General features: G+C 37.9%; 8 protein-coding genes across 11 annotated transcripts in view; 4 read left to right on the forward strand and 4 right to left on the reverse strand.

Annotated features, from left to right (window-relative positions):
• The window catches only part of LOC147855827 (serine/threonine protein phosphatase 2A 59 kDa regulatory subunit B' zeta isoform-like), a 4249-nt gene extending 3347 nt beyond the window's left edge, over positions 1-902 (forward strand). Inside the window, exon 3 of one of the 2 annotated variants that reach the window (XM_087330064.1) lies at positions 745-902. The gene's annotated coding sequence lies outside the window, so the exon portion shown is untranslated. Of the gene's footprint in view, positions 300-744 lie in introns of those variants that run through there. The other variant, XM_087330063.1, reaches the window with a different exon arrangement.
• Positions 903-5142: 4240 nt separating this feature from the next.
• On the forward strand, positions 5143-6308 carry LOC147855828 (ribulose bisphosphate carboxylase small subunit, chloroplastic 2-like). The gene is made up of 2 exons (XM_087330354.1): positions 5143-5410; positions 5661-6308. The coding sequence occupies exons 1-2, from the start codon at positions 5237-5239 to the stop codon at positions 6018-6020; spliced, it is 534 nt and encodes a 177-aa protein (XP_087186480.1). The 5' UTR covers positions 5143-5236; the 3' UTR covers positions 6021-6308.
• A 3718-nt stretch (positions 6309-10026) lies between these two features.
• LOC147855829 (ribulose bisphosphate carboxylase small subunit, chloroplastic 2-like) lies at positions 10027-10982 on the reverse strand. Its single transcript, XM_087329949.1, has 2 exons — positions 10737-10982; positions 10027-10593 (listed from the first exon to the last, which is right to left on the reverse strand). Exons 1-2 carry the CDS (start codon positions 10911-10913, stop codon positions 10234-10236), a joined length of 537 nt encoding a protein of 178 aa, XP_087186075.1. The 5' UTR covers positions 10914-10982; the 3' UTR covers positions 10027-10233.
• A 2764-nt stretch (positions 10983-13746) lies between these two features.
• On the reverse strand, positions 13747-14929 carry LOC147855830 (ribulose bisphosphate carboxylase small subunit, chloroplastic-like). Its single transcript, XM_087329950.1, has 2 exons — positions 14657-14929; positions 13747-14344 (listed from the first exon to the last, which is right to left on the reverse strand). Exons 1-2 carry the CDS (start codon positions 14825-14827, stop codon positions 13985-13987), a joined length of 531 nt encoding a protein of 176 aa, XP_087186076.1. The 5' UTR covers positions 14828-14929; the 3' UTR covers positions 13747-13984.
• A 3334-nt stretch (positions 14930-18263) lies between these two features.
• Positions 18264-20953, forward strand: LOC147855831 (uncharacterized). The gene is made up of 2 exons (XM_087330112.1): positions 18264-18835; positions 19731-20953. The coding sequence occupies exons 1-2, from the start codon at positions 18264-18266 to the stop codon at positions 20740-20742; spliced, it is 1584 nt and encodes a 527-aa protein (XP_087186238.1). The 3' UTR covers positions 20743-20953.
• A 4155-nt stretch (positions 20954-25108) lies between these two features.
• Positions 25109-45203, reverse strand: LOC147855832 (uncharacterized). 3 transcript variants are annotated; one of them, XM_087330653.1, is made up of 11 exons: positions 45077-45203; positions 44828-45003; positions 38960-39168; positions 30976-31164; positions 30514-30606; positions 30247-30429; positions 29795-30155; positions 27585-28858; positions 26271-27461; positions 25661-26196; positions 25109-25384 (listed from the first exon to the last, which is right to left on the reverse strand). In XM_087330653.1, exons 2-11 carry the CDS (start codon positions 44844-44846, stop codon positions 25291-25293), a joined length of 4149 nt encoding a protein of 1382 aa, XP_087186779.1. In that variant the 5' UTR covers positions 44847-45003; positions 45077-45203; the 3' UTR covers positions 25109-25290. The 3 variants fall into 3 exon arrangements, with proteins under 3 accessions (XP_087186779.1, XP_087186780.1, XP_087186781.1); XM_087330654.1 differs by having other exon boundaries at positions 29795-29971; positions 30053-30155; positions 44828-45203; XM_087330655.1 differs by having other exon boundaries at positions 25109-25419; positions 44828-45203.
• Positions 45204-48179: 2976 nt separating this feature from the next.
• Positions 48180-52238, forward strand: LOC147855833 (uncharacterized). Its single transcript, XM_087330792.1, has 7 exons — positions 48180-48302; positions 49357-49463; positions 50106-50188; positions 50268-50389; positions 51104-51274; positions 51369-51462; positions 51895-52238. Exons 1-7 carry the CDS (start codon positions 48287-48289, stop codon positions 52070-52072), a joined length of 771 nt encoding a protein of 256 aa, XP_087186918.1. The 5' UTR covers positions 48180-48286; the 3' UTR covers positions 52073-52238.
• A 1456-nt stretch (positions 52239-53694) lies between these two features.
• MOS7 (nuclear pore complex protein-like protein) lies at positions 53695-60305 on the reverse strand. Its single transcript, XM_087330268.1, has 12 exons — positions 59954-60305; positions 59486-59652; positions 58525-58647; positions 58298-58442; positions 58149-58210; positions 57840-58053; positions 56755-57597; positions 56562-56669; positions 54657-54906; positions 54306-54484; positions 53900-54037; positions 53695-53817 (listed from the first exon to the last, which is right to left on the reverse strand). The coding sequence occupies exons 1-12, from the start codon at positions 60266-60268 to the stop codon at positions 53725-53727; spliced, it is 2637 nt and encodes an 878-aa protein (XP_087186394.1). The 5' UTR covers positions 60269-60305; the 3' UTR covers positions 53695-53724.
• Between the last annotated feature and the right edge of the window lie 643 nt (positions 60306-60948).

Here is a 60948-nt window from a genome sequence, read left to right on the forward strand (position 1 = left end):
GAACGATGCCACTTTCTTTATTTCTTCTTTTTACTACATTACTTGCCTATATATAGCTCCAGATAATATTAAAGAGTTTTAAGGATCGGATTGGAGAAAGGCAAAGTAATAAGACTGTGACTCTGTAAAGGGATCTTATGGCTCCGATGTGTTCTTTGTTTACTTTTTTTCTGGGCCATTAGCAATCAAACCTATGGGGATGTTTGCTCTCTTGAGTCTTTGCTAATGGTCTAACATGTATAGTGATTGAATGTACTTCTCACAAATATGATCGATAAGAATGATCTACTAAACTAAAATTGCGGTCTTATCATCTTTGATTGATTGGAGGGGTGGTATTAAAATCAGTAAAATGTCATCGTCTCTTTCTGTGATCTGATTAATAAGAGGAATGGCTTGGTTGTATTAAAATCAGTAAAATGTCATCGTCTCTTTCCGTGATCTGATTAATAAGAGGAATGGCTTGGTTGTATTAAAATCAGTAAAATGTCATCGTCTCTTTCTGTGATCTGATTAATAAGAGGAATGGCTTGGTTGTGAAGAAAAATACAGTATGTGTATATGTATATATATTATAGGGTACATGTGTGATGCTTAAATATGTAAACATAAGTATTGCATGTCATAGATTCTCTAAAAAGAGTGACCTTGAAATTTGCTACCTAAAATTAATTTAGAAAAACGAGGAATTGTTTGGAGGATTATGGTTTTAAATTTCATGTTTACCTTTAAATGTTTGTATAGGTTTGATCGCGTTTTTTTCTGGGCTTACATGATCATTATTGCCACAGTTTAGGGCCTTTGTAAGTATTTCGAAAACAAATGGGATTTTTTTATTTAACATGTTATGAATGGGTTCCTTTTTACATTTATTGTAAATCCAATGTTAAGAGTGTTATGGATTTGTCTTCCTTAAACTTAAGGGATTCTATCCCTTTCTTCTATACATTAATCTGTTGTAAATTTGAGCATCATGGTGGATGTATATCAATACCACAAATTTAATCTAAACAATGCATTTTCTTTTTGTTGTTGTATGATAAATGCAAATACCTTATATTGGAAGAGAATGGGAAATATACAATAAGAGGAAAGCAAAAATATATTTGGCCATGTTTTTGTGGTTCTTGAGAATTGGCAATATATTTGTTAGTAGGAAAACAGCAAACTTGAAGTCAAAGACAAAGTTGTTGCATTTTTGTTTGAGATGGTTCTCAACAATCATGATTTAATTGAGAGCCTCAAAAACTTCATGGTCTTGATTATTCAGTCCCAGAAAGAGTTGTAGGTCATGATGTTTTGCAAAAAGGATGGAACAATATGCGATCACAAAACTTTCCACATGGAAAATTATTAGAGATCATTGTGAGAGATTTGACAAACTGCAAATGAGTATCTTCTTAAGGGCTTTTGTTGTATGTTGTGTCTTGCAAAAATGTAATTGAATAACTAGCCAGCTCTAAAGAAAGCTAATGATTACATGTAAGCTTGAAGGCATGTTTACCTTGCAAGTAAGCATGCATCCAAAATTGTCCTTTAGTTGGTTACTATGGCATATGCAGCTTTTTGTATGACTTGCTAGAGACATAGATGAGTAGGTAATTTACATGGGCAATCAAGAATAATTAGTAACAATTTCAAAGATCCAATCTCGAGAAAAGGCCATATAACACATTGTCAAGAACAAATAGCCAAAGAAAAAGAATGATTAGAATCTATGCATGACTTACATCCTTTACGTTGTTGTATGTACTAGAATCAATAATCCCAACCGAGTGCAAGTTGGCATTCATTGAGTTTTTTCAACTCAAAGAATGATAGGACAAGGCAAAGGGAAAAAAATAAAGCATTCTTATAGTATTGACACTATTCCCCCCTTGCACTAATGACATCATTATTCCTTTACAACATTAGTGGATATTAATAGAACAACTGCATAATTTTAAGAAGGGCTCAAACCATATCTATTGTGGTGCTATTGTTTCTAGGACATCCAATATGGACATGAATTTCCATGCAATGGATAATTGGTTAAGAATCAAATGTTAGAAAGTGATGGTGTGTGATCGATAAGATTGAATGTCTTATACAAAAAGAAACTAATGAATGCAATAGGATTTACCATTGGAAAAGGACAAGATACACTAGATGTGACTTGGGTCTAAACACTTTTTCAATGTGGGTCACAATAACTAAGTGTCTTATTATATGGTCACATAATTCACAATGTCTCACCATTCATTATTCACGAGAAGGAGTTTTTATTCAATGTTGTTAACCAAATGTTTTGTACATTCTAAGAACACTAGAAATAGAGCCTATATGCCAAAATATTTGGGCGGTAACAACTGTGTTTATACAATATGACTTTGTGATGTTGTCCTACACTCTAGGACGAATTCTTTTGTATGTGTGTATGTATGCATACATGTATGTACGCATGTATGCATTGTATGTAAGTATTTTATGTATGTAAGTCTCTATGGATGTTAATGTATTTTACATGTGCATACATGGATTTTGAGTGAAACTAAAACAAATGGAATGTTTGCAAATTGAGTAGAATACGTTATCAAGATGAAACAAGATCGCCCACCGCAAGTTAGACCATCTATGAGTGACAATCTATGAAAACTTCCATGGGTGTGTGACTATTATGAAAGTTGCTCTTGTTCAAGTGTCTTAACCTTGGTGCTAGTGGGGGAACTCATACTATAAGTGAAACGTCAATATAGTATAATCTCATACAATGAACTATTGAAATATCTTAGAACTAAAACCATTAAAATTGGCTTTAGAATTGTTTCTCGAGGTTATGCCTACATATAACACATCCCTTTATGCACATTGAAAAGTTTTGGTGTTAGATGTACGTGCATGTGCCTCATGAGCAAGCCTCACAACAAAGTAGGGTTATCAATGCGAAGTGACCAATGCCATGTAACTTTGTTCCATCCATCAAATGCAACAAAGTGTGTTTAGGAATAATATATTGTTGGATTTAAGGGATTCAAGAAAGACACGGTGCGATCACTTCATGAGTGGGAGATTTTGTGAATTGTTGGTGATATTCCTATATTACATAGTGATAACATGTGTGTTTGTGTGTGTGTGTGTGCGTGCTATAGAACTAGTACGCAATGTAGTCTTTCACGGAAACACCAATATGTACTTGACTACTTATATCATTTCATACAAAGTATGCTAGAGGAGAAGTTTACACAAATGATAACTTTGCTAGGTATATATCACAAATAACACAAAGATTGTGTGGCTCAAGAGGTGTTTCTTCATGCTAGATCTTTATTAGATCACATTGACTTATTCCATAGAGGTACTTAATTAGGCCCATTCCACTATCTTTCGTAGTGTAGGTGACAATCATCAACAGTTCAGTTCAATTCAATAGTGTCAAAATTGAATCGTTAATTTTTTTTGAAACTTGAACCAAATCAAACCACGAAACCATTTAAACCAAACTGTTAGAACAAATCCAAACCGTTAAACCATTAAAAATATGGTTTCGTGGTTCGGTTTCGGTTTTCAAGTTAGGTCAAAATTCAAATTTAAAAATTTAAAAATTTTCATTATTTCAAATATTCAAATTTCAAAAATTTAAAGACTTTTCCTAAAATGCAAGAATTAGGCTTAAAAATGAAAAGGTTGTTTAGGGTTAATAATCAACTGGCAACCCTAAAACATTAAACCGTTTAAATTGAACTGTCCTCCCCAAACCGAACCGAACCATTTAAACCGTTAATCCGCAGTTTCATGGTCTGGTTCAGTTCAAACCAAACCGTTGCCGATTGTTAAGTGTAGGCAAGATAGGCAAGGCCATCGATCTCCATGGAGCATCAATGACGTCATTAAAGTAACTCTCCCAACTTTCTCAAGATGATTAATAAACTAAATACTAACTTTCTCGTGACAAAACTAAAGAAATAGCCTTTAGTTAATTAAAGCGGACAAAATGTTAGGAAGTATATACGAGAAAGCTTTAAATTAGTTATATTAGAGATGACACAAAATTAAGCCTAAAAGAGGGCTCCAACTTAAAAGTGTAGAAAGTGAAGCAACATCGAAGAAAGTCACAAAAGTGACTCTTATAGTGTTTTATAAATGCCCCATGGCCTATTCACACTTGGTCGGCGCAAAAGTTCTCTTACTTTAAGTTAACTTTTATTGCCTACATTTTTACATAAATCTTTTTATCCTATGCGCCCATATGGGCCAATGGGGAGACATAAAATGTGTAGCATTGGGCTACTAATTACAACATATGAGCATTGGACAAAGAAATTCAAGTATTCGTTATGGCTTTTGTGCTACCACCATAGGTAGGTGGGTTTCTGAGAGACTCCCAACTCCTCATTATCATGGAGTTAATAATATTAACCAAGTCACTTCGTTAGGAATATGTTAAGCCTACTTTAAATTAAATGCTCAATTACGATCAAAGTTAAACTCATTAGATAATGATGTTATTGTACACCATGATTTTCTCTAGGAAAAGACATTGGAGCATTCATAACTAAGATACGAGTTTGGGCATAAGCTTGAAAAGAATGTTCAATATTACGAATTCTAGTTAAGGTAGAGTTCAACCATGTAAGAGGTTTGTATGGGGCTTGATTTAAATGGATTATACGGCCTAATTCTATTATAAGTGAATCTAGGACGGATCTCGTATGATTTAGTATTAAGATGCTCTAGTATGTGGGTCATAGTAGAGATGAAGACAAGGTCGGAAGATGGGCATATAATGTAATGTGCTAGGTTTGGTTGGTGTAGTAGGAATGTGAATGGGGTCCCCCCAAAAAAGCAAAGATAACCAATCATAAGGGCTAGTGCAGGCCCTCTAAGAAAGAGAGGATATGGAACAAGGAAGATTCAGGAAAGCTAAGAGATAAGCTATCAGAAGTAAGGGCTCTTGTGACCTCATAAAAAAAGAGCAAGCAAGAAAACAAACAAAAGAAAAGTTTGGAAAAAGAAAAAAGAAAAAAAGAGAGAGAGAGAGTAACCCAATGGAAAACAAAACCATTATTTGTGTGGATGCTAATGCTTGGAGAAGAGGAGAGAGAGAGGTGTGGAATCACTATATATACATATATAAGAAAGAGGGGGGAAGGAATAGGAGAGAGAGCAAGAAAGAAGGAGATCTATCAAGCTAAGCACTAGCACTAGCATTAGCAGTTGTTGTTGTTGTGTTACTACCAGTAGTAGCAAGACCTCTCAAATGGCATCCATGATCTCTGCTAACTCGCTGGCGCTTGCTTCGGCACCCGCTGTCTCCTCCGAGGTGAAGAGCTTCACCGGCTTGAAGGCCAACACCTCCGGGGTGCTCGGGGGCGCCAAGACCGCCCAACCACTCACCACTGTCTCCAATGGCAGCAGAGTGAGCTGCATGCTGGTAATGCCTAAATCCAACTCCATTTCCTTGTCTATTATGTATGTATGTCACATTAGTAGTAGTAGTATGCAAATATAAATGCTACATGTGTGTGGCCTCCCAAGTATGTGTGGTGTGGATACATACATGAATTGGGGTGAAAGAAATGGAATGGGTGACACAACAATGCTTGCTTGTATGTACATATTAGGGTGGTATGTATGTATAAGTATGCTTCACATGTGTGAATGTGTGTGTATTGTCCATCTAGGTGTGGCCCCCATACAACAACCCCAGGTTCGAGACCCTGTCCTACTTGCCATCCCTAACCAAGGAGCAAATCGCAAAGCAAGTGGACTACATCATCAACAAGGGGTGGATCCCTTGCCTCGAGTTCGACAAGATCGGGTCGGTGTACATTGAGAACTTCCACGGATCAGGCTACTACGATGGGCGCTACTGGACAATGTGGAAGCTCCCCATGTTCGGGTGCACCGACCCTGCAGCCGTCCTCCGTGAGGTTGAGGAATGCAAGAAGGCCTACCCTAACTGCTACATCCGCGTGCTCGGCTTCGACAGTGTCCGCCAAGTCCAAGTCACTGGATTCGTCGTCCAGAAGCCCACAGAGTAAATTCCCGGACCCACGGACACCATTCCCACCCAATCCATCAAGTCTTCGTCTTAATTCACCTTTCCCATGTTGAGCCAAAAAAGCAAGAACAACAATGGCATTGTAATTTCTTTTTGTTGGTATTTGTTGTTTCCTTTCTTCTTCCTTCTACATGATCACATTTGTGTGGTCTTGAAATAAGGTAGATGTTTGTTGTAATGCAAGCATCACCTACATTGAATCTTGTAATTTCCTAATTGCCACGTGCATTATTTGAGAACAATATTCAATGCGTTTCATGATCAAGAATAGTTATCTCGTGTATGGATGATGATGATGATGATGTGTAGTTGTAGTTCCATTGATGTCTGGACATAAGAGTCTGGACACCAACTAACTTTGAGGTGTTTAGTTCAAACACACATTCCTTTGGCCTTCTCTTGAACTTTCCTATGAAGCTCATGAGACACGTGCACTTATGTATGGCATCTGAATAATCCCAAATGTGGATAACAAGGCTTTTTACAATATAATATGTCTATGCAATGACAAAATGGATACCATCAAAAGCTAGCCCCAAAAAGTATCACTTGGTTCCACACGAGCCAACCTACACATGATCCTCTCTTCAATTGTGTGATCCATCCTCTTTGTTGATCCAATTCATGGGGTCATGATCCTCTCTTCAATTGTGTGATCCATCCTCTTTGTTAATCCAATTCATGGGGTGGGGCATAAGGATCCATGAGCTCTTGTTTGTTATAAAAATGAATTTCCCACTTTTAACCATCATCTAGGAGTTATACTACTTTGCATTCATCCTCAACCATGGTTGACCATTTCCAAAGGGTAGAATTGAATACATCATCCTTACACACTAACAATAATACCAACTACCAAGATCATGAATGAAGGTAAGTGTGACATGTGCCCAAAGATTGAACATGTCAAATGAGAGGATGCGTTGAAGATCAAACAAGAATATGTGTGGATGAGGGAATGGATGGAAGGTAATATAGGGGGATGGAGGGATGAGTTATGGATGGATCCAAACAAGCGAATTCAAATGTGGGGATACAAGGATTCGAATAAGAGGAACAAGAGGAGTAGGATTGTAGGAATCAAGTCAGTGGAATGAAAGGAGGTGAGGGACCTATGTTAGAGGGCCCAAGGAGAGAGAAGAGAACTGGGCAAAACAATGTAAGATTCGAAGACCAGGGTTAATCTACTTGAAATTGATGAGTACTCCCATTTCATATGATATAATTTGGATAACCTCTAGTTTAAATCCTTAGTCATCCCTTCTAATGCATTAGTTTATTAATGATGAGGACTTTCTAGTAAATTAAGGGCTAAAGTGTTGACCTTTTTGAAACAATAAAAAAGTTACAAGAAGTGTACGTATAGATTTTATGTTATTATTTTCATGGAAAGATAATGAAACCTATGAAGCGCACATCAAACAAGAAAGTGAGCTTCCAACATTCTCTACACTTTAAATTTGAGGTTCTAACTACAAAGTCATTGCAAATCTTTTAAATGACATGTCTGATTTGTGAACATTCCATGGTGCCTGACGGTTTGCTTTTCATAGGGAAACCATAAAGAATTAGGGTGTTATTACCAAGTAGGGAATAAATAAATAAAACAACCTTCATATGTGAGGAGTAACTCAAATGTACCCCTCATTGTTCTAGTAATACCAACATACATATATCCTTGGTCAAAGTTCCACTTCTACTGTTTACTTATTATGCAGGATAAATCTGTGGATCCCCTAGGTGTACACCCCTCCCTCTTTAATGTACCATGACCATCAAAAACAAATTTATTTTTCAATAGCTTCAAGAGATAACTTCACAACATTAACATTCTAAACTACGATTTCTGGAAATGGTTTGATTCCCATTTTATGTCATTAACTCAGAAAATTAGCCTATAATATTTGTTTTTCTAGGCCCAAGCTCAAATTGTTAACTTCTAAGGTTAGAATGTGGGTTTTAAGTTGTGTTTCTTGTAGACTTACGTTGGAATTCTAATCTTGAATGATTGAAATTAATACTCATGCTATGCATTACCTTCCACATTAGCTCAAAATTTAAAATAGAATGCAAGTTACAAAAAACTATTTAAGAGCAAAATAGAATGCACGAATTGGGTGGCTGATATTATGAAATGGTTTAAAAAATGAGAAGCGAAAACCTACTAGAGTTCTTAGGTGATGCTATAAAGTGTCTAATAATCGAGGATAGATTACTAAAGACACTAAGGATGACGTAGCAAGAAGCTAAAATGTCAAAGTCGAAATATTACATTGCAAATGTTAACCCTCAATGTTCACCTGAATACAAGGTAAGAGTGCTAGAACATATATAGCCACATCTTATTGTACCCATGAGACTTCTTCAAACTCATTCACACAAGATAGGTGTTGAGATAGTATCATGCCATCATCATTGGAATATGAAGTATGAAGATATACAATATTCGCATTGAAACCCTAGTGGAGGACGAATATCACTTACTTCTTGCATGCTCAACATATAATGTAATTTATGAGAAGTATGATGACTTGTTAGAAGAGCATGAATATTTTAAGTGTTATACTCAAATCCCCACCAAGAAGGCTGAACGCATATGTATGTACATTATTTTCACATTGAGATTGTGTGGTCACCTGCAACATAATATGTTTATTGAGTCCCATAGGTCGAATTAGCTTCCCTCGGAGACAACTATACACGAATAAAAGAGCAACATGTGCAACATGAGAGAAGAAAATTGCATGAAATATCTCTTCAAACATATATTTTAGAGTTCTCATTTGCATGTCTTGTTTTATTATTTTGCGTATTGTGGCTGAAGAATTTTAAAGAAAGGCAAAAGTGCGGGATCATTTTAGGTTAATTTGAAGAAATGATTGGTTTACATACACATAAGTAGTTGTATAGAATGTGTAATGTTAAGAAATGTGGACACATAAATAGGGTTTCTTGATATATTCAGAAAAAAGAAAGGAGCGGAGCGATTTTTGGTTCTCATTGAAGTATTTTTTGTGGGGGCAAAGGCCTATCGATTCGACATGGAATAAAGATTTAGTGATAGAGCGGCATAGAAAGACCAAGCTTAGGACTAAGGTTTAGTGATGCTTATTGTTACTTATTAGGCGAGGAGGTTTTTTTCAAGTTCCCATCTTCCATGGCATGCACCTCATGTTTTTTATTGGCCCCTGTCCCTTTTTTTAAGAAGAGGGGTTGTGTAAGAACCTAATGATAATATATCCCTAGAGCGTCCTTAAATCTATGGGATGTATAACATTATTGAATATAGTAACAAAAAATTATTGAAATGTCAAATAGCTCAGTGTATAATTATAAACTATGTCGCTATCATTTACAACATGAACAGAAAGAAGGCGACCAATGGATTCAATGGTATTGTGGATAATATAGATTAAAATCTAGTGCATGTCTAAGGAAAAGTTGTTTCGAAAATGGAACGTGTTAGATGCTTTGGATGTCTTTAATGTGTAACAATACCGTTTGAGTCAAATAATGACGCGCACGCGTGTGGATTTTTATTTACTGATGCTTGTTTCATTAGGCCAATGTTGACGTTTCATTTATAGCAAAAGCTCCTTGTCGATGCAGTTAATATCTCTAGGTCCGTGACCTATACATTCTATACTTACTATTTACATAGCTTCGTCTAGAATAAATATGTTAAACTCAAATGTATATGACTGATTTGAGACCTTATTAGATGATTGAAAGTGGAAACAAAATTGGGAATTGGTAAGTTCCCATTAAGTATTTGGGATAATGATTAATGATTACGATAATGTTTGGGAACTAGCTCACCGTCTTAAAAGGCTTCTCAAGTATTATAAAACCACGTTGACACTCAATTTTATCTCATAAAGGACCAATTAAGAATTAAGTAATGAAACATTTATCTATTTTGAGCAAGGCAAGTTAAGGCATGCTCATATATTTTATTTAAAGATATTTGGAGCTGCATTTTCCACGAAGGCATTAAAATTTCCATTAAATGTCAAAAGAAGAGATCAAGTACAACCTATGCCCATTGCCAACATGTATTGATGACAATTGAACTTTACTTATACCAAAGTTCATTCTTGCTATAGAAAGCAAAAGGACCATCGTTTTTTAAGAAGAATGAGGATGATGTTTGCATTGGTGATGGATAGGCTGGAATGTGTCCCCCTCGAAGTTTACTCTGTGGGCTTCTGGACGACGAATCCAGTGACTTGGACTTGGCGGACGCTGTCAAAGCCGAGCACACGGATGTAGCAATTAGGGTATGCCTTCTTGCATTCCTCGACCTCACGGAGGACGGCTGCGGGGTCGGTGCACCCAAACATGGGCAACTTCCACATTGTCCAGTAGCGGCCATCATAGTAGCCAGATCCATGGAAGTTGTCGATGTACACTGATCCAATCTTGTCAAACTCAAGGCAAGGGATCCAACCCTTATTGATGATGTAGTCCACTTGCTTCGCGATCTGCTCCTTGGTTAGTGGTGGCAAGTAGGACAATGTCTCGAAGCGGGGGTTGTTGTATGGGGGCCACACCTAGTAGTGTGAACACATACACACATATCACCCCCAATGTGAGCAATCATTCCATTTGTTCTAGTTTCACTCAAAATCCATTACACCTACATTTGCATTGCACAAATACATGCTAGTGACAATGAATTATTTTATTTGCTTACCAACATGCAACTCACTCTACTGCCATTAGAGACAGTGGTGAGTGCCTTATTGGATGATGCACCAAGCAAACCGATGTTGGCTTTCAATCCGGTGAAGCTTTTCAAGTCAGTGGTGGCTGGTGCAATGCTTGGTGCTGCAGCAACCACTAAGGAATTCGCGGAGATTGTGGACGCCATGTGTGCGCGAGGTTGCTAAAGTTGTATAGATGTAGATTGCTATCACCACTAGATTGCTTGATCTCTTTGCTTCAATTTGTTATTTATATACACATATAGGGATGACCCCCACCTTCCCCTTTTCCATGTAATGATAAGGCAAGAGTTATTAGCCTTAGCTATCCACACTATACATATCCCTTCCCCCACCACACAAATGTTTTCTTGATTGGCTGAACACCCCTCCCCCCCATTTTTTTTACTAGAGGAGAATTGGAAAAGAAAAAGGAAAAAGGAAAAACCAAAAAGTTAAGTGATAGTAATTTAGAATGAATAGGACGTATTCGACGACCATTCGCTTCTCAACGATTCCTAAACAAACTTTGTATGCTATGATGAACTTTGTGCATACCTCATATTTCATCTTACAAAAACTATCATTCATTCATATCAAGCATACAAGATGTTTCAAGTAATCCATCATCCATGCCAAACTCCCTCGTTTATTAGCAAAGTCACATTCATATTCACAACCTCTTATAAACATATATGTGTGTCAATTGTAGATGAGATCAACATAAAAACAATGATCAATTTAACAAGGACATAACAAACTTTATTAAAGCATTTACCAAATCTTAAAACTCATTTTCTTTTGCAACAAGAACATAATATACCGAAAACTAACACAAATGCGTCATTGAATAACATTAATTAAAGGTTATAGCATTGAAACACAATCCATATCAACTATTTCACAAACAAATGGGAAAGGTTGTAAAATAAACCATGAGATACCACATTGGTTGTGTGTGTGTGTTTGGGGGCATTGGAATCACAAGAGACAACCACAAGATATATCACAATGTGCAAATCATCATCGGTCCCATTCACTCATTCATTAATATGTACGATGATAATTTCTATTATTGTTTAATCAACTATGCAAAAATGTATTTCTTTGTGACTAATGCTCAAATGGGTAAGCAAATACCAAATATGTGTGGCGCATGCATAGTTAGTAATGTATGTAATACACATATGATGTTGACTGAGTATATCCAATGGTATGAATACTCACATTGAATAATGTGTATGTGTGGTATTCATACTACCATTACCAATGTATAGGTATCGCCACCATATAAAAATAACAGTTTTGAGACATTGTATGCCTCAAACTTGATCAAGGAGTAGATCATGATCTCATGACTTGAGTTCCACTGCAAGGGGACATGCTTGGTTTTGATAGAACCAAGTGTCTCCAAGTCCTTAGCTACAACAAAAGAAATCATGGAGAATTCAACAAAGTTCAAAATCATTGTTATTCTTGTTGTTGATTCCTCTTTCTAATTTGCATAACAACAACGAGAACGGTTATAGAATTAACATTTCTTCTATTAGCGAATCCTGTTTTCCGTTTGTTTCTACATTATCACACCTGTTTGTAGCATTGTTATTCTTGTTGTTGATTCCCATTTCTAATTTGCATAACAAAGACAACAATTGTAGTGTTTAACATTTCTTTTATTAGGGACTTTTGTTTTCCGTCATGTCTCTACATGATCATATTTGTCTGAGGCAAATAGTTGCAACTTGCTATAATGCAAGCCTCACATACATTGAATGTGTTTGTGTGTACTAATGCAAGAATTGTCCTCCACAAGGTGAAGGGCAAGAAGGTATGTTGCGATTTTTACATCCATGTGCTAATGGGCCATGTCCAAATTCTTGGCTTCAACATCGAAAAGCATGGAGAATCCAACTAACCTAACACATTCATTATTCTTGTTGAATAACTATAAAGACACCAATCACATTAACGTTTTTTTTGTTGGTATTTTTTGTTTTCCTTCTTCTTTCCATATGATCAATTATTTTTGGTTTGGTACAAGGAAAATTTTGGCTATAGTGCAAGCATCACCTAGGTTGAATATAGTAATTTCCTATTGTCATGTGTAATATTTGAGGACAATATTCAATGTGTGTCATCATCGAGAATGGATCTCATGTGTGAACGTATAGTTGTAGTGCGATCAAGATATTAATGTAGAGCATGGGTACCAACTTTTCAACGTTTAGTTCAAAATGCATTGTGCCATGGTTCAAAACCTATGTGGTGCACATTTGTCCAAGTTTTATCTCATGTACCTTCCAACCCTTGTGCACATTTTCAATTGCCAATTATATTGTGCCATGTAAACTACAAAGTATGATAGGACCACATAATCTAAAGTAGGCATAATCATATAACGTCTTCACTACACCCAAAAGATTTGAAGTGACATTACCATAGGGACAACTTTTATAATTTTCGTGGTGAATTATTTGTATTGTGTGTGTTTGTGTGTGTTTTCTCATAACAATCCTTTATTGTGAGGCTATTAGGTGTCTAGCTTATATCTCTTTATTGTGATGCTATTAGGGTTAATCTCTTAAGCAATTTTTCTTTGAAGGCTCTCCAAACTATTAAATGGCTAATGTAATAGCTGAACTGAAATCATGGTATCCTTTGCATATCATCTTCTTGTGATGCAATGAACAACAAGTTTAAATGTTTAGTGCCAAGTTCAATGAAATCTTCGTGTCAAGCATCGAATGACTAGACGAAATATGCAAGGATTGATTGCAAAAAGAGCATCATAGACATTTCAAATGTTGTAAGGTCCCCAATGAAGTTCAACACCACTCAACAAGAATTATGGGAGGGGTTATTGATATGAACCATGTTGCCAGTGATGGCCAAATGTGCCATAGACATTATACCCTACCTTATATAAAACATCATGGATAATTTGCAACGATTTGGGTAGAAAGCCACATTTGGTAGCGCAAGATGAGCAACACACACCCATTTAAGGCTTTAACAATCATTATTCATGAAGGCATTGAGTTTTACATTTGAAGAGAAGCCTAGATGCCAACATGTATATGGATGGCATTAGCAGTTTTACTCATACAAAAGCAACAATGTGGTCCTATTGCGGAAACAAAAAACCGAAAAAACAAACCAACAAAGAAATGAAAACCATTTGTTGTTTCAGGAGGAGGATGAGGATTGGGTGGGAATGGTGTCCGGGGAGTCCGGGAATTTACTCTGTGGGCTTCTGGACGACGAATCCAGTGACTTGGACTTGGCGGACACTGTCGAAGCCGAGCACGCGGATGTAGCAGTTAGGGTAGGCCTTCTTGCATTCATCAACCTCACGGAGGACGGCTGCGGGGTCAGTGCACCCGAACATGGGGAGCTTCCACATTGTCCAGTAGCGCCCATCGTAGTAGCCTGATCCGTGGAAGTTCTCAATGTACACCGACCCGATCTTGTCGAACTCGAGGCAAGGGATCCACCCCTTGTTGATGATGTAGTCCACTTGCTTTGCGATTTGCTCCTTGGTTAGGGGTGGCAAGTAGGACAGGGTCTCGAACCGGGGGTTGTTGTATGGGGGCCACACCTAGATGGACAATACACACACATTCACACATGTGAAACATACTTATACATACATACATACATACATACATACATACATACATACATACATACCACCCTAATATGTACATACAAGCAAGCATTGTTGTGTCACCCATTCCATTTCTTTCACCCCAATTCATGTATGTATCCACACCACACATACTTGGGAGGCCACACACATGTAGCATTTATATTTGCATACTACTACTACTACTACTACTACTACTACTACTACTACTACTAATGTGACATACATAATAGACAAGGAAATGGAGTTGGATTTAGGCCTTACCAGCATGCAGCTCACTCTGCTGCCATTGGAGACAGTGGTGAGTGGTTGGGCGGTCTTGACGCCCCCGAGCACTCCGGAGGTGTTGGCCTTCAAGCCGGTGAAGCTCTTCACCTCGGTGACTGCGGGTGCCGAAGCAAGCGCCAGCGAGTTAGCAGAGATCATGGATGCCATTTGTGAGGTCTTGCTACTACTACTAGTAACACAACAACAACAACTGCTAATGCTAGTGCTTAGCTTGATAGATCTCCTTCTTTCTTGCTCTCTCTCCTATTCCTTCCCCCCTCTTTCTTATATATGTATATATAGTGATTCAACACCTCTCTCTTTTCACCATATAAAAATGATAAGGCAAGAGTTATCAGCCTTACCCATATCCTGCTTCCAACACCACACAAAATGTTTTCTAATCCACAACCCCCAACAATGACACCTCCAACACACAAAAAAGAAAAAGGGAAAAGGAAAAAAAAAAAGAAAAAAATTAAAGGATAAAAAGGAAGGAAGCAAACAGATAGCAAACAACACCAACATTTCTTTGCCCTTTTCACACAACTTTTTATTTTTAAGCTGTATGTTCCTTGGATCGCTCGCCCGCTCCCTTGCTTGTTCCTCTAAGAACAAACTTTTCTTTATCTTTAACTAATTGAACTCGCTTCGAGTGTCCACCAACTGACTCCCCTAGCTCCCTTCCCCCCAAACAACCAACATGTTTTTCGACACTTTTCGAGGACACTTTTCCTTCATTAGCATGACCAAATTCGTCAAGCATTATTTGGTCGGGAGCCATTTTTAATTTAGAGCATCTACATATCAATTCTATTCACACCACCCCCCCGGACAATAAACCAAACATTCTAGTCATTACTTGATTACCATCAATCAGTAATTTGTCGATTGAAACAAATGATATTACCTTACTCGAGTGTGTGCCTTGTCCTTCGTTGATTGAAAACCTCCTACCTTTATTGAGAAAACGAGCTATTTAGGCTACCTATGTTATCTGGTTTCTCCCAAATTATACAACATTACCTCCATGGGTTGTAAACCGCTACATTCAAACACTTGGTTTGCCACAATGCTTCAAATAATGAAGAGTATCTTCAAAATGTCCATCTTCTATACAAGAAAAACATAAATTGGGAATTTGGGAATAACAAATGAGCGTGAAAGAATCATGTGTATGTTTGAAATGTTTCCCAAGTTCGATAAATAAACAACCACCATAAAATTGTTACTCTTGGAAATGAGTTGTATCGATACAAAATTCCATTAAAATAGAACTACACTCTCATGTTGCACGCAGATTCCTTTTTCTTCTTCTCGTTAGAGACTTGGAATATGCTTCTAGAGTCTATATTGAAGCATGCCTACATTAGCATCTAACATGTTATTCAATCCATTAGCCAGGACAACCATGTAATCATCACTCCACACAATCGAAACACATGCAAATGGACATAAACACCGACATGATTGTTTACCCATATACGGAAGGCTAGCCAATGATTTGGCACTCATTATCACTAAAAACCCCCATGAAAATCTATTTCCTTTGGGTTCATCTAACTTGACACTATTGTCGAGATGATTTTATTTTCGTGACCACTTTACACAAGGAACACTTAACAAAATGTATGTTGGCAATAAAATATGTCTTACATGATAAAGCGATTCATAATTTTGATTTGCTTTGGTCTTGTAAAAGAAATTGTTGTTCTAATAGATTGACAACGAAATTCTCAAGAGATAATTAAAAAATTAAGTATCTAAATTTATATCCACTTTTGACAAAATAGGTTAACACAATCATATATTAAATTTAGCTTCTAGCAGAACAATTTTATGTGCGAGCACTTCATTCAATTTCCCGTAAAACGTGTCATTACATACCCAAAGGTGATTTAGGTCTTTTTCACGACTTTTTCTATTCTGGATTCTCTTTTATGTACTTAAATGTCCATTAACAAAGAAGGATAGTATCCATTCATTCATTTCCCCAGGTGTGGGTTCCCATAAGTTTTTGCTCATGTTCAGATTCCCCACAATCAACGTAAGCCTTCTCATTGTTAGCGTATGATGATTCTTCTTAATGCAAGTAGTTCCTCATAGAAGTAGATGGATTCTTGTTGCAAAACACTTCAATTGAAATTCGATATATTTTTGCAAAATCCTAAGAGAAAGTGCCATCTTATTATTGGGATAACCCCTTTCAATAAGAATTATCGTATACACTTTTTCAGTGCACCATTTTCTTTGGTTCCAACATTCTTGTGGGCCTTCTCTAGAGCTCATTACGCGTTTTTCCGCATTCCACATAATACATTCTTTTGCAAGTATTTTCACATGGTCTAAGTTTTTCAATATTTTTGAGGTATGCAACCTCTTGTTTCTATGTTTCGGCATTCTTGAAATCGTGATGTCAAAACAAATTTGGTGTTCCCAAAGATCCAGATGTGCACATGTGCGAATCTTCATCCATATTTCTTGATATGCATGCACACAAAGACATGTGCACAACACCAATTATAGATAAGTGTATGACAAATGACTTGCGATAATATGAAGTGACGTAAACCCACTTTGATATGTCGAGTACACGTATCTATACAAAACAATACCAATTACATCCACCTATGCAATCCACGATGCTCTACCTATATGCATCAACTGCATCATATATGATAAGAAACATTAATACATGTTAGCGATTTACTATGGTGGATGTGTTTTACTAGACACGACTTTGCACTCGACTATGAAAAATGCCACTACACTGGCGGCAACATCTTGAAGCTTGCACTTGAAACCTACATCATTGAAGTGTCTTCTTTTTGTCAAAAGGCTGATTATGGGTAGGAAAGAGGTGTGAGGAGACGATTATTGGTCGGATTAGAGATTATTGGGTTGGATAAGGTCTTACATCAAAGAGATGAGAAAATAGCGAGGTCACATGTGGAGCTAGGAATCGGCAACGGCTCAGTTCAAGCCTCACCTGAATAGCTAAACTAAATTTAAACGGTTTGGCGGTTCGGTTGTGGTTCAGTTTAGGCTTGAGCTTCCTTAACCGGCATGGGACGGCTCAAGCTGAACCGAACTGATTTGGGCCAAACAGGCTTAATCGGCTTGGCTAGACCGGTTTAGGAAGCGGTTCGGTTCGGGTTTGGAAGCTTCCAAACCGGTTTAGGCTTAACTGGTTTGGTTTGGACAAGGGAAAACCGGTTAAGCCGAAACCGAACGGTTGCCGATTCCGATGTGGAGTTGCTAGCATCTGTGCAGGAAATAAGGAAAACTTCTCTCCTGATTTTTTGTTTTTGTTTTTTGCAGGTTTTATGTACATATTTTTGATCTGAAGCATCGCCATGGATTACACTCTAATAATCTACTCTACTACTCCCCCGAAAGGGTTTCTTTGTTTTTGTTTCTTCGAATCCGAACGAAGAGTCATGACCCAAATTCCTTTACTCTCTCCACATTCCTGCAAGCAGCTTTCTTCCTTGCAGAGATTCATTCATTCCCCTACAGACACAGACAGACAGACAGACAGACAGACAGAACGACATAGCTAGGCCTTCACATTCCAGGAATTCTTTTCCCCTCCTGAATTCCAATGGCCCCCAATCTCTTGTTAGGCTGTTTGAAGCCTCTCTGCTTGGGCGTCTCCTCTTCGGCCTCCTCGAAGCGCCAAACCCCCGATTCATCATCATCTGCTGTCCAGGGCTTGATCTTATCCAAGCGATCCGCCATAGCCGTCATCACTGGCCTCTACTCCCCGAATCCCCCGCAGGATGCCCCCCGACATGATAATGATCTCGCGCCCGAGGCGGATGATCCTTCCATTCAGTCCAATGCCTCATTCATCGATCCCAGCATTGCCCCCATCGTCTCGTCTCCGAGCTGTTACTACGAGGGTATCGGGGTGCTCATCTACCCCTCCCTTGTGCTTACCACTCACTCCACCATTCCATCTCCGGCCGCCGCCGAGAATGCAGACTTCACCCTACGGCCCCCGCAGCCTGATGATGATGATAACAACAACAACAACAACAACAACAACAGCTGCAATAATAAGAATAATAATGTCTGTGGCAGCGATGGAGATCAACAGACTGAGGCTGCTGCGCCTACAGCCACATCGGATCAAGACATCAAACTACTCCAAAGGAAGTTCCTCCCACATGTGTAAGTAGTTTCTCCCTCCTAATGTATGTCTTCTGTGTCTATGTAATGTATGGATGCATGCATGCATGTCTATGTGTATGTGTATGTGTATGTCTGTGTATGGATGTACCAGAATGCATGCATGTTCATGTGTATATGCCTGTGTATGGATGTACCAGAATGCATGCATGTCTATGTGTATGTGTTTATGTCTGTGTATGGATGTACCAGAATGTATGCATGTCTATGTGTATGTCTGTGTATGGATGTATCAGAATGCATGCATGTCTATGTGTATGTCTGTATGCATGCATGCATGCATTTATCTGTGTATGTATGTATGTATGTATGTATGTATGTATGTATGCATGCATGCATGCATGTCTATGTGTATGTCTGTATGTATGCATGCATGCATGTATCTGTGTATGTATGTATGTATGTATGTATGCATGCATGCATGCATGCATGTCTATGTGTGTGTGTATGTATATATGAATGTATGTATGTATGGTTGCACGCATGTCTATGTGTGTGTGTATGTATGTATGGTTGCATGCATGTCTATGTGTGTGTGTATGTATGTATGTATGGATGCATGCATGCATGTCTATGTGCGTCTATGTATGTATGCATGTATGTATGTGTGTAGTTTGACATCGAGGATTGTATCGAGTTCTTTCATATGTACATGTAGCGTTTGATTCGAAAGATTTAATTCATATGTGCATGTTTGTATAGTATTGCATTGATTCATTCATATGTATGCATATTGTTCTATATTGAGGATTGTCGTGATTTAAATGCCGACATCACACCGGGGAAAAGTGTTTTTGTTCGAGAGAAAGAGAGTAGGATAGTAGATTCTAATCCTTCTTTGGGTCTTCAGTCTTCTTCTCACTTCACATTCTTGTAGGTTCTTCGCGACGTGTTCGAAGCTCAACATAACAGTGATAGGTTGTGAGTATGTGAACCCAGACCTACACGCACTTGGTCTCAAACCTAAAGTTGGAGAAGGTCTAGTGGCAGGTAGTAAAGCATATATTCTCGGGCACGACAAAAATAGTGGTGGACCCACCAACAAACTCTCTATAGGCTCTGCTTCGGTCAGATCCACTTCAAACACATGTATTGATCTTATACCATTTCAAACCCATGAGTGTTGGCTCCCTGGCTCGGCTGGATTTGACGAAAATGGGAACTTCTCGTTTCTTGTCACCGAAACACGACTTAGTAGTAAGGACCTAAAAATAGGAGCTTTAGCTATACACGCTATCAAAGAGTGGCTCGAACCCCATTGGCACACCATGAAACCACAAGTTAACAACTCTACCTCCTCCACTAGAAGAGCCACCTATTCTGGGCCTCAATGTAGACCCATTGTTATTAGTGACATCATCGCCGATGTTGGGGGTACAAGGGGTAGTAGTAACGGGAAGAAAGATGGTCCTTTTCGTCACTCTTGTTCGGAGGTTACACGTCGTGATACTCATGATACTAAGCATTCCAATAGGACCCCTCCAAGCAAAAGCAATTTAAAATTAGACACTATCATTGATGAGGATAAGCATGTGTCGGCAAAGCAAGTTAATGACTCGAGTGTACCGAAGAAACAATACATGGATGTTGATCTAGTCAAGAGTGAGACTTTTACAAAAGTAAAGTCGATTAGGGATGAGATGCACACTAAGGAAATCAACGAGAAAATGAATATGTTAAATATTGGAGAGGATGGTCATAGACGTACCCCATTGGAGGGTTCTAGAGGTAGTGTGAAACTTAGAGAGCAAGACTCAAGGAGCAAGAAGAGGAAATCCACGGTTAATGAAAGAAATCCACCTAGCGTGGATGTAACCCGGAAACTAAGCCTACATGAAGCATTTAAAAATGAGAGGTGCTCGCTACAAATAAAGCCAAGTGATAAATAAGAGCTAAAACCGATTGATTTTTAGGATGGTTAATGAAATTTAAAACTTTTATAAACAAATACACACTCAAAAACATTTCGAAGGTAGATATTTGCACATTGTAAAATAAGATGACAATGTGTTCGCGTAGACACAAAGTGGCATCTTATTTTACCAATCCTTTGATCGTGTGTGGCAATTGCAATTACACTAATGCTCCCCGTGCCAAGGTTGTATGTATGTATTCAAACTCCCTTGTTATAGTAATCTTCTCTAATGACTTTAGCAATTCGTGGATGTGTGTAGTGGGTAATACTTATCCACGGAATGCTAGATTGTCACTAATGCTAATGATGTTTATACAACATCTTCATGGTTATAATCTTCTCTAATAACTAGTATGAATATATACCTCAAATTAAAATTAATGTATCTAGAAGTTAAATTGGCATAATGCTTGTAAAAAGTTACATTTGATTGAAAATCACATTATATTATAGTAATATCTCACATGTCACAACTCATATTTTCGATGCGCATGAGCTTATTTTTCATACACTATTATTGTATACACATCTTGAAGTTATCAACTTTATTTCAACCTACGATGTGAATGTAGCAACACACACTACTCATCTTACTCATGTTGCCATCATCTCAGCCACACAACTATACTTATGTCCACTACCTCTAGAAAAACATGACCATATTCCTATGAGCCAAGTCATATTTGGCAGTGTCGGTGTATTTCAATAATAAGTTCTTCGTCTACTAATACCACTGTTTTTCTTTCAATGTGTTCATATCCACATGCCATGCCACTCCAACAAAACCAACTAATTGTTTGATCACCCCTATACTCCATGTATAACATTTTTTCGTGATTTGTGGCTAAGTGAGGCAACATATAGTGGGCATGCCAAGCAAAGCTATTGCATTCCAATAGACATCCATGAAAATTTAGGACATGCATACTCCCAAAGTCTACTCATCTTTCAAATTTTCTAACAAGCAAGTTTCCACCTAAACACTCAGAATTTTAAATGTACAGAACCCTTTAGTCCTCCAGTGTATTGCTAGTAATTAATGTATAGTGTTAGAATAAATTGGAGGGGCAATAATGTAATATGCAAAAAACTTTCTATGATGTGACTTAAACAATGTTAGCCATATCTTCGAGCAAAATGAAGGGGTGGAAAACTTTCTATGATGCGGTAAAAACAATGTTGTTAGTGATGATTTTTCGCTCCCTCTTCTCTCTCAGAAGCAATACAATTACAAGGAGGTTGTGGTTGGCATTGTTGGGTCAAGCATGAAAGATTTGATGTTCCTAGAAAGTGACAATTTATTTATGGGGGTTCAGCAATGGAACCTTGTGATACCCATGGACTTGTGCACAATTAAACAAAACAAGCTAACATGGGATTCCTCTCATCATCTTTGTATGAAAAATCTCAGGAAGTTGAAATGATAGGAGTGTATAAACAAAATAAAGAAAGAATAGGCACAACTTGTGAGGAATGTGCTGAGTATGGAACAAAATAGTGATAAAAAAAATGATGGAATATGGGGTTAAATAGACAATGCAGCATACAGAAGTGAAGATGAAAGCAATCATAATGGTACACTGCATGAAGCATCAAATGGAGGAGAAAACATCATTGTAATTCCATTGAAGATCTATTTTGATGCTGGATGTACATGTGATCCACACTGTTAATTATCTCACCCCCAATCGCATTCTCAACTCCTATAATCTCATGCTCATATCCATGGATTGTTAGCCATAAATGTTCTAGTAAACAGGATGATTAGTTCCTTTCAAAATAAAGAAAAACAAATGGTGTTCCTAGCAAATCTTGAAAAAAGAAATACAATGAAATGGCTCTCGAAGCAACTGCTTTTCTCAAATACATAGAAGTAAGCTTTATCAAGCTCTCCTTTGTTAATGGGGAACTGGGCCTTCACTATGGAACATTGATCTCATTCATTTCAATCAGAAGAAAAAGTAGATTTTTTCCATGCATTAAGTACATCATCAACTTATTAATGTAACATTTATATCATGTCAGTTAAAAGATATAGACTTACGTAATATCAGGGCCAATTTGTTTGAAACTTTCCCATCTCAAAACAATAAAAAAATGCCAAAAAGAAATCTCACTTTGTTTTTTGCTATAATTCATTCCAATATCTCACAATGCCATAAGCCCGACTGACTTTGTTCATTTATTTTGAAAGTGCAAGACCCCCCAAAAAGAATGTCAATACAAGTCTCTTTAGGAAAACCAATTAACCAATGTCAAAATGAGCTGCACATTTGCTATATATCCAACTATGGCTTCCATTTCATGTAGTTTCGATAATGAACATGATAGGACTGCATGTTAACCTCCAACCTCTTTGTAAATTTCGGATGCACATGCACCTCTTAATTCTTGAATTTTGGCTAGGTAGAGGCTACAACCCTATAATATCCAACAAGAATGCCAAAGTCTAAAAAGACAGGGTATGGCCTATCCTGTGTTTGTCTTGTACATTTCTTATGATACGACGCTCTACAAAGTGGAAAGGACCATGTTGCCATTGTAAGATAGGACGTATTGATTGCGTCTTGTGTTGATCGATAGGTGGAGTTGCTCCTTTATGAGTAAGGACTAAAGAATCCTGTTACATGTAAGATTCTCAAGTCCGATATATTGTAATTTTTGTCTTCGAAAGATCTCTAGCATAGGTCGATCCAGAATGGGGAGATCTCCCAAGAGAGGGAACCACATGGGGCCTAGCAATGGCAAAACAACGGACTTCTCTAAATTTGGTACAGAGGTCTTCCAGCTCTTCCTCTTGTTGCTAGGCAGGTTTGGGTTGTTAAGAGTGGGATTTTCGTGTTGTTTTAGATGCTTGGGAGGGTTGACAAATGGCAATGGTGCTTCATTTGCCATGTCAATTCATGAGGCACAATCATGGGTGAAATTTTGCCATGTCAATTCATGAGGCAGAATTATGGGTGAAAAAGGCAGGATGCCTGAGCTTTCTGTCTTTGTGCCACTTGAAGTTCAAGGCGGATTACCACTAGAAGCTCATGAGGCAGAATCATGGATGAAGAAGGCAAGATGCCTGAGCTTTCTGTCTTTGTGCCACTTGAAGTTCATGAGGCAGAATCATGGGTGAAAAAGGCAGGATGCCTGAGCTTCCTGTCTTTGTGCCACTTGAATTTCAAGGCGGATTGCCACTTGAAGTTCATGAGGCAGATTCATGGGCGAAAACGTAGGATGCCTGTCTTTGTGCCACTTGAAGATCATGAGATAGAATAATGGGTGAAAAGGCAGGATGTCTGAGCTTTCTTTCTTTGTACCACTTGAAGTTTAAGGCGGATTGCCTCAGAAGAGAAATTACTCCATTGTCGTTGCCAACTACTCTCGCATATTCATTGCAACAAACATACCACCAAATCACTCATAAAAAACCTGTGCTAATAAGTTAGACATGTAGACAAACATGCATGGTAACTGTTAGATCTTCATACTGTTAAGACTACCATCTAAACAGAACATGCATGTAATTATAAGAATTAGCTGGTATATCAATGGGAGACAATATCTCTATAGCCATGACTATTTCTTGATATTTTTAGCTCAATCGTTCATCTTAACAGATTTATGTAATAATCCCCTTTCCAGATTGCTCAAAAATCCCAATATGGTAAAGAACACATTCTAAAAGACTATTACCTATAACTCAACATGTATACATATACTAAAGCCTTCATTCTCTTTAATTGGAACCTTGATCATCTTCAATCTTCAATTACTAGCCAAACACATAAAAAAATCCTTTCCATGGTTTCAATATACACAAGTTTTAATAACAATACATAAGACTCTGTCTTTCAACGCATAACATCAAATGCAATAAGGCACTGAAACAATTCTTTTCTGTAATCCATTGAATGCACAACTACCATGTAACCAAATGAGATATTTTTTTAAGATTCCAAACTAATAAAATGTCAAAGACAACATATTAACACATAACCAAATGAAACATTTTCATGCCTTCTAACGAAATACGTAACATTGTTCATGGTGTCAAGTTTACGAACTCAGTTTCAACAAATTATGACTTATCATTATGATATCCCTACAAAAAATTGTTTAGTGTTAGATGCGTGTTGGATAGAGAACTGGCGTGCATGGTTGTTTGAACCCTTACTGAAACATACAAGAAAGCCTAGTGGTTAGCCACAGGGCCGGAGTTTGAAAAGATAAATACATAATACATATGGGGTTCAACATATGGTGCCAGCATATTACAACTTCAAGCATGAATGGAAAATAGAGGGCACCTCATACAGAGCTACATACATATGTCCCCATAGAAACATGAATGGAAAATGGAGTGACGGTACATTTGGAGTTACATATATGTAACCATTGAAACATGAATACAAAATGGAACTACTTTTACAGGTAAACCCAAACTCATACAACTGAGTATGGAAAAGAATGCAGTATTGTGTCGTTTTATACGAGAACATACGTTTGTGAGTTACTGATGGAAAAAGTTCTTTCAACACCCACTGATCCGAGCGGGTTGTCTCTGTAAAAGAAGAGGTGGAAAATCCTCCTCCTTTAATTGGTATGCACCACCAGCTTGGATGGCTCTGTCACCACAGATAGAAAGCTGAGCAATGCTCATCTATCAGAAGAACAAATTGCCAATCAAACCTCAATCCTTTGTTGCTTTACAAAAGTTCCAAATATATTGAATATTTCCAACACACAAACGCACATTCCACATTGCAATATACAAATCTTAATTCTGCTTCATTAAATTCACTTGAAATAACTTGAAACTTCTCACAATCCCCACTCCATATTACTATCTACCATCACAAATTTCACCATCTCAGCAAATTCAATCATTTATATCTTTTTACCTGGAGGTAGAATCGATAACTGGTTCTTGGTCTGATGAGGATGAGAAAGTGTCTGAGCTTGTACTGAACCTAACGGGTTGCGTACTATCCTGACCTGACGGAATCATGCAGTTAATTGGCCCTAGTGAACCAAATTCCAACTGTGGAACAAGAGGTGGGATTGCACCTGACAAATGATGTGATGATAGACGAGTTACTGGTTCTGATTCATGTATACAAGTGCCCGCTACTTGAAAACCTGGAAATTCTTTATATGGCCCATGAAATGGTGGTGCAACCAAGCCAGATGAAATAGGTGAGTAACCAGATATGAGATGATGAGATTTCCTCCATGTATTATTCCTACCATGCTTCCCTTCAGCAACCTTGTGTGGGGCTCCAGGAATCTGTGTGTTAGCATTACCATTACACCCACGGTTTGTGTTCCTGTGCCTTAACGGTCCTCCATTTGCTCCATTTCTGTGTTCATATTGTGTAGCTGCTTCAGGGTATCTTTCAGCCAAACACTGTATATTATTATTGTACAGACTAGGCCTCTGCAATCATACACAATCCATAAGATGTTTTATACCAGAGAGACAAGATTTGAAGAGGGCACGTCACATCATACCGATGGGAAAAAAGTCCATGTTCCTGTTTGTTGCTGCTGTACATCATTGATACTGCAAGCGTATTGTTGAGGTAATATATTAGGCATATGCATATGACCAAAAGCGAGCATCGGATTCGATGGAACTGGACGTTGATGAAAGCCAGGAATCTTTTGGATAGGTATGTATGGAAGAACTTTCCAATCAAATGGATTATGCACGTAGTTAGGTGCAAAAGGGTCTATGACTGGTTCTTGGCATGACCTACCGAATTCCAGATCCTGCAAATGATTAACAAGATCACTACATAGAAAATCAGCTGATGATTCGTGTGCATGTTCTGCAGCAGACTCGGGTCCAAAGTTTGGTGCTGAACCAGAATCACAAGTATTTGGCATATTTCCAATTCCATGGTAGGCCTTAGATATTAATGGACTACCTTCAGAACCAATACCATGGAGACGATGAACATAGTCCGGTTCGTTATACTGGCTCACACCCTTCATAGCCTCAACTTCAAATCCACTATCAAAATCTGATTTGGCAGGATAAAATGGATTGTAGTAGGAAAACATTGGAAAAGTACCCATAGGAAAACAAGTGGTAGTGTCTAGAACTTCTTGATTTCCTAAACTGGCCTCCATAATAGTACCATCTGTTGGTGAAGGAACTTCAACTGATGAGGATGGGAACCCCTCTAGATGTTCTATAGGTTTTTGTACAGTGATAATATTAGAATTTGCTTGCTTCATTATAGGACAGTCGGAATCTGATAGACTTGTAATTTTACTGAATGAATCTTCAAATGATGAAGGATCACTGGAGAACTCATCCGTATCAGAAGCACATGGTTTTGATGTCATAGAGGATGGATGTGGTAGAGGGGCATAAGCTTCAAAGCCAGGTGCCAAGGCAGAATATAGCTGTCCATAAGGTGGAGATTGTTTGCCAGAGTTGCTTTCACCATATGAATTTGCCTCAGACTCTGGAAATTCATTCTTTGATATTATAACCCCACTATCAGTGCCTACTCGCTCTGATGATTCCCCCACAACAACTTTAGGCACATCTCTAAAGTTACCAGATTTATGACCTTTAATATCTCCTTTTCCTTTTACTATACCACCACTCTCCTGTACCTCTACCTGAGGCCCTTTCCTGTGGTTACATGCTGATCTACCATCAGCATTACCTATGTCGAAATCCAGCACCTTTTTCGTTTGCAAGAAGAATTCAGAAAGACATAAACCAGGAAAGAGAATGTCAAGTACAAAAGAACAAAGAATTTGACAAATCTTTTCATTACATATGGTCATCAATTTCAAACACAGTACCTGAGATGAAGCTAGGTTTGTCATTGCATAATTCCAAGGACGTAGCTGCTCCTGCTTCTCAAGTTGCTCTAGTTCATTTATGTTCCGAGAATGAACTGGCATTTTGCTAGAATCTAGGCTGTTTATATGTAATGGTGGGATGCTTGACATGCTTTGAGCACCAAAATTGTAAGAAGATAATGATGGCACAGGAACTCTAGTAGGCTGGATAGGTATTGACGGGGAAACAAATGGAATTGGTGCAGTTACTGTAGACGATCTTTGAACTAACCCATTCACCTTTCCTACATTTGATTCTCCAAAATGTAATGGAGGAGAAAATGCAGAAAAAGGGCTGAACATGATAGTGCCTGGTTGAGAAGTGTATCCATGAAAATATACGTAAGGTATATGGCTTTGAGCATGAGAATGAAGTGTAGGTTGCCTGAAAGGAAATCTTGGTATTCCATTTCTTTCTTCATGAGAAGCACTATTTATGCTCATCGTGTCTATCGAAGCTCGTGAACATTCATCAAACTGCCATTCATTCGGAGTTTTGCTTCCGACATCTATAGAATTGCCTTCTTGGAAGATACCATTGCCCCAGACTTGCAAATGGTCTGTTGCTTCTTTAACCACAGGTTTGCTTTTAGCTAAGCCATTGTAATTATTAGTAGCCACCAATTCTGTATCCGACTTCCCTAAACTTTTAATATTGTTTGGCTTCACAGCCATGTTTCCAAGAGAATACATATCAGAAAGTCTTTCAAGCCTGCCTTCTGATACTGTCCTTCTCAAAGGGTATTGAGAAAACTGCCTGTGATTCTTAACCATACTAAGACCCTCAGTCATATTGATACCATTTGAGGAAAAATCGTTTTGTTGTATTTTTACAGGCATATTCATATCGGTTGTTGACGTTTTCTCTTTATAATTGTTTGAGCAGCATACGGAAGAGTTGAGTGGAGTATCTTCTGCAGATATTTGCCAAGCATCCTCACAATCAATATTGTGCAGAGATTGTCTCATATCTGAAGTTTTCTCCCCTGCTGACGATGGATCATCAATAGATGCATCATGAAGCACATGTAAGACTTCACCCTTGCAATTAAAAATCTGTGAGGGTGGAAATACTGACTTTGGAGCATCCCGCCTGGCACCACTTTGATGCCTCTCCCAGGTGTTTGAGAAGAAATCATCCAAGTACATTGTTAAGTCCTCATCAGAAGACTCAAATACTTTAGCCAATTTACGTGCACCCAAACTAAATGCACTACGTATTCTAAAGTAACTTGCTGCAATCATTTACAGAATGATAAGGAAAGGGGAAATGCAATTTTGATAAACTCCAGTTTCACTTAAAGGCCCTTAAACAATGGCAATTTATAAAGATGAATATGGTTGACGACTGATGGATGCAGAATTCTCAAAATAAGCATATGACATCAGATATGATTCTATAAGAAGAAAAGATATCATTTCAAGAGATCAACAGCATGTTATAGAGAATTATCATTGCTACTGTATGCACAGAAAATGAGTGGATAACCTGTGCACCACAAGATAGAGATAGGCGGTAAACGCATTAATATGTGGGGGATATCTCTAAACATGAGATGTCGGGTCAGCCCATTAATCGAAAAAGTCAATGAGTCATTTGCCAGTGTGTAACACTCCTCACACTCTCCTCTTAAAGATATGTGAACATTTCTAAAAGACCATAATGGCCTGCAACACCTTCAAAGATCATAACTGCTTGAAAATGTCTATCTACCCTGGCTGCCTGAAACGACATGGCTTGAGATGTAACCATGGAAAATTGACAACCAGGATCTGCATAAGCAGAAAATATGTTTATATTGTCATTTTTTGAGGATTTACACAACATCGTTTCTTTTTTCTTTTTCTTCGCTGCTTTCATGCACCCACCTCACTTCAGGTTAAACTGAAAAGTCTGCTTTTAAATTTTCGTTTTGAAATTCTACACTACTGTTACAGTCATCAATGAATGTCTAACTGTCGTCTATGTCTAACAATTGATTGGCCAGGATTGATCGAAGAAAGTTCATTTCCATTATATTAGAAAAATATGTATCTGAGTGGCATCCCTTTAAAAAGAAATATGAACATGATGTAATAGCAAAGTACATTCCATGCAAAAATCAACTAGTATCAATTTAGCTGCACAAAATGAAGCACCAACGTTGAAATTTTGCAAATCTAAGACTAACCTTTGCTGACACTTCGTCCTAAGTTATTGTTGATTTGCAATGGATCGAGTACATTTAGAAACTTCTCACCAAATACTCGAGCTTGTAGATCATGATCCTTAGACTCATACTTTGTACGGCAGGCTTCCAAAAACCCTTTGCTCAAAAGAAAAGCACCTTCACTAATGAGGGGTGGTTCTGCAAGCATTAGATGGACAATTTTCAGATTAATCAAGAACTGAACATTGCAGGATGAAGAATCTTCTATAGCAGGATTACCTCTAGAAGAAGATGTTGATGCCAAAGGAACAGGACCCCATATACTTACACAATACTTTTCCCAGTCAAAATTACTGAAATAGTCCATAAACGTGAATAAGACCTACATTTCCATTACCAGCCTTTTAGACAGATCTCAGCAATAATGATTGGCACTGTAAAGATACTTTCGTTTCATAGCTAAGTCTACTTACCTCAAGGGGACCTCGTAAGGTAGCATGGAAAACATTAAAGATATATAATACAAGGGTTTCCAACGCATAAGTAGATATAAGACCATGATGAGCACCTAGTAACCTACTCTCATAATAACACCATGCTTTAACAAGTATAATGCTCCGCTTGAACAAATGATCCTTCTGAATCAGACGATCCACCTGAAGACCATGACATGTGTAAATATCCAAGTAAAAGAATTTCAAAAACAAGATATTTTCGAAGTGATAGTATAAGAAGCTTGCCTCCTCCAGAAAACAAAGTGTGGATAATCCCCCTAGCTGATTGAAGGAGATATCAACTACAATGCCTTCTACAAGACACTTGACAATTTTTACCTGCATTTTAAATTTCGTCAAAGATAAAAGAGGATACAATCACATTAAGCACTCTACAATATTATTCAACCAGTGAATGCAGGTGAGCAGAACTATGCATCGTACGAAACTAGTTTGCATAGCACATATAGTTCATAACATTTATCAATAAAAAGCAGGGTTCTGATCTAAATACATTTCTGATACAAATCTATTACTTTTCTAGAATTATCACCAGTTGTCTAGCTATCATACTTTTGTATCTGCCTCTATGTGATGGAATATTGATTGTCCAGGGAGTGCAACAGTGTATGCTTATAATATTAACATGTAGCTTGTTTATTCACATGAGCAAACAAATACAAAAAGAGGGCAAATAAAAGTATTTACTTCTGCAGGAATGCACTGCACTTCTCGAACACAAAACCTGGTATCTTTTCTTCGCTCTTCATACTTGAGAACGGCTTGTACATCATTTGCCCATGTATCTCTTAGGTTTGGATGCCTACTGAAAGTTGTTAAATCAATATCTCCATCGGGAAGGTATGTTTTTAAAGGTACTGAACCGAACTTGAAAACCTATCATATAACACACTCTTTCATATTAGTTCTGAAAAAATATAACTGCGATAAGAACTTTTCAGTGTAAAAGTTATATCTTATCATTCTAGAAAGCAATTACTTAATTTAATCATTTCCCTAAACATTTCTCTGTATTTATTATCATACCCAAGGGTAATTTTCGTGACCCCTGACCTTACATACATTAGATGTTCCTGTTCTACTTCAAAGTCTGAATATTTTTCTTGCAGATGTCAGAATTTAAACAACATCAAAATACTCGATATTTCTATCAGGATGCTAAACTGCATTCACTAGGATGAACATAATGTAGATTTCTCCCTTCTGGATCAACCTATGCTAGAGATCTTTTGAAGACAATAATTACAATATATCTGACTTGAGAATCTTGCATGTATAGACAATGGGATTTCTCTAGTCACTTCTATTTTTATTTAGTTACACTTTATTTTGTTTGTTGTTCTCAAAGATGAGACAACATTTTAAGATGTAATCTCTTGTTTGGTTTTACGGGCCATGTTGGCATCTTAAAAAACATTATATCTTTATTTATTCCATTCAAATGCATGCAAGAAAACCACCAAGTGGGTGACAAGTAGGAATCATCAACAGTTCAGTTTCAGCTTAACTGGTTTGGGGGGAGCTCAAACTTGAACCAAACTGAACCCTAAACAGGTTACTGATCTTTTTGGTTTTATTTTTATTTTTTTTCTCTCTCAGTTTTTGGGACAGTAGGGATGTCATAACTTTATTTTTCTTTCTCCTCTCTCTTTCTCTCTCTTTCTCTCTCTTTTCTCTCTCTCTTTTCTCTACTTTTATATTTACAGAGTATTATTTACTTATTTTTTTGATTTGCTGTTCTCAAAGACGAGGCAACACTTAAGATGTAATCTCTTATTTGGTCTTATAGGCCATTTTGGCCTCTTAAAACACGTTAATATATCTTTCTTCTTTCTTTCTCTCTTTGTTAAAGACGTTATTATCTTTATTTCTTAAAATTGGACATCGCAAGACTTGTATGCCATGAGTCATGCAAGCTCATAAAGAAGGGCATCGTGCCTTTTATCGAGACGGACATGTGATAATAAATGAATGGCCTACGGCCCATGTGACTGAAGATAAAATCAGGATGACTTTATGGAATTGTAACAGCGCACTTTGGACACACCCTAGCCATTTAGGGGAGATTTTAAAGATATAAAATATACTTTTCATAGTAGAAACAAACCATAGCCCAAATAGAGGACTCCCACGAGCTGAAGGTTTCCGTTGGGAATCAGTATTTAGACAAAACTCACACTGACACACTACCAAAGGATCTGGAGGTGTTGCAATATTGTTTCGGAGAAAGAAAGATATATTAACATCTTTTAAGAGGCCAAAATGGCCTATAAGACCAAATAAGAGATTACATCTTAAGTGTTGTCTCGTCTTTGAGAACAAATCAAAATATAAAAAAATATTACACAGTAAATATAAAAGTAAATAACATGAAAAGAAAAGAAAAGAAATGAGGGAATCTAGTTTTTGGCACATGTGAGATCCTCAAGTTAGGTATATTGTAGCTTTTGTCTTCGAAAGATCTCTAGCATAGGTCAATCCAGAATGGAAATGTCTCTGAAGCGAGGGAAGCACCTACGGTGGCGGGAAATAATGGCTTTTATATGTCGATAACAAGGCTGTCGAGGTCGTGGTCCATGGGGCCGAGGCCTACGTGCACGGCAAATTGCCATTGCCCGATCAATTGTAACCCCTTTGTTATGTCCTAGTCTGAAGCCCATTTGTGTATCCCGGGGTTGACTTCTAGCATTAGGAGAGAGATACATAGTATGAAGGGCAGTATTTATTGCCCTTTGTTACTTTCCCCTGAAAGGATCTCGTTATAATATGGCTGGAGAAATGAGATTAGCTGATCAAGGAGTGCCACATGGGCCTTCTCAAGGGAAAGTCTTCCTCGTAGAAGATTTCAATGCGAGAACCCAATCCCAACAGTGCACAATATTTCAGACAAATAAAAACCTAGAAACGGTGAGTGTTGATCCCTTAGCTATAGGCATCACACATAGATCAAAAGACCAAAGTGCGGACGCCACCAGCTTTGGCCATCATCTGCTCGAACTTGGAAGTCAGCACCAAATGATCATATATAATGGTTTAGCAAGGTAGAGTATGGTCTATGTCACAGAATAGATGGTATGGTGAGGATTGCAGAGACTTATATAGACAACTTAAGGTATCGTGAGTTAGTGGTACTATTACCTAAGTACAAGCTCGCAAAGAAATGCGCACGATGAACATCATAAGAGACGAGTATGGGAAGCATCTCAATATTGGGAGCTCTACCATATGCTCATGAGTAGCAACTATTCCATTGCATGGAAGAGACTACAAGAACCAAGACCACAAACACCCATCGAGGATCCAAACACTTGGCACACATATACAGAGTGTTGGGAAACAGGTTCCTCCGGATGGTAAGAGAACGAACCGAATCAGGTGGAGTCAATGAGTAATTCGGCCGAGGCTGAGATCGAAAACCGAAATCGAAAATCGATTTCCCGATTCAAGGGGCTATAATTGTAAATAGTCTGAATGTGCCCCTTGTGGGCTATATTTGTAAATAGCCTGAAAGTTGTTTTAGTATATAAGCAACTAGGGCAAACTTTATAGAATGTGGTTGATCATTAGTAGTTGAATCATTATAGTTGTAATAAGTTACTGAGAAGGTTGTTGCCTCTGTAACTGTGTAAGGAAGAGAGAGTGAGAGTGTCAGAGTTAGTAAATCCACAACCGTCAGTCCTACGAAGAAGAACTCAAGGTCGTTGCCTCCAAGATTCTTATTGTACTACTTCTTTATCATAGTGATTCTGTTTCTCGGGGTTTGTGGAACCCCATGGTTTTTTCACAATTCGGGTTTTCCAGGTAAAAGATCTTGTGTCTCTGTTTTCGTTTTATGTCTTCTTGTTTTCTGTCTGCGTACTGTCAATCAAGATTCTTTGCACCCAAACATTCAAAGTATAACCGGTTGTGGCCGGTCAGGATCATAACACAGAGAGACTTTACCAATTCGCGAACCAGCCACCCATTCATATACCTTCTATACCTCGATCTACCATGGGGACATTTTATACGACGTCTAGGGTCACTAAGCAATTATTCCATTGCATGGAAGAGACTACGGAAACCAAGATCACAAACACCCATCGAGGATCCAAACACTTGGCACACATATACAGAGAGACTTTACCAATTCCCGAACCAACCACCCATTCATATGCCTTCTACACCTTAACCTACCATGGGACATTTTATATGACCTCTAGGGTCACTAAGCAATTATTCCATTGCATGGAAGAGACTACGGGAACCAAGACCACAAACACCCATCGAGGATCCAAACACTTGGCGCACATATACAGAGAGACTTTACCAATTCCCGAACCAGCCACCCATTCATATGCGTTCTACACCTCGACCTACCATGGGGACATTTTATACGACCTCTAGGGTCACTAAGGTCATAAAGAAATTGCAACATAGAAAGTCCATGGATCACACAAGATTGTGAGTTGAACACATCATATATGCACGAGAGTGTCTAGCTCCTTTTCTCACTCTACTCTTCAATCATGCCCTCGCTGAGGTTTTCCACCATAGTGGCCTTTATACATAAAAGAGGGGACCCCATGGTTCCAAATACATATAGGACCATTATGATTGGTCATATGCTCACTAAATTATATGGTGCAATAATAGAAGCAAAGCTCAGCGATTATATGGCAACATTAAATCTTCAAGCACCCAAACAAATGCTTAATTGACCATATTTTCACACTTAGATGCTTAATTGACCAGACCAAGGCTCGCAAGAAGAAATTATATTGCTGTTAGCAATGGGCCCGGTTCGGTTCAGTTCGGTTCGGTTTCTTTGCCTTGAAACTAAACCAAACTGAACCAAACCAAACCGTTTATGAACTTTCAAGCCATTAAACCAAACCATTTAAGAAAAGGTAAACTAAACTATTTAAACCAAAACCGTTTAGGGAAAAGTTGAAACCAAACCGATCCATTTAATGAAAAATTTAAACCTAACCACATTTAAGCCAAACTAATTAAAAAATTAAATAAATAAAAATACACTAAATTAAATAAGCATTTATGTTTAATTAATTAATTAATTAAATAAACATTAATTAAGTCATTAGATTAAATAAACATTTAAGTTAAGTGAATTAAATCAATAAAAAACATTAAGTTATGCATCCCTCTCACTCTTAGATAGACACTGCCACAAGGAATAATTTCAAGAGCCACAAACTTGGGGGTGGCTCTCCGACTCATTAGTGACCCATTCCCTCATGTATGCATCGATGTTTTGGGCTCTAGGGCTACCACCTTTCATGTGGGCGCAATTAGAGAGAACATTGGTAATGATGCTATCACATCAACTCCAAAGCAAATTGACCGTGCCACATGACATCATTAGAGCAGAGGTCACTTACCCACGATGCTAGTAGAAGCACTTTTTCAACTTGTAGTTTTATTAATAGGATACATAGCCAATCACAAGATAGGATATCTCGTCAAGCTTTCGAGGCATCTCAATCATTCTATAAGTCTGGCAATACTAGCTCTTGAGCCAAACTGAACAAAGCTCAAGCCTGTACCGAACTATCAAACCACCAAATCGTTGATAACGGTTTAATGGTTCAGTTCAGGATTGAACCAAACCGTTGCCAACTCCTAGTGATATGCACATGCAAAACACTCATTAAGATATCCAGTAAGTGTAATGGTCACATCATGATTTGTTCATCCTCTAGAAAAGGGCAGAGGATATAAAATTCCTTGTTATGAAAGGTGGAAATATCATCAAAATAGTTTACATAAGCAACAGCCTATGTTGGCCATGACACGACCTCCTGAAAAACTGACTCAATTGGTGGAGAGGCCAATGCAAGCTTTTTTGTCTTTCAATCCAGAATTTTTAAGAATGTTGTCTCCAGAAGGTGTTTTCTTTGTTTTGCTTTTATGATACTATAAAATATTCCTATAATTTTGGACTAAGGACTTTATTTCACATACATGAAGCTACATTGTACCACGCATAGAAGAGGATGTGTTAATGTAGCGCACAAACCTGTGAAACACAACCATAAAAACTACTCCACATCTAGAGCTGCCAAAGAATTTTCTTTTAAGGATAGCGTAAAAGAGAGCAAATCAGAATCTGCAGATTTCAGCCTTCTAGCATGACTTTCCAATACATCTTTAGACGCCCTAGTTTTCTGCCAGTTATTTTGATGGCATAAGTGACATTCTTGAGTACTGTCTTTTATGAGAAGAGTGCCTTGGTCACTATTGTAGCTGTTACAGGGTCAGCCTGGATTACATCATTGCCACCGATACTTCACTACTTTCTGTGTTAAATCATCGAGACTAATTGTCTCTCCAAATATTTTCAACCCTGCTTCCTATAAAGGATTGGTTCCCAAGTTTCTACCTCATAAAGAGCATATCAGTGTTACAAGTATATCAAACCACAGTTGTGGTTGTTCTCGGAGCTGTACATGGGCTTGAGCAAAAGCAGCCTTCCATAGGGAGGACCACAACCCTGTAAATGCTAGTCCTAGGTATGTGTATGGTAGTGTGTCCACAACCTTTTCCTTTTCCAATCAGAATTTGGGTTCTGAACTTGTTTCTCATGTCTGGGTGCTGTTACGCACCATCTCTTTAGTTTAGTTTTTATCAAGGTTTACTAACATATCCTTGTCTATGCAAAATGATTTTAAAATACATACATGTCTTTGATGTTCATTCAGAGAGTCAGAAATCCAGACAATATAAAGAACATATAGTAATATCCTAATGACTATCTCCCCAGGCAGCTCCTACTGAACCACCCAGTTTTTTTATGTAATTAGATACTTCATCAATATAAAGAACAAAGAGAGTGAGCATACTTGTTTCTCTCCAATCATGCAAGTCGTGGTCTCTAGCACCTAATTAGGAGCACAAGTGTTTCCTAATGTATAGATTCTTCATATCATATCAACTACGACTCTAGTCCTTGCAAGCTGAACATGTGGTACAGTGTTGAGAGCCTTCCAGAATTCCCCAAACCAACGATATACTCTCATTTTATGGGCTCTTTCTTTCTCAACAAGAACTATTAAAGGGTCAATATGTGATCCAAATGGTGAACAGAAGCCATTTCTCTTTCCCATACATTTTATTCTTACTCTAGGATTGAACCGCATAAATGGTGATAAGAGACATCCTTGTTCTACCCCAAATGGTACTGGCCACCTTGTCTGATACTCTTCTTGGAGACTGAAACTTCCTAGACACCAATTCATAGACTGCATAATCCCTCCATGCATATCCTTTGGTACCTTGCTAATTTGCGATCATTGCATGAGTTTAGCTTATGACACCATGTCAAAGGCTTTAAATAAGTTTACAAAACCGCATTATATTCTTTACCTTCCTCAAGGAGAGCATATAGAGTCAATATGTGATCTAGGATAGTGATAACGTTCCTAAAACCTGCTTGCCTTTGAGTCCAATAATAACGGCCATTTGCACAAGTCAAAAACGAAATTTCTTACAACTTCGCCAACTGATAACCTATCACGATTGTTTAGTATTTATCCCTCATCATGTGATCCCAGCTCTTAAAGATTGCTACAGAAGTACATTCAGTTTAGCTAGTCGAAATCTCACAAACAGTTCTATTAAACATATGCAATGCACTAGAAGTATAGCCAAAGTATCAACTGCACACACAAAATACTCTCTTACCAAGCCATGATAGATTTAGGATTTTCCATTCTGGAGATTTTCAATCACATTAATTGTCATTGGCTTGGTGAATAATGTACAGCAAACTTCCTGTGAAGTAGTTGTTATTGAAGATTGTTTTGCATGAACATCTTCCAGGCCCTCTAGTTGTCTTGATTCATAAAAAGATTATGAATCTCCTGCCATATGAATTGGTTCCCTAGAGACAATGAGTTCTTTGATTTCTAGCATTTATGATGGGGATTCCATCAAGTGGTCTCCCATGCTTTCTCCACCTTCGCAATTCCAGCATGTCCATGCATCTGAATCTACCCATCATGAGGGGCCATTTTATGTTACTCGGTCATTACTACTTCCGATTGTAAGGAAGAATCTGGCATATTCTGTTACCTCTCCTTTGTGTTGTTCTGATCTTTGCCTGTCAAATTCCTCTGCAGCAAGCTCTGCATGCATTACCTCAACATTTGCTTTCTACATCTGCATGCAGTACAGTCTCAAACTACAATGATGTCTCCCATGCCTGCACATTCTTATCCAAGAGATGATTTTGTACTTTTAATATTAACGAGGAGAATCTGATAGGTGCCTGACTTTTCTAGTGTGATAATAAGCATCCTACAAATTGATAATATCCCACAACTCAAGGATATGTATCACTTGTTTTAGTAAAATATAATATAGAAGTTTGACTGTCAAATCTTACATTTTTAGAAACTTTTACATCCATTTCTCATTATTTTACTGAAATATAAAATTGGAGGCTGTAAAAGTTTAAAAGTATAATGGCACAATACACCATTCTCATTCAAAATAACAAATAGCTGAAATAAACTCATGATCATGACCAAGATATCCAAATGTTCCAGACCAACAAAAATCCATATCAGCCTTTTCAAAAGAAACCAATGCTATACCACAGCTATAATCCATTAAATGTTTGGGGTAAAAGTCGTGATAGATTGGAGGGTCATTTCATTTATACAATCACCTGGCAATCAAGACACTTATGTATAAGATCCTTCACATAGTCAGCAACAGCCTTCCTTTGTCTTTCAGAGTGGATGTTTGGTTCAATAAGAGACAATAGCTCAGCAGTACGTCGCTCTGCAGCAATCCAACGAATATCATCGTATGAGGAAGAATGTTGTGTAACATATACCGATCTCTTCTCTATCAAGCCCAAGGGTTGTGGCACACCTTCAAAACAAGCCAATCCTCTTTCTTTCTCTCCCTCCCTCCCTCTCTCTCTCTCTCAAAAAAACACACACATGCATGAGTTTATTTTTATACTCCTATATGCCGATGATGTTGTTTTATTCTCATATAATCTGGATGACATGCAACACTATCTGGATGACATGCAACACTTACTTGACATATTCGACACATTCCCTCAAATCAGCAGGCTAACTGTTAACGTGGATAAAACAAAAATGATGGCAATAAAGGCAATACAACCAAGACATTACCCCATTTTTACATACAAGGGAGAACCAACACAACTGGTGCAAAGCTACAAATATCTTGGTATTAATGTCCCATCGACAAATAGATGGAATGTCTGCGATGGAATAAAATATGTATTGGAGCTCTCAGGTGATGCTATGAAGTATGTGATCACTGAGGCTATATTACTAGAGGTTCTAAGGATGAAGTGGCAAGATGTTACAATGTCAAAATTGGAATATTAAATTGTAGATATTAACCCCCACTATTGGCCCCAATACAAAGAAAAATTGTCAGAATGTATCCAATTGCATCTCATTACACCCATGAGCCTAGCTCTTGAAGCGCCTTAATACTTCTTCAAAGTCACGCACATAAGTTAGGTGTTGAGGTAGCATCATGGAATCATCACGCAAACATGAAGATATGCAAGGTATGCAATGAAACCTAGTGGAGAACGAATATCACTTACTTATCGCATGCTCAGCATATAAGGTAGTTGGCAAGAAATATGATAACTTGTTAGACGGGCATGATAATTTGAGTGTCATACTCAAATTTCCACCAAGAAGGGTGAGCACATATGTGCATGCATTATTTTCACTTGAGAGTTTTTACGACAGAGTAGTAACCCCCTTCTTAAGGAATCACATTCAAGCTGATATGTTGATTTGGTCCATAGGTCAAAATTGACCTCATCATGGACACTAAAATATCTATTCTACTCTCTGCGTTTTCTGCGATGTCTGCCTGATCTCTGCATTCTTGTCCTCTGCATTTTTTCTAATGTCTGCCTAATCTCTGAATTCTTGTCCTCTACATTTTCTGCAATGTCTTCCTAATCTCTGCATTCCTGTCCTCTGCATTTTCTGTAATGGCTGCCTAGTCTCTGAATTCTTTTCCTCTGCATTTTCTGCAATGTCTACCAAATCTCTGAGTTCCTGTCCTTTGCATTTTCTGTAATGTCTGCTAATCCCTGAGTTCTTGTCCTCTGCGCTTTCTGCAATGTCTTTCTACTCTTTGCAGTTGGCTTAATCTTTGCATTTCTTCCTCTACACTTTGTGTTTCTCCAACCTAATCCTTGTACTCGTTGTCCTAACTACAGAATACCATGGATTCCAAATGGACTGCGAACGAAGAAATAGATCTGAGCACCAACAAAGATGATCCAATCAATGGAAGACCCCAAGAAAATACAATGGAATAAAAGGACAAGATGGGAGAACCTCAAGTAATGCTGGAAGAAAATCACAAGTTCCACTAAAGTTGAAGAGGGAAAAGTGATCTCTAAAGTCATTCGATTGCACGAGACATCAATAGTATGAGAGATGACATAGAAAGAACTTTAAAGAGAAAATGCAAAAGGAGAAACAAAAAAACGAGTTCTATGCCTCTCTCAAGATGGAGTTATTAGAAGCCATACAAAAAGACATCAAAAGTTTTGTAAAGAAATCGAACTTAGAGCTTAAGGATGACATATCACAGTACCTAAGGGGTGACATATCCTCAAATAAAGTCGAACTAGTATATATTAAAGCCAATTTACAAAAAGGACAAGAAGCAATGGAGAAATACATCTCCATACTTAAAGCCAATGTGAATAAGGAAATGCAAACATGGGCAAAGATGGCCAAAGATGCTAAAGCTCAAGCCGAGCATGCTCATAAGAAATTCATGCAAACACTCCCAGATAGAGGTCATGAAAAAGTAAAAAGGAACATCAATGGATAAGATGGAAAAGTTGAACACTACATTAGAAGAAGAAACCAAAAAGAAATCCCGTGCACATGCACAAATGTTTGGTTGGCGGAAAAAGGAAGCCCACAAGAATATGCAAAGAATTTTGGAACAAAGATAGCGCATTAGATATTCCATTTGCTTCAGCATGGAGGGTGGAAAGAGCCGAGGCTAGAGCTAAAGTCTTGATCATCCAGTTCATTGATATGGAAAAGAAAAAAGCTTTCATCCAAAAGAAGGGCACTCATGGGTGACAAAATATATTCAGATGACAATATAACTCCAGTTCATGTAGCACATCGAAAAGAAAACATGCCATGAGTGCTCACTGCAAGAAAGGAAGGCAAATGGGCTGTATATAGAGATGGGAAGATCAAGAGAGCCGCATGATTGTGTATGGCCTATGAGACCTTGCACATGACTAGATGGAATTGCAATGGCTCTCTAAGGACAAATGTAGCAATTATCAAAGAGATCTTCAAGAACACCAATATTGCTATACAGAAACACCATCAATGCATTGCTAATAGACTCCCCAATGTACAAGGATATAGATTGGAATCAGTATGTCATTCCCACCTACAGATACTAGGAAGCGCTAGAGGCTCTGATGGAGTGGTGCTGTACAAAAAGGAGCTCCATGATAGAGTGTATGTTGTGCATAAGAATATAGATGTATGGTATATGTGGATACGAATCAAAAGAGGGAAACTTAGGGAACTATACATTGCAATTTGTTGCTTTCCACCTGCCTAATTGAGGTTTGCGCCTCTCGGAGAATCACCATATCTACCATTATATGATGATATCATAAGATTGTTGCTATGGGCAATATAATATTGTGACTTCAATGCCCAAACCAAGGATGAACAAACAATTATGTTTGACACCAAAGGCTATGTATGGAGAAGGTATGGCATAAGAAGTCGGTCTAGAGTGACAAGCTCAAGATATGCGTGAAGTAACACAATATGGCAAACACTTTGTAACCTTTGGAAGTGTACAAGGGATGTCTATGCTAAACAGGATAGTGAGTTGGCTAAGTACCAATTTACTTGGTTTACTTGCCAGACAGTTAATGTGTATAGTTGTGGAGCATATGATGACATTCTAGAATTGGATCCTTTAGCAACTACATTGACCCTCGTGAATCACAACATTTACCCTCTTGCGCTCTTAAACCTGGCTACTTTTTACGCCATTGATCCTCATGAATCATTTTCTTATCTGCTTGCACGTTATCAATATCAAGAAGGAGATTTTGGTGGGTTGAATCTATACCTACACAACATTCATAAGTTGCCTCCAAAGTACCTTCAATGCTAAGCATGAAGGAATAACCAAAAGCACAGCAAGGAGATCCATCTGGTCTCGTTAACATCATCACATTAAATTATGTCTGGAGACGCACCAATCAAAATAGGCACTCAGGTGATTCAACCATGTCCACAATCTACTGTGAGTGGGATTGTAACAAAAATACTCTACCCAAGCGCCAACTAGGAGTCAAGAATTATGAACATTCATTGAAAACGAATTATCTTCTTGAGTTCAGCCAAGTCTAGAAATGCTTCCAAACATCATCTGAAGTCAAGTCTAGAATTATGGACATGGCTGTGATAGACCATGGTTTTTGAAGGCTGAAGCAACCAAAAGTCCACCATCTGACAACATAATGTGTGTCTACCTATATACCACAATACTAAAGGGATGCTGGAGAGGCAATAACTCAATAGTGATCGTGTGCCTTCATATGAATAATTGACTTGCTACTAGATAACCTGAGACTTGCTTCTAGAGACATTACATATCCCTGTTATGGTTATTTCCTTCTCCTTGTATCTCAATGCCCTGACTTGATTGATCTTAACTTTCTGGAGTTCAGAGTTCTTGAATTTGATGTAGTGGTCCAAGGATCATAGGTGTATCTCTTGAATGTATTTGCTATTGGCCACCATTGATTTCATGGTGTCTAGGCAAGACTCACCACAAGGAGTCCTGTCAAACTATTATGAGCACATAAACCTATGTCAAGTTACAAAACTAGGTACATGCAGCAATGACCATAATTGTGCAACACGCAAGGGAAAGATCACTTTTTGACATTTTTGTTACTCATGGGTCATAATGGGGGGTGTCACCGGTTGTGGCTCTTCTCTGGCCAACAAACGATGGACTAACAAACTGCTAAATGTGTGCCCCCCCTCGTTATGAGACAAATTATAATGGTAGATAAAAGTTTATAGCTAAAGAGGTTAGAATTAAACAAATTAGCATTTAGTACTAGAGGGTTTAGATACAAAAAGGAGTGTAAAAGACAGCTCTCCTACCTCCAAAATCTATGTTGGCACTAAGGGTTGTCTCAAGCTAATGACTCACGATTATTCTAGAAAGGAACAATAACACTTCAAACCTTAAAACTAAGGTTTAAATAAGAAAAGAAAGGAAAGCCTACATTGATGAGCCACTCACATAAACCACTATTTGTTTCTTCTTACACATTATTAGCTTATGACCTTACACTCCAACTTTTACATACTAGTTAAAGTAATTAATATCTGGTAATCCTAAATCTTCATATTTTACAAAATGCCCTACTTAATATTTATAGTTATAGCCCTACTTAAGTGTACTATGGTCGTAACAATTTATATTGCCAAGCATGAGTCCTATTCAACCAAAATACATATCCCCTGCCGGATGGCCAATATCTTTAGTTCAATTCCCACAATAACACACACATCCTGATGGAAATACACTCATATCAAGCAATACAAATAAGGACTTTTTGTTGGAACGCGCAAATATACACCAAAAGATTTAATAAATTACTCTGAAACACTCAATTGAAGCACAAAAACTGGTAGGTAGACCTTTGAATTAGCTAAAGCAACCATTCTTCCCTACAATGTCTGCTTGCCTCCTTCCTTCTAGGTACAATGATAAATTTTGATCATTTAGTCAATTGTTTTCAGGTGACAGTTTGAAAGGTGGAGAGACATGTCAAATTTTTAATCACCAAAAAAGGGCAATATTCAAAGAAAAGAATGATTCAAGCGTACTATGCACAAAAGGGGCATTTACCTTGCATATCTCTGAAAGAATCAGCATTCCTACTAAGTCTTGCAGAAAAGGGGTTGTCAAAGTTATGGCCTCATTTACAAATAAGAAGGGACATTGCAGTGTATAACCCTAAAAGAGCTAGCATTCCTACCTACAACCTCAGCTTGCAATATTTCCAATGTCTGTACCACATCCAGAGTGGAAAAAGAAAGGCATTAAATAACACATAAATGAAAGGGAAACAAAGGTGAGTGAAAACTGAAGACCAATGTATCATCCCCTGGCCTCTAAATTGGTTCATCTAGAGTGGAAGAAAGTTGATTACACAAGAACAAAATATGTCAAATAAAAGTGTGAAAATAAATCGGGGGGGGGGGGGGGGGGGGGGGGGGGATCCAAAAGCTCCATGAATTTTAAATTATTCTCCTGGGTTTTTTAATTCCCAGATGCCCTTGGTGAAACCCCCAAAGGACGGAAGCATGGGATGAACTTACCATATAATTGTTTAAAATAGCACACAGGATTGCTCAAAAAGTTCATCAAAGGGCATTTGGGAAAACAAGTGAAAGTAGGAGGTCTTCCCAACAGATAACAAAGTGTGTGAGCAAACCTGAAGAATTGAAGCTCATCACTGAAGGCGACTATAAACTTGTTTCAAGTTCCGAATACACTCATCATTTCCACCTCTCATCATCAATCTTGAAGAAGAATAAACTCTCTCACATCGGGAACAAGTTATTGCTCTTCCGCTACCACATCAGGCATCATCGAAAGAGATCTATAGACCTGATAATAAAATGAGGAGCTTGGGAGGCCTGTTTCAAAAAGGCATTGAAAGGAGATGGGAAGGTATGTCTACCTGATCAAACTTTTGCCTTTAAGAAGAGAATTGAGCTTTAATGGAGGAGGAGGAGGAGAAGAAGAAGAAACAGATAAATGTGAGGCGAACAACAAGAAAATCTCTTCTGAGGATTGATTCTCTCACGTTTGGGTTGGGGGGGATACAAAATGAGAAGGCTACAGGTCTCCAAGGAAAGAGAGAGAGAGAAAAAGAAGTGGGGGTCCATGTGGATGTGGCCCAACAAGATCATTGGTAGCAAGAAGGTCCCGGTGGGCGAGTGGGCGGGCGGGCGGGCGGGCGGGCGGGCGGGCGGACAACTAACTAGGACACGCAATCCCGAGGCTCCTGTGACCTGTGCTCACTCCCAATGCAACGACTAGCGGCAATTTCTTCACTCTTTCTTCGTGTTGTTCTGGACTCGGATCCATGTTGATGTGTCGCAAAAGGCATCTTCTACAACAACAATCTTTCGACAACGAATAATGGCTCCTTGTCTTTTTGTCCCTGCTCATGTGTCCATAAATCGCTTTCTGAGAAAAGCAAAAGCAAACTTGGTCATGGCAACGATTTCTTGTTTAGTTCGATTTCAAGATCCAATAGCGTTTTTGTAACTCGCGAAAAGCATCTACAACAACAAACCTATGATGAATAATGTCTTCTTGTCTCAATTTTCCGAGAAAAACAAACTTGGCTGAGCAACAACTTCTCATTTGGCTGACTAGGATTGGACACGGTTTCAATATCCATTAGCTTTTTGTGACTCTCATATTCATTACCATGCATGTGCACTTTCTTTAGATCTTCAAGTCTTCTATCATAAATTGGCCTTTTCAATCACCGACATATATGTTACTTATCTCATGACTTGCTTTCATCAACTTTGTGTGCATGATTTCTTGTTCATAATTGCACGTATCAACCTTAGCGTCAATAATTTCCCGTCACAATATCATTTATCTAGCTTTTAATTTACTTTTTGTGCATATATATATTCTTCTTTACGTGAATGCATCTAACTTGTCTGCCCATGCAATCTTATTCATGTTGTATACATTAAGCCCTCACAATAAACACATGCACAATGTAATAATATACAAGGTAACCTTGTCAAATAAGGTAGTATATAATATTGATGACATGGTGATGATAGATGATTCATGATTTCTCCGCTTTCGTGTCATGATGTCGTGTGAGATTTGTTGATGATAGTTATGGCTTATTTGACCATTTTAATGACTCAAAAGACTTTTAATGGCTAAAAGGCTTGTTTGCGAATTGCCCCTTTCTAGACTTGTATAAAAAGTTTCTATGAAAGGCTCCATAATTAATTGTGCCTTATGAGGCCTTAATTAGTATGTCAACAACCAATAAAGGGAACGTGAAAGCAAGTGGAGCTATAGAAACAATGCTCCAATTTCCTAATAAATAAAGAGGCTCTGCACACACCAAACATGAGGGAAAACAACATCTTGAGTATGGGAGACAACTCCAAGTGAAGGTTTGCTTTGTTGTCCATGGATCCATTGTGAAAGGATATCATAGATTGAAGATGACCATAAATAATCAAACCATTTGTACCTTTCGATTTGTGCACGGTGGTGGTTTTGTACAATTGATTGTCTTTGTATCCCTCGAACCTTCAATCAACAACAGTTTATATCTGTATTTTCAAATAGACAATCCCAAATAACATGGAAATATTTTGCTATTACAACTTTTATGCTACATTCTTTGGGTCATTTATTCATGGCAAAAGGTCAAAGTGGTATCGAGAAATTGAATGACCATATGGATGCACTTAGTTTGTAACTGTATTGTTTTGAACGAGAATGTTCAACTTTTCCATTAACAACTTATGGACTTTCCAAAGAGATTATTCGCTAAATTCCAATTCAAATGAGGATGAAAGAGATTAAAAAATCTTATGAGCTTCTCAAAAAGCTGTTCGTTAATGTCTATATGGAGTTTGACAATCAAGAACTAGACACGATACAAGAACACAACATTGACCCCTCCACAAGGAGGGGTTCAACACATCTATTTGGATGAAAAACATCATATCGCCTACCTTCCATGGAAAGAATCATGATCATGAGAAGGATAGAATTCATACACTTCACCCATTTTGGTGTGATAGGCATGTGTTGTACACCATGAGTTGTCATCTCCATCAAAGTAAGTGTCCATTTTGAAGGAAAAGGCTCACAAGCAACGTACGAGTCTGCATACCAAGGGTCATACCCAAATCTGGCATACTCTCAAATATTTGCATCAAGGCCATTATTGGCAAAGAGAATATGATACACATTGTGCGACTTCTACTGTATACGTCTAACCCGGCTCTGACAAGCCTCTGTCACACCTAACTCGACTTTAACAAGCTATTCTGTAAGACCTAAACCTAACCCGGGTACATGAACCTAACCCGGTACTTAAACCTAACCCGAGTGCATGCACCTAACTTGGGTACCTGATTGAAAATTTGGAAGAGACCATTGTTTAAAAAGAGATGCTAAAAATACTCAAAAATATCAAAAATAAAATAAAATCACATAATGTAATGTAATGAAAAACTATGAGATCAAGGCTCTTGTTCAAAGGATGGCAAGATACACTCACAATTTTTGCAGCAATTTGCAATTTTGGAGTCTCTTGAAGTCAATGTCAAACCATCGCAATGCAAACACCGAACCTTCTCAATGTCACATATTGGCAACTGCCTCTTAGCACGATGAGCACCTCTCTGTAGTTTGCCAGTGTGTGTTTTGATCGTGTTTGAGGAGCTACCAATAAGTTATTGTGAAATGTTGGACGTGGTGCCTCTTTTCGCACCAATTTGTTGCTTTCCGACTTATTGAACCTCCTCAGGCCATATCGGTAACGAGAGTCCGGGTTAGGTAATAAAATGGCATCATCACTGCCCGGGTTAGATGTGACAGAGGCTCGTCAGACCCGGCTTAGGTTTTATGCGCGTGCTTTTTATAGATAGAGATCGAACAATGCTTTTTATAGATAGGATCGCACGCGCCATTCGAAATGTGTCCTGCACCGTCCATGTCCATGTCCCCGCTCTTGTATGTACATACATATATGTGCTTACCCGCTACACACACATTCAAATTTCATTCATATGAGTGGGAATGAGTTCGAAACTCCACATCTTCATCCATCCTTATTCACTCCTTGCCACAAAGAAGAATCTTAAGAAGAAGAAGAAGAAGAAGAAGAATGAACATCATCTCAGGTATTCTGAATTTAACTCCTTGTATAGCTTTTTCTCAACCTACCTTGTCAGTTAGTCTTCCTTTAAACCTACTTCTTCTACTACTACCTGTGTAAATATGAGTCAAATTGCGTCGCTACATCTCTACACTCACGTTGCATTCAGATCATAAGTTCATCTTGCTGAGCGTATCAAATACACTTGAAATTATTACACATTTTGTCAAAGGATCGCGTGTTAAAACGTTCTTCTTATTGGCTGTGATTGTTTTCTTGTTTTGGGGTCTTCATACTAACGTAGGAAATCTGGATGAATCATATTCTTTTGGCCACGTTGGATAGAAATTAATAAGAGATTTTGATATGGAACGAGGCTACAGTTTAAGCCTTACAATATTTTAGAAAAAGATTTGGAGGATGATTGATGATTCTATGAGAAAGAAGAAAAAGCATTGTTAGAACTACAGTGAAAATGCTCCTTGAGAGTTCGACCATTTTAATGAGGGTGATTGGAAATTGGGCAAGAAAAAGGAGAGCCTTGTTTTGGAACATTAGATAAACAATGTTGTAAAAAGTATTTCGAAGAATTCAAGGACTTTCAAGGTGTGCTGGGCATCATGTTACTTAAATTCATTTCCATTAGTTTATACTACTACGTCTCAAAGTCACATGCATACCAACAACAAATGTTCACACAGTATGTCCATATAATGGAACCCATGTTGTATGGGCTCTTTTCATTAGTAACATTGCAATAAGGTATATGCTCATTTATGATCTCTTCTCCCCTTTTCTTAAAGGATAGACTTGAGTATAGAAGATCCCTTAAATATCAAATTGCACACCATGTTATACAACATCCCATTTTGGGTTTAAGCATGTTCTTACTTATTTGAAATCCCACTAAAGAAGAGACAGCAATCATTATAGCATTATAAAGTCGATGGTATGATTGTCATATCACCATCATATGGAGAACATTTTGGGCATATGCGTTAGACTTCTGTTTTTTGCTAGTTTCGTAATCTTGTTTAAATTTACAAGATGATTACAACATTTCTAGTTGTTGTATCCAGAGAAGTTTATTGTATCCAATCACATTGGAGAAAAGCTTGTGGGTATTTTGCAAGATACAGGATCAAAACAGATTGTCATTATCTGCCATGGCCTTAATTCTTCAAAGGTACCAACCTATTACATATTTGCTTATCTTTTCATTCATGATGCTTGATATGCAATCACAATCTGCAGCATAATGCACAAATATGTTCTGTATTCCATCTTATGTCTTGAGTATCATGATCTTGTTAAGATTGACTAAAAGATACCAAAAAGTAGCAATATTAAATTTAGTTAAAAGAAGTCCCCTATTCGTGATGTACTATTGTTTTGGCATGATAGAAAAGACATACTCATCTGTAAATGCAAAACCTGATTATATGTCTCGTAAATACACCCATACTTAGTCTTTAGACGTTTTTAATACTATTGAAGAAAATATTTCAAGGAAAAAAATAAAATACACCCATACCTAGTATGTATGGAGATATTATTGAAAGATTCAGATAAATAGGATCCCAATGCTGTTATAACTTATAATCATGGGGCTATGTTTTGAATGCTAATCCAAACCTCTTCTATGAATATTAAGTAAGAGTAGCTAATGTGGACTGATTGTTGACACCTATATTTATTGATGTTATCAATAGCATCTGTCCTTCTTTATTTAGAAGGGGGGTGGATTCCATTCTATGGAATGGATATAGAACTCATTTTCTAAAAATTTGAAGGATTGTATGGTTCTTCTTGCTTTGGTGTTTGACAGGACTGCAAGCTCATAGCAAATCTGGCATCTTCTCTCTGGCAAAGAGGATTAAGTAGCTTCAGATTTGATTTTTCAGGAAATGGGTAACATCGAAAACCTTTGAAGTGAAAATTTATAATCTCTATTGGCATTATGGATATGGCTAACTCTTCGCAAGACCAGGGAGAGTGAAGGTGACTTTCAGTTTGGCAACTATTACAAAGAGGTTGAAGATCTTCATGCAGTTGTATTATATTGGATACTGAAACAACGTGAAGTGAAGGCAATAATTGGACATAGCAAAGGTGCTTTTTTTTTTGACATTGTTTATGTGGTTTTGTTAAAGGAACTGCATGCAAAATATAAGGCTTGTGTAGACATTCTTTTGGGGGCTTGCTTCGCTGCACTAGCAAAACCTATGGACAAACAAGATGGTGATAAACTCACTCAGACTCATGGCATTAAGAGACCTTGGCAAGCATTGTAGCAAAAAAGGTGGCATTTCTTTTTGGCAGCGTTTTAGTGCTAGGAGGTGGGAAAGTTGCACCAAAATTTTCCGCTGTTTGAGTTATGCAAGGTTTTGGCCTCTCAACAAATTCCAAGCAAGAGTGAAGACCCAAAATAAACTATCAATATCTCATTTACTCTTTAGATATATGTATGTGTGTGTATGTGGCATTTCTTTTTGGCAGTGTTTTAGTTATAGGAGGTGGGAAAGTTGCACCAAAAATTTCCGCCGTTTGAGTTATGCAAGGTTTTAGCCTCTCAACAAATTCCAAGGGCAAGAGTGAAGACCCAAAATAAACTATCAATATCTCATTTACTCTTTAGATATATGTATGTATGTGTGTGTGTGTATTAATGTGCTGGAAGATCAACGGATTTTAAGGCATTTAGATACACAACAGAAATTGATTGTTTGGAAGACAATGGATATATCTCACATATTCTAAATTTTGATTAGGATAACTTGAAGAAAAGTCGCCTTTGTGATTTCTGAAACATGGTTAACTCTCTAGGTGGTAGTACAGTTTTATTGTATGCATCCAAGCACAAAGAGGTGTCTACAATAGTGAATGTAAGTGGCCGTTTGGACCTGAAAGATGGGTTGAAAGAACGATATGGAGAAGACTTTGAAGAGAAAATTGAGGCTTCTGGATTTTTGGATGTGAAGGATCCTTCTGGAGATGGTAGCTACATTTCCTTTTGCATGTTGGAATTAGGTCTTTAGTTGATATCATGTAAATTCATGTAAAGTAGACGTTTTTTTCTTCTGTTCCATAGGGAAGAGCGAGTTTCGGATAACAAAGGATAGCTTGAAGGAGCGTATTTCTATTGATTTGAGAAAAGCAGTGAAGATGATACCTAAAGATGTCAGGTGAAGCACATTTTATGTTAATTTATTGAGATCTGAAAGCCTTCTTTCAAGTTGTTTTATGGAACAAAAACATAAGCTGAAATGCCTTTTTATTTTATATGCAACAAATGTATTTCCTATCCATTGATAAAATTGAACACCGGTTGGCATGGAACTACCAAGGTCCTTCACTGCATTTTCCCCTCTTATTATGTAATTGTAGAATCCAGGCAGTAAAGGACCTTGGAAGATCTGCACAGAACGTTAGTTCACCAAAATAGCACACATTTTTGAGCATGGCCTCGAGTCTCATTTCTTTGTATTTGTCTTTTTGAGATGTGTGACTAACTGAATGAATGGCAACATATATTCTAGTGAACACCAGGAAGTCCATTTTGTTTTATTTGCCAAAATTAACTAATCATCCTTTTCACTAAAACATTTATGGTGTAGAGTGTTAACAGTTCATGGTTCTGAAGATAAGGCTGTTGCAGTGGACAATGCGTTTGGGTGTGATCAGATCATTGAAAATCACACTCTTCGGATTATTAATGGTGCGGATCATATGTACAGCCAGCATGAAAGAGACCTTCAAGAGACTATGATCAACTTCATTCAAGGGAAATCTTGAATAACTTGCATTGATGCCTACTATGATGCAGCAATTAGAGTGATGTTTCTCCTCCATTCTATGACATTTCCGTCATCTTTATATATAACCCCATGTTTCATCCTCTCTTTATTATTAATGTGTTCCATGCTCAATGCATTTCTCACAATGTGTCCTGTTCTTTACTTTACCACCAGGTTTTTCTGCATATCACTTGATCTTTATTTTGGTCTTTCCCTCTATATATGTATTCCTATAGTATTAATTTAGATTCGTGTAAAGATAAGGTTAGGAACGCAATTACATCTTTATGGAAAGAATAAAAGGTATTGACGTAGTTTTGATCAATTGTGCCCAAGCCACAATCATAAGTTTCTGCTGGTAAGAAGTCATGAATAGACCATCATACTCCATGAACATCAGTTTTTTAATGCTTGACCCTACAACCCAATCACAGTTTCATCACAATGTTGTAGAGTTATTAATAGTTTTAAGAGGGAGTGAGAATATTAGTGGCTCTCATTTGCTCAAAGATATTGCCAACATTCTTTTCTCTGCATCATAGAAAGCTTTTTGTGCCTGACTTCAAATTTTTCTAGTACTACATCAATGACTAGTAATAGCAATGCAATGCCAAATGATTTCATGCATTTAAAAGACTACTGCAAGTGAATATTAAGACAGGTAATTGCAAGTTGGCAAATTTAAAAGAGTAGTAGGGTTATAGTTGAACGGAATGAAACAATAATCCATTGTTTATCAAAAAGAAATAATTTGCTTGAGGTGCCAATTATATATTGCCTCACTTCTACCATATGTTGTGTTGATTAGTAACAAATCATGAACAAATATCAATGCTTCCAGTCAATAATAAAAGCAAACTACAATGATCAAGCAAGTACATTAACTTTAACAACGAGCAGAAGTTGAACTTTGTGCCACAAGTTGTATCAATAAGTTATTTACATATATAGTAAGAAATCACAAACGCCTATTCTTTCAATAAAATATGAAAACATACTGTGATGAGTAAGCTCATCACTTGCAATTACAACATAAACGATATTTGAATTTAAAATTTAGCTGCAAGATAATAGAGGTGGTTTGTTGCAAGTTCATTATGTACTCCGCACTTTTATAACTCCACCAAATTCAAGGTATAGAGGTGGCTTACTGCATGTTAGCAATATTCTTATGTGGTACTCCGTATTTCACAATTATCTTTCCAAGTGAACTATAATAGCTCTTTTGAACAAAGTCATTATATGTATTTAGTTAGTAAAACGAGCCAAACAATAAATGTTCCAGTCAACATCATATTCCCAAATAAGAAATTAGTCTGCAATCATTACAAATACAATTAACCTAGTAACATTATAGAAGTTCTTGCCATTTCCAAGCTCAAGGCCCTGCTGCTTTAGAGATAAAATCACAAAGCACATTATGCCAAGGAGTTGGAGATACCACTCAAATCTAATTATAGATGCCAGTAGGATTTTCATCTCTGATTGTTTACAGCCCACATCCATACACATATAGTGCCAAATTTTCTGGTGCAAGTTTTTGCTAAATATTTCAATAAATATCATACAGATACTATGTCCATAATAACATTGATTGGTACATAAAAAGCCAATCAAGAATAACTCAGTAAGCATGCAACCTTGATTTGACTAACATTCGTGACTATACAGCTGACAATTCCCATACCTATCTAAGCCAAGCCAGCATATCACCCTGAAAAAAGAACTTGGAAGGGCAGAAACCTTGAAAGGTGTAAAAGAAAGAACTAGAAAGAAACTTCTACAAAGTTTTTCTATATCCAGTAAAAGAATCGACAAAAAGAATCTTGCATATGATACATGAAAGACTTACTTCATAATTCAAATTACTTTTTTGCGCATTAATTTGTGCCAATTCACATTTCTTCACAATGTCCTTGATTCTTTTCACCTGCTTCATATTCAATTCTACTGTTTCAGTAGGGTTTTTCAACAGCTTGCTTTAGCAGGTTCAGTAGAACATCAGGCACCATCACTTATCTTTGCATGTGGGATGGTGAATGAGCAGTGTGATCTCCAGAAACATTCAACTGGCATTTTCTCTGGTCCCACATTCACAACATTGTGGAGAATATGAAATCATGTGTATATCAACCTACTTTTTAAACATTAATTTGTGTCAGTTCACGTTTCTTCACAATGTCCTCGATTCTCTTCACTTGCTTCATATTCAATTCTACTGTTTCAGTGAGTTTTTTAACAGCTTGCTTTAGCCGGTTCAGTTGAACATCAGGTACCACCATTTGTCTTTGCATGTGGGATGGAGAATGAGCAGTGCGATCACCAGAAACATTCAGCTGGCATTTCATCTGATCCTTTAACACATCCACAACATTGTGGAGAATATCCAGATCATGGAGCATCATGAAATCTAGCATAAATCAACCAAAAAATATGAAACAATTAAAAATAATGATGTCAAATTTAACATAAAATTTGCTGAGAGATTGGCTTTGATACTCCAAGTCTAGGCTTTCATTCCTGGCCTTTTTCTATTACTAATAATGCAATGTGATATGCTTTACTCATGGCAGTGATCGTACCAAGTTGAGATTTGTACTCCCGTTCAGAGTAAGTAAGAGGTTTCTGCTTAATTGCCAGCAGGGAGTTATGTTTCTTCACTCGAGCTTTCAAAAGTTTGTTCTTCTGGAAAGCTGCTGCAATTCTGAGGTGTAGAGAGTTTGACGCTTGCAATGCTTCAGTCATCTTAGATTGTGCCTCAGATAATCTTCTCTGCTGATCTTGAACAACTTTGTGAAGACGGATGCCATGTGAAGTAAGCTCTACGTGAACCTGACATAGTTTTGAATTTTTATTTTATTTTCGGAGGAGAGTATTTGAGCTATATAATTAATAATGAAATAAAGAAGGCACATCAAAAGAACCTAAAGAAGAACCTGATCTCAAAAGTTAGTTTTGAGGAATTGGCCGTGGTAATCTCAGCTCTTCTTTGTTGCTATCAACAAAGATGACCAGAGATGACCAAAAGAACCTAAAAAGGTCCTGCTCTCAAAAGTTAGCTTTAATCAATTGGGCCATGGACAAACGCAACATCTGGGAGGTTAGAGAATAAACCAAAGCACTAAGAGAGGATAAAACCAATGCTTAATTTCTTCTCCGAAATGAACAATATTTGGGCACTTCAGAGAATGGGAACAACTAGAAACCATAAGTCCATTCGGTGAAAACTAACCAAGGAAGAAGTTAGCCTTTCTGAAGCGATTTCTGAAATAGATAGATTTTGTCTTCATTCTCAAACATAAGGCAAGAAAACAGATCATGCTCTCAAGCTGACAAAATGAAAAGAATTTCAGCAGCTTCTCTTAGCTTGCCTCACCAAAATTAGCAAGGAGATAGTGACGTGTCCAATTTCCGATATGTGCTGATCCTTCAGCATATTCCTTTATAAGAAGATCCTCTGCAACAGGAATTCCTTGGGAACAAACTTCTTCAATATGTATGTTAATGCCCTCTACCGTAGTAACTTCTTGAGATAAACCTGACGAAGACTGGGAAGGTACTAGTGTCAAGTCATCACAAACAAAAGGGTCTCCCATTATTTTAGCATATCCTTTTACTATTATTATCCAGGTAGTTGATGACAACAAAAACTCCTTGGGATAATCAGGGCAAGGAGCTATGGTTATATAGAAGTCGCCCTTCTCCCTCACCATCAGCCCCGTGTGTATAGAAACTATACATATATATGGATCTTTGACATATCCTCGATCCCAAATACACAGCTATGATATAATCTTAAACCCATAGTATACATCCAAGCCAATCTTCCATCATTAGGATATAGTGTCCAATTCCTAGTTCCCGTTGCTCAGGCTAAATCAATAAGAAAGTTGCCATACAATCAATCATGTTACAGAAATGTACAAGGAAGTTTCATCTCGAGAGGAGAGTGCACACTGATTGGGACACATTTTGGAATAGCAAGAGAGGTCTCTTCCTGTACAATATGGATTGACCTGTCACTGACAAGTCTTGTTTCTGGGGTTGCCACAAACAAGTTTTGACACTCTGTTTCTCCACACATAAGAAACAGATTTCCATTGCATTTAGAGACACTGAATCCATCTATTCTATTGCATTTTCACATCTGGTTGGAAAGTAAAGCACATAAACAATGTGTGGTGCACAGGAACTTCATGCTTTCAGCTCTCTTCAGAACCATTGTGTACATCAGAGTGCAGGCAACCTTGACCCTAACCATTAGTGACATGATCGTCAGTCAAACCTAAAGCAAAGCTTGATTGTGAACCATATGCATATAAAGAATAAATTATTCAAACTAACACAACCATAAGCCCTTGCAGGTAGTTCCTTATGCTCTAATAAAATATTATCCTACCTAGACTCTTTAGAAATATGATCCAAATTCTTTTCAGCATGAGTATATTGTGCATCCAAAATAGTAAGAAACAGAGGAGATCAATTACCCGATGAGCATATTCAATATATTTCTCATGCAGCAATTTCCACTGATCATGAAGGAATTCTCTCCCTTCAATAGAATCTGTGGTTAAAACACGACCCAAAGACAAGACCTGGTAGCACCAATCATTTTCTGTTATCTTCCCATAATTACCTTGGATATACATAGCATGGTATCATTGTTAAATCATTACTTACATTTGGGATAGGAATGTCCTTGGGTCCTTGTAAAAGCTCTTTGCTAATGACTTGCGGTACAGCAGCTTCAAGGTTATCCACATCTTCAGCACCATTTTTATTCCCATCTATTTGCAGAGGATCTAGAGCCAATCGTGATCTTATTCCGATTACCACACACTCACACGAAGACGTGACAGCAACCAGCCATATATCACCATAGCAATCCAATACCTCAGTGACCCCTAGTAAAGGTAAATTGACAGACCTCCCCCCTGGACACGTATCAAGAATAGGATAAACGATCGGAGGTCTTCCTGATGAAGCCCTTTCTATAGGCTGCTCAGAAAATGGAAGCCATTGCAACAAAATGGCATCAATTCCTGCTGCATGATGGCAATACAAACGCTCTGGTGTAACTGGGTCTGCTAACATTGAGAGTGGAGCAGAATCTAGAACACTTGTTGGCAATGCAAAATCAATCACTGCAAGCTGCAAAAGAGGTGGCAACTGGCATGTCCAAACACCACCATGTTTTTCTAGAATGCTTTGATCCTTCGTTATACCATCTTTAGCAAACACTTGATTTGAAGAAATATGTTCTTCGCGCATTTCAGCTAGCATTCCCACTGATAAAACAAACCCTTCATCACTAACCTGCACTCGAGGCGGAATCTCTTCATTCCATACTGGCTGCACTTCATCAGCAAGTGCATATAAGTGCATTTGACCGTCCCTGAAGCTTACTGATAGTATGCTATCTTTACCAACAATACTGTACATCAGCATTGAGGCAGGACTGCTGCTTTTAGAAGGACTAGTCTTCCCGGGAATATCTGCACCCATTATGACAGGAAGAGGACCCTGACATACATCATCATTTTATAGTGTGAATACGAAAGGAAATGATGAATATAAAATAGCTATTACATTGCACCAGGCACTCGGCTAAGCTATAATGACAGATAATTAAATTCCAGACAGGGGAGGGCACATAGATTTCTACTAAGGTTGCATAAACATTAGAAAGTTGTCTGCCTTGCAGCAGTATCGATGCATTGGCATCCTGGTAGAAATATGCCATATAAATGAAACATCTAACATACCTGTAAGCAAAGTGAAGAATTGAAAGGAACATGAGGAAATGCCTTCCAGACAGACACACTAGAACCACCTAAGTGTGAAATCAAACAGGGGAAAACAGCCTCCAACCAGGCAGCCGCAAGACTTGCATTACTAACTGCTTTTGGATTCCCACCTTGAGACGCCCACTGGCAAGCATCCTTATATATCTCCTCTATGGCAGGTATATTATGAAGACTGAAAATAGAGCAAATCATGAATGGCCACTCAAACACTGATAATCCCAATAAACAACTACCACTATACAAACCCTGTTTAAACCATTTTCTTACCTTCCAAAAGGTGAAATTGGACATAATGCATATATGGCTCCAGTGCTAAACAATATGAATACCTGACATAAAAGAGGTCAAGGATTGATATCGTTCACTAGAATCACAACTATTGGCATAAACTTGACATTAATGCTAAGTACACATACAGTAAAGCGGTCCCACAAGTGTTCCCCTCCAAATGAAAAAGCCACAGGCCGAGCATATGTAGCTGGTATAGATCTATCCAAAACTTGAGACTGCAAGTGGTACTCTTGCTCTGGGCTTTCCACGTTGAGTGATAAATCAAACAATCTGCAGCAGGTGACATTGAAGGCAAACTCTCATTATTAGCTATTCTCTGAATTTAACATCAATTTGATGATCATCACAAAACCTGAAAACGCCATCAGATGAAAGAACTCCAAGGTGTGTGTCACTGTAAGGATGCCAAGAAACCTGCAGTATGCGTAATGCTTTACTAGAGCTCTGAAACTTATCTCCTCCAATGATCAATGCCCTGAATTTCCATAAAAGAACAGTTTAGAGCATAGAGTGTATTGAATTCTGTTATCTTGTTGTGAATACACCTATAGACTTTCGTGAAAATTGAGAAATAATAAGATAGCGGGAGCAAAGCATCATTGCATCAAAGCAGTCCACCTAAAATAAAAATGACATTGTCAACCTATCACCATCAGTTTGTTTGAGCCATCGTAACATGAGCAAAAGATTAATTAATGCTCTCCTTGCAAATACGTACAGAATGAATTCACATCATTTGTAAACATTCGTGTCTGAATATAAGTGTATATATAAAAACACGGTGATTAAGGTTCCAAATAGGAGACCACATTTTCAGTTGACTTATCAGATACACCTTTATTCTAGCTACTTCAAAAAGGAGAAGATAGCGGCAAGTTTTTTTGGCCTAGTACTAAGACTTGTCATCTTTACCTAAACAGTCCTTATCTGCTTCTTGGCTCTCAAGAATCTCTGCACGTCTCTGTTAGGGAGCTACTACTCTATGAATATGCTGTGTAATTATGGCAAGGATTCCATCCAAACGACACTAATCCACCCAGTATAATGGATAGGGAAGTTCATAAACATATTTATAGAGTTGCAAGCATTTGCCATTGAAACATGTTGTGTTTTACAGAAGCCTTTCCAGTCCTGCACATTCGAGTTCAGAGTCTTTCTATATTTATTAAATGGTGATATTCTGATGTTTCCATTCCAATGGCATGTAGACAAAGAAATACAAACCATAATGCATTTGCATTTTGGATCGACACACTCTAGATACCTAATAGAAAAATACCATGTGAAAACATAGAAGAACAAGAACGAAATACCTCACATTGTATGACGAGCTGTCCAGTGACTCGGATGAAGATGGCAGTTGCGATGTAAGATTAATGACTGCAAGTTGCATATCACCAGCAAGCACCAAGCATAAACCTCTTCTATTAAATGAGAGAAAACGAACTTGGAAGTCCAGATGTATGTGGGGACGCAAAGTCTGTATCATAAATTTAAGTTTAGAAAGAGATAGCTGCTCAAGAGTTGAAAAGCAACTAAAAGATGCCAAATTTTTTGCATGCCCTACTAGTAAAGAAGTAGAACATGGAATAATGAAAAGTAATGGCTAAAACCTTCTTTGTCCTACTTAATTATAGTCATGTGGAATGCAAGACAGATTTCTTACCTATTTTAGTTCAGAAAGACATGCATATTCACACCATTACGAGGGATGGAAAGCTCAAAGGCACCAACAACAAAAAAAAAACACTAACAGAAAGGCAATGAGTAAAAATAAACACCTTGAAATTCTTCTTGGAAAGAAGAGTACTTGCTTTCTCCGAATGTGTTGAGGAGGAAGATGAAGAAGAAGTTTCGGGTTGATCTATTTCGACGCAGTGAAGAAGACGTTGGGAGGAGTTCCATACGAAAAGGCGACCACATCTGTCGTAAGCGATGAGGTTCAGAGGAAGCCGCCATGGAGAAGAAGCGGAAGAAGCTTCGTCGGGGAGGTCGTGCTTCTGCTTCTGGGAGGGGAGATCGACGGAAAGCTTGGCGAAGACGAGGTTCTGCGAGAGGGGGACGAGAGGCGCAGGGACGACAACGACGTCCGCCATGGCAAGGCAGGCGAAGAAAGAAGAAGCTTCTCCTTCTTCTTCTTCTTCGGCTTCAGAGATACAGTGAGTTATTTTTGTTCATTGAATACTTAACGCTTCTTTTACATATTTATCTAGCTTGCCCCTAAGTTTTCCATAATTCCCAAACATACCCCTCCACCCTAGCACTAGTAATACTTACAAGTTACTACTAATAGTCAATAGGCGTAATGTATGTATACCAATCAACGAATGCATCATATACATATATACATATGTAAGCATAACCTTGTCACTATTTACGCAAACCCCCCCCCCCCCCGCTGTTGTAGGATAGTAAGGACCTTTTTTATGGCCCCTGCAGAACCCCTCTCTTTGATGCTCCGCTTTTGAGACCTGCTCACTTACATAACGCCAACTCCTCTCGGAATTACGAAGTGCTCGCTCTCGCTCTGTTGCTGAAACAACTGAAGCCAGTCTTTCCTTTCAGGGCCCATGTGTATGTGTGTTGTGGTGCTCCTTGGTGATCAATGAACAAGATTTGGCTCGTTTCCCCTACATTTGATTGAAATCTAGACCCTAACACCTATCTAAGGTAGTCAAAATCAACCTTATATGGCACGAGAAAGTGCAACTCTTGCTCCTTGAACAAAAACAACTAAAAAGTTGGGAAATGTTTCACACTTAACAATACACAAAGT

Source organism: Azolla caroliniana, unplaced genomic scaffold (assembly GCF_043228905.1).
Source record: "Azolla caroliniana isolate FFs.n. ecotype wild unplaced genomic scaffold, voAzoCaro1.0.p SCAF_14, whole genome shotgun sequence".
NCBI classification, from domain to species: domain Eukaryota; kingdom Viridiplantae; phylum Streptophyta; class Polypodiopsida; order Salviniales; family Salviniaceae; genus Azolla; species Azolla caroliniana.

Bases quoted from the DNA above. Each gene is read 5' to 3' on its own strand.
- MOS7 (XM_087330268.1), bottom strand. From the start codon at position 60,268: ATGGCGGACGTCGTTGTCGTCCCTGCGCCTCTCGTCCCCCTCTCGCAG. The intron at 58,054-58,148 runs GTAAGAAAATGG...CTCTATTTTCAG, and splicing joins CCAATTTCACCTTTTGGAAG to TCTTCATAATATACCTGCCA. The intron at 56,670-56,754 runs GTAAGTAATGAT...TGGTGCTACCAG, and splicing joins AGGACATTCCTATCCCAAAT to GTCTTGTCTTTGGGTCGTGT.
- LOC147855832 (XM_087330653.1), bottom strand. The intron at 31,165-38,959 runs GTGATTGTATAA...GTTATATGATAG, and splicing joins ATAAGTGTCTTGATTGCCAG to GTTTTCAAGTTCGGTTCAGT. The intron at 30,156-30,246 runs GTAAGTAGACTT...ATGGAAATGTAG, and splicing joins CCTTACGAGGTCCCCTTGAG to GTCTTATTCACGTTTATGGA.
- LOC147855830 (XM_087329950.1), bottom strand. From the start codon at position 14,827: ATGGCATCCATGATCTCTGCTAACTCGCTGGCGCTTGCTTCGGCACCC. The intron at 14,345-14,656 runs GTAAGGCCTAAA...TTGTCCATCTAG, and splicing joins GCAGAGTGAGCTGCATGCTG to GTGTGGCCCCCATACAACAA.
- LOC147855828 (XM_087330354.1), top strand. From the start codon at position 5,237: ATGGCATCCATGATCTCTGCTAACTCGCTGGCGCTTGCTTCGGCACCC. The intron at 5,411-5,660 runs GTAATGCCTAAA...TTGTCCATCTAG, and splicing joins GCAGAGTGAGCTGCATGCTG to GTGTGGCCCCCATACAACAA.
- LOC147855833 (XM_087330792.1), top strand. The intron at 49,464-50,105 runs GTACCAACCTAT...GGTGTTTGACAG, and splicing joins ATGGCCTTAATTCTTCAAAG to GACTGCAAGCTCATAGCAAA. The intron at 50,189-50,267 runs GTAACATCGAAA...TCGCAAGACCAG, and splicing joins TTTGATTTTTCAGGAAATGG to GGAGAGTGAAGGTGACTTTC.
- LOC147855829 (XM_087329949.1), bottom strand. From the start codon at position 10,913: ATGGCGTCCACAATCTCCGCGAATTCCTTAGTGGTTGCTGCAGCACCA. The intron at 10,594-10,736 runs GTAAGCAAATAA...TCACACTACTAG, and splicing joins GTAGAGTGAGTTGCATGTTG to GTGTGGCCCCCATACAACAA.
- LOC147855831 (XM_087330112.1), top strand. From the start codon at position 18,264: ATGGCCCCCAATCTCTTGTTAGGCTGTTTGAAGCCTCTCTGCTTGGGC. The intron at 18,836-19,730 runs GTAAGTAGTTTC...ACATTCTTGTAG, and splicing joins AGGAAGTTCCTCCCACATGT to GTTCTTCGCGACGTGTTCGA.